This window comes from Lepeophtheirus salmonis, chromosome 5 (assembly GCF_016086655.4).
Source record: "Lepeophtheirus salmonis chromosome 5, UVic_Lsal_1.4, whole genome shotgun sequence".
Lineage (NCBI taxonomy): Eukaryota > Metazoa > Arthropoda > Copepoda > Siphonostomatoida > Caligidae > Lepeophtheirus > Lepeophtheirus salmonis.
The window spans coordinates 71570003-71642091 of NC_052135.2; positions in this window are offsets into that span (position 1 = coordinate 71570003).

Sequence of the window (72089 nt, forward strand, 5' to 3'; positions counted from 1 at the left end):
ATTGTCGTTTATTGATTCCCAGTCCAAATATACTAAGAGGTGGTTCCTCGATTGGTTGGTGGTAGGTAGTCATAAGAGGGCTTAATAGTTCCCTTCCATTTTGGTACTTTTATTTTATATCTAAAGATTAGTAGTGAATTTACGAATTTTGGACCAAATTGAAGGTATTCATTTTTAAGAAGGAATTGTTTCCCAAAAACAAATATTTGGTGAAAATTAAGTTTAGGGACTTAGAAAGGGATGTTAACAATAGGTTTTGTCAGATATTTATCCCAACACCAATTTTTCCGATGAAATGTGAATTGTACACAAATAAGAGAATTAGTGTCATATCGGAAAAATGTAAAGTTTTTCAGCCAAATAAATACAATTTTTGAATTAATCGTATCAATTAGCTTTTCTGGTCCAAATTTAAGGTCTGTTGCACCTCTAAAACATATTTTATGACCAAAAGGTTATATTAAATGTTGCAATTTTCAGTAGGATTCTCGACACGGCTCATTTAAAAAAATGTGATATCTCAAGAACCACTGGGAGTTCGACGCCCAAATTTTCAGGATAATCTTATTTTCAGTAAAACTTACTCTGCTGCAATTTTGAAGAAAATCGAAGAGGTAGGGTGACAAAAGTATTTTTTTCTGGATGATTTGATGTTGATTTACCCACAAGAGACCATACCTAAAAATCTTTCTTCTCAGCTTTTTAATTAAGTGTCTTTAGGACAGTAATAGTGGACTCAATTTTTTCTTGTATTTTGGGACATTCCCACAAAAGATGGACTATCCTCTAAGGAGAAGCCTTGCAGAAACTGATCATTTTTTGGGTAAAAATAAATACTAAATTATACTATATTACAATAGTTGAAGTACCTAATCGACAATACTTTTATGTAAGGAGTCTAATCTAACTGGACAAACGATCACAAGGAAAACTGTTAATGAAATAAAAAAAGAAAAGAAATCAAAAAGAAATTTCGTAAAGAAAGGATTCAATGTTGCTTAAGAGATTTCAAAGTCTGAGAACAGTTTTATTTACGACTCAGATATTGTTTATTATATTATTAAACTGTTTTGAGGTGATTTATACAGTATAATTCAAAATGACCCAAAACATCATCAATTTTTTAACATAATATGAAGCACAAAATATAATTGTTTCAATCTGAAATCAAATTTGTAAATATTACACTAATTAAAAAACATGATTTGTACCTGCGAATAAGATAGTTAAGTCTTTGTTTATGCACTATTTAATAGCAAATCCTGATTTAAAACGCCTTAGTCCGTCATTATGATAATATAGGCGCTTAAAATGTAGGTTTTTTTTGCCCTAATGATGCCTATTAAATCTATAAATGTATATTATCTTTTAAACCAATTCCTGAGAAATACAAATTCTTCTTAGAAATAATGTGAATCATTGAATGGCTGCAAACAATTATATAACAGGGTAATGATTTAATATCCGTAACGTGTTTAAACCTCAAATCTTGCCTATCCTGAGATCAATGTTTATGACAGTGTGTTCATCATATTTAAATGACTAAACTGTACCAAAAAAACAAAATCCTTGAGATGTCCTCCGAATACGAACGTCGTGTGGTAATTATATTGTACCTCCGTGCTAGGCACACGCACATGGTCGCAAATAATTACATTGCAAATAATGATAGATAACTTAAACTGACGGTAACAGATCTGGTGTTATGTTAAAATTTTAAATTGCTGCAGTTTGTGCAAATCGGGTAATTGGAACTAAATGTATCCGGGAAAACCAACATTTTTAAGATCTCTCTGTTTTGGGCAAAGGAAATGTGGCCTCCTAGCTCAGAGGATCTGAACCCTTTGGACAACTATTTATGGGGCATTTTTTGTGAGATAGTTCAAATAACGGGCACATATATCTGTTGGGCTTCCATTCTCGAGGTAGTGACCAACATAGACAAGGTGTTCCTAATCCAAGCCTATGTCAGGTTCATGGCTATGGTTGAAGCTGGAGGTAGTTTGTTTGATGGACTTACTTTATTCATTTAATAGCGAAATATTTGTGTTTTTATCATTAATACGCTTCATGTAATATCGTGAGGGGACTTTTAGCCCAAAACTTTTTTGCCGAAGGAAATTTTTCCGAATAACATTTCGCCGAAGGGCAATTCGCCGTATACATTTCGCTTAAGGATCATTTGTTCCGTTTGACGAAATATTGTATTAACTTAATTGATATATACGATTGCATATTTTAATTAAATTTAAAATGATATTATGATAAATATGTATTGTTAATATAAAAATATTTTATGTTCGTTAATGAACATTATATATAAGCACAACGCTGTACCGGTTCACTGTAAAATGATTGTGGTAAAAAGGTTAAAGACAAAATTGTTGTTTGGTAAAATTGTAGTGTAGATTATCATTGTGTGAAAAAGTTATTGAGGGTAATATCATCGTGAAGCAATATCACTGTAAGCAATATAATTGTGAGTAATTTCATTGCAAAATATTATTATCGTCTGCAATTTCGTAGCAATTTTTATTAAACGACGATACAATTATTGAATGATGAAGAAAACTGTCGTGAAATACTTCATTGAATATCCCCACGCCATAGGTTGTACAGGTGAACCGTTGGACCCCGAAGCAGTTTAAATTACACCGCCACCACGTTTCAATGCATCAAGTACCCCTTCAATGATGCTAGAATACACCCAGGCCCAAGGTTGTGTAGATGCGCTCCTGGGCCTGACGTGGTTATATTCTTCAGCCCCTGAGCACCCAAAAACCCTTCTAATATCCAAAAATACACCCTGGCTCTAAGCTTGTACAGGTGAAGTGCTGGACCCCAAGGTAGTTTAAAATCTACCGCTGTTGCGTTTCTAAGCAGCAATGCCCCCTTTTAATATGATGTCACACATCCTTAGCCAACGAGTTGTGCACCATCTACTTCTATACAAGTACTTTGTACTTTTTTGTGCATTGTTTATATGATATATGATTTTCAATATAAATTTATATACGTAGAAATATAGTAGGTTTGTATTATACATGTATTCGTTTTCATTTATTGGACTAATGAAATAATAAAAATATCCGATTTAAGGGATGGATCTGCACGCCCCGTGGGCCGGGATGTATCTTAACTTATAAGAAGAGCCCCTTGCTGCTTAAAAACACGTCGGTGGTAGATTCGAACCACATACTACTGTGTCGTGTTTATAAAATGAATATAATTAATATAAAACTTTTTCCCTGCAAAAGAGCACGCATTAATTTACCTATATTACATATATAGTTTATCAATAATACCCATTTATTATACTATAATTTTAAACGAAATGAAAATATACAATCGTATATAAAATCAATAACATCATTTTTCGACCAATTGTCCTAAATAGTCCTTCTGCGAAAAATTTGTTTGGCAAATTGTCCTATAACCATGTACTATATAACTAGAATAAACATTATAAAATAAAATTCATTATTTTTTATTGAAATGGAAAATATGTAAACCAATTTGTGAATAGATGATACAAAAATCCCTTACAAATGACATATATACGTACTAATTATCATTTAAGACTAAAAAATTAAATGCTATTACATATTATTATATTTTTTTATGTCCATAGCTTACCTAGAAGTGGAGCAAATAGATAAATTAATTATTGGAGTAAGATGCACCTGAGCTCTAACGTCATCTCTTGCAAGGTAAACAATTATGCAAGATGCTATGCCGACATCTTTTTTTAAAATGATTGAGGGCGCAATAACATGTAGAATAGCACACTACTACTCAGCTATTAAAATTTTTGTTAAACAAGTAATTTCTGCTGATATCCACATTTTTTTGAAATTGAAAATATTTGTTTCGATGATCCTTTTAGTATTTGCTATGTACAAGTTGCCATTTCTGTCCAAGTTGCAATTTATTTGTCTGAAAATATATATTATTTAATTACTACGTGAGTCACCTTAATTATAAACTACTTATTGATGCTATAATTTCACTTTCATCTATTAAAATTACTTATAAAAATATATTTATCAGTAATGCATCAACAGGGCATTTGAACTCTACAATGTGTCACACGATACTTAATTATCCATTAATAATTATAATCAAAATAGTCAACTGTTACTCCCTTAATGTAACGACCACACATTCTATATTCTAGTATTCCATTATCTTTATCTCAAGTCTACAGTAAATTCTTCATTTTTTTAGTGGCAACTTCTACAATTTGATTTAATAAACTCGCAACATGTATCCGTCCAATACGTATTTCAGGTATAAATCCTGTTTTGTAATAAACGATCAATATTCAGGTCAGAAAAGGTATAAACATTTCAATTCATTCAAGTCCACACCATTTAATACCCCAAAGGGCGATAAAAAAGTACACGATAACAATGAATACGGTTTAAAGATTGAATCATTGCATTGTTATAAAACTAGTTTATTCTAATAAAGGTATTCTAAAAATATTTATAAGTCAATATAGAAGTTTTTTTTTTTTTTTTTTGTAGCATACATTTACATTTTTTTTTCTTCATAGCCCGGTGTTCAGGCGGTTTATTATCCTCAAAGTAAAGACTTAAAAGTAACTGCAACATAATTACTTCCTTAAAAAAACAATAAAATAGTTAATCTACAGATATTTAAATCAACATAAGTTTTAATTTGCCGAGAATAAACTATTTACATATCTAAAATTAGTTTTTCATATAAAATAGTCTATTCATAGTCTATAAAACTTCCCTCCAGAGCTTTTGGTTTCTTTTCAATAAGCCTCAAACCAGATGAGGTAGGTGGAGTTATGTGGTTTTTAATCCTCTCCTTTGACATTTGTTTTTAGTCAAGGGAAATATGCATTCAATGGTCTTTCGTGACAAACCAACGATGCATACCGTTCGTTCACTCTTGATCTTTATGAAAATACGTAAAATATTCACAGTGATGACTGGATATGTGAAAAGTGTCCTGTTTTTTATGAGTTTACATTAAAAAAAAAGTATATATTGGTACTCTGCAGGATATGAGTGCTATTTTTAATTATTTCTCCCAGGAGCACTATATTTTCTTTAGTTATTTTATTCAGATAATTTTTCCAAATATGGTGATAACTACTGATGTAATATATTAGCAGTTGTCATTATTATTTATTTCCTGAGTACTGAACATCCTTTCATTAAGAGATTCAATGATATTCAATACCTGATTGAAAATTCGTGCGTGCTCATAAAAGACGAAAGTAAGTTGGAGGATTCGTTTTCGAGTTATAATTTTGTAATTGTTGGAGTAGAATTGGGGATCGACATAGAAGTAATTCTTACCAATGTCCTCCCTTTTCTCAGCTGATTGTATCTGTATTTATTTCTTAAATTGTCAAGGTTACCATATTCATTTATTTTTTAACATGCCCATAATACACAGGATTTTCATTACTCGTGAAGACAGGGAGTAACATTGAGGGATTGCTCCAGAGTTGTTTGTGCAAGTCCTTGTTGGACATTATACAATGGGGAATAAAATATTTTCTGCCGGTATGTAACGATACACGAAACCGAAAATAAACGTGGTAACCCTGACAATATAAATATTTCTTTGGAAGAGAGCTGCTTAGTTGGCATGCCTAGAGAGACTAAAAAAGGATTGAGGAGACAAGATGGTACAAATAATATGTATACAAAAACGGTGATGAATTATGTTCAGGATTCACGTAACCTCGATAAAAATATATAATATAAATACCCTTTGTAGATGATTAAGGTTTTTGTTTTAAAATAACTTTTATAATTTTTCAATTCATAATTATGGTTCAGATGCTTTGAACTATGGTTTTAAGTAATGGTTTATGTTTCTAGTTAAATCTAACGACAAATACAAAACCTTGTTCAAAACGTTGTCTTCTATTAAATTGCATTAGATGAATCTTAGTCAAAAGACTGTACAAGAGATGCTCATAGTGCATATAGAAAATTATAGACAAATCAGAAAAAATATTCTTGATGGATATACATGACTCTTCGTTTCCTTATAGTCTCTTTAGTGATGCTGTTTTATTAAATCAGCTGGTAGCCGCTATAAAAAGAAGGAAATAAATACAAATCCAACTTCGTATACCCAAAGACATATAGCCTGGAGTTACTCCGATGTCGAGCCTCAAAATTACCCAAAGTTCAATAGGGACATTTGTAGAAAAAATTTCAAGGACCAATAGTCCTAACACCGGACAAAATAAATAAAGACCAACACAATATTAGAATACAGATATTAGTGTAGGATCAAATTCCCTCGTTTAAATTATACTCGTAGATTAATAAGCGTAATTTGTTTACTCACGTTAAAAAAAAATCCTAATGGAAGATGAATTAAAGAAGTTGATGCTTTACAACTTAATTAATTAATTTTTATGAGTTTGTATAAACATTTTATTAAATATATGATATGATGAATAAGTTTATTGTCATCTTTTTATGTCTCTTATATAATTTCAACGTTAATTATTATTATAAGATGATTAAAGTATAATAAGAGACGAAACAAAACCATTTCCGGGTTAAAGCTGTACGTTAGGATAATTACTGGTTGATTGTTTATCTCACTTAACTAACCTGCAAAACAAATAGATTTTCCTGTACCAACGAAAGGCCTAAAAAGTCTTTTTTATAAATATTATAGCCAAAACGTCACGCATAATGTGTTTTTAAAGTAATTGATAAGAATGCATTATTATTAAATTACCATAATGTTTCTATTATTTTGGGCGCTAACAAATAACTTTATTTCTTAGCCTGATAGTTTCATTAAAAAATAGTAACATGTACGAATATTTGGAGGTGCCGTAACCCCCATTTACATTTGGCTTCTACGCATATGTAATGTATATATATATATATAAGTATATACTTATTTACCATGGTATGGAGTATGTTGAAGAAATTATTCTTACATGGTGAGTTGCACGCTAAAAGGAAATCCTAGATCTGTTATAGTTGGAAAACTGATCTAAAATGAAAAAAATTATGAAATAGTCAGGGAAGGGTAATTAAAAAACTGACTGTTTTGTGAAGGTGACTTCTAAAACCCTGTTAACAAATTTTTGTACCAATTGTTCATTTGAAAACTGGAGGGTCGCTTAGTGTGGCACACGGCTTAAAGCAGATGGGTGTTGGACCAGGTTTGACTGTATAATACCTTTATTTCTTCTGTACGTAATATTTCAATGTTTTTAGGTAATACAATATTTCTACAGATCCTGTCGTAAAAACAGAGAACTCATCACTGGGATTCATTATATCCCATAACTATATTAGAACTCATTTGCATTCTGTAAGGAAGGGTCTATGGATTTGCTTTTTCTTTTGTGTTTATGCGACTCTGAAGGGTTGGGCAGTAATGGGATAAAATAATTATAATATCATTTCTATTCCCAAAACTATATATATGTATCCCTTGTCCTCATATTTTAAGCTTAGACTGAAGATTATTTTTCAAACTTAAGTAAAAACTAGTTAGGGGATGACTGTGAGAACAAAATTAAATTTATTTCCATTCAATGTTGAACTAAAATCAACATTATTCAATACGGCCTCCTTTTCCTGAAAGCTGAACAAACCTTACGGATGTAATCTTTTTACCAGTCAGCCCATGCGGTGTTGATGGCTGACTCCACAGATCTCAAAGATCCGTGAGGCTTGTTGCAGGCAGCTCCCTTGATCTTTCCCTAGATGGACTAATCAGAAGGTTAAGTAAGATCTTTGGAGCGTGGAGAATATGTATATACTCTTGGATACAGTCAAAATAAGCTTCGTTCTAGACTATCTTTTTTCCTTTGTGAGGGTTGTAAAGAGATGTTTCTTCCTCCTTGAGCTTGATTTTAAATCATCTTTAATATCTTTCAGAGGGTAACCTCGCTCACATTCATCTTCCCGTCCATACTAAAATTCGTTCGGACTAGATTTCTAGGAAGGCAGCTTTTGACACACGTAATTATGGCTTTTGTTCTTACTGTTCGTTTTTAACCTTGCCCACATTTTCTGACGATTTTTGTTGGGGTTTCAATCGTTTTTTAATCCCATAGCTTTCAGGTCATTGGAAATCTTGGTTGGGGTCTTCTAGCACTGGAACACAACCAGAAGAAAAAATATTTTGACTATTATTTTGTCTTCTTTGAAAATACAACTAAGATTTATGAATAAAAACAATTGCAAATTATTATTAGAATATAAAACAACCTCACTTTCATGAAAGTTCCTTATCGAAATTCAAACAATGAACATTTATTTACGTATAAACTGAAGTATGAGGTATGGAGTATATTAGCTAATTATATAAGTTTTAATTATTGTATGCGTAATGTTTTTAACTCAAATTACTTTTTAAAATGCTATTTTGTCAAATTTAACATACAATTGATTCAGAAATGATACAGGAATACGAGATTGTAAATAATAATCACCCTAATGTTCATTTATTTCAAGAAATTGTTGTTTATCATTGTTGCTTTTATTATTCGTTTGTCTAATTATATACATATGTCATATTTTCTTGAGGTCAGTTTCTTCAAAATAGGTAATTTCTTTATTTAAATAATTTGTACAGGAAATAAATATCTAGGGATTTTTATTTCTCTAATTTAAACTAGTACATACGTAGATAATTATCACCTGACAACACATACAACGTAAGAGTTTATTGCTCCGTTTTAATGGCAGTTAAAATATCAAAGAAGATAAGTCTTACTCTCTCTATATTTAAATTAGAGTGGCCCTTAAATTTGTTATTTATCATAAATACTGCATTCAACTTCCAAGACATGTAAAATTTGAGCCGTATGGACTAGTGCTTAGAGGCTGTGGAAAGGCCTTACAGTTGTAAATTTCATGAAAAAAACCCCAAATAAACAAACATTTATACAAAACACTAGTGAAATCATGCTAAACATAATGCTTAATGGTCGTTGATAAAATTAAATTATGTGGAAGTAATGGTCAAGGAATTTTATTATAACTAAAAATCTGTTAACACTAAATGTAAAATAATTCTAGAAGCATTATCTTTTAGTTGACAGTATTATGATAGTTAAACGAAAGTTTAGCATTATCTAAGTTAAAATATTGTAATTTATAGGTAATATACTAGAATGGACACTTGGTAGAATACAAATCCCTCCCTAAAATATTTTTTTTCTAAAAATTAACATACATCTGAGGTATTTATCTAAATTTGTTCAATAGTTATGCTGGATTATGGGTTTTTAGCGTTTTGTCTAGCCATGAGCTCATAAAATTTAATTTGAGTTATATATCTCTTTTTGGTTAAATTTACCCTTGATTTTGCGTTTTTAGTATTTTGTATGACCTTTTACCTTGCAAGTTTTGTCAACATAGAATTGTAACTTCTTTCATCATTCTGCTTACAAAAATAAATATCGTTTTGTGTGAACTTCAATCTCCATCTTGACCTCTTAAAATTCACCGGGCTTTTACTGTTAGCATATATACCTTCCTACAAAAGTTTCACTAAAATTGAGTTGTATCTTTTTATATCATTCTGCTTGGCAAAAAACACAGGAACCTGACTATTTTAGATATATGAGCAACTTTTCAAAGTTGTTATTTTTTAATTTTCAACAAAAATGGTTTTTCCAAATTAAAAGCTCTCAAATAAAACTTTTTAGTCCCATCATAAATGTCACTATTCCAGTGTTTTTTGTACTGGTTTCTCCAGTTTTGTCGATGTTGTTGGATATCCTCGTCTCCCGGGGACGTCCTGTATCTTATAGCAGTCTTCTAACGTTGTGGTTTTCCACGTCCTTTATTTCTCATGTCAAAATTATCACTTTTGATTTTTTAAAATACTCAAATCAATATTATTTACTATCGACAAGCAGACGATGTGAATCTGCGGTAGTTTACACCATTTGGTAACATAAAATCAATATTGTCCGCAAATCGTAGTTTTAAGCCACAAAATTCGACATTTTCAACGCTACTTCAAATGTAATTAAACTTAAAATGTGTATAACATATAATTTTGTTTGCCAGAACTCAGAACAAAGAAAATGGGGTTGTCTGACGACAACCCCATTGACTGATTTTGTCATCTATTGGTAAATTCTTGTTTCTTAAATAGACAACTTGTAAAATATATTATTTATTAAATAACAATAGAAATTCACAGAATTAATACTATAAATAGATTTGTGTCTAAGCCCTCTTAATCATTAATGTAGCTGTCTTTAGTGGCAATGCTGGCTTCCAGGTGGCGGTGGATAGCCTGGCACACACTGCCAATGTAATCATCTCTCCTAGTGTCCCAGTGCTTACTGATAGTGGCTTTGAGGGCCTTGGTGTTTGGATGAAGGATAATGAATGCCTTCCCCTCGACATGCACCGAAAAGGTGTAGTTGAGGGGGTTGACACCAGGGTTGTATGTGGGCCACAGGGCTATATGCGGACCAAAGTTTCGAAACTTTTTTCACCTACAATGCAGGAGATGGTTTCTTTCATTGCGTGTGTCAAAAGTGGTATCTCTATCTTCACAAGGCTCATTCCACACACTTTTTTGATAGCTTCTCATGGACTTGGGGAATTGGCCTGGGATGTTTTCTTTAACTCCTCCGGGCCCAGTTTGGCCTATTTGACAGATCCCTTCTTCCTCTAAAGCGTTTCAAACTTTGCTGACGGTGTAGACAATGGTTCTGGAGACACCCAACTTCCAAAGAGTGCGCGAATGTAAATTCGTCAATCACGTTAACGTGTCATTTTCTCAAATTTGTTTTATTTTGAAACTAATTGCTTATGGTCTAATATATTAAAATATGAATTAATTCCAATCGCTCAACCTTCACCAAGTATGGACTTAGTAAGTGTTTAGATTTGAATGGACCGCCCGGTATGTACAACATAAGGCCAAAACTTTTTTTCACGATAGAAAAAGTGCATGTTTTTAAAAAGAATTAATTCTAAACATAGATGAATATTGATAAAATTGTACACGTCTTCATTTTTTGTCAAAGGAATCTTCATTTGAAGAATGTCTTCACAACATTTCAAATAACAAAAAATAATTCTTAGAACCACTCTAATACATATACCTTCAGTTTTATTTTCAAGGTTACGGGAAAAGGTAGTAAGCAGTAGTGGAAGTTGCCTCTCGGTGTACATACATATATACAATAAATAAACAACATAAACAAGTTTTAGGTTTGTTCAAATCAGATTTGAATGAAGATGCTCTATTAATATTCGGGAGAAAAACTTAATCAAATCTCTTTTTATGTAATAATATTTACTAATTTATTTCTTATTGATTTTGAATGCAATTTAAAGATTGTTTTACTAACAAATGTTCTTTCATGGGTCTATATATATTATATGTGAGCAAATTCCTTTAAATGAGTGTTCTTGCGTACTAACTCCAAGGTATGTTTGTAAATGTTGTTATATTTTTTCAAGGCCGTTTTGGTCAACATTTACATGCATATATGTAAGTTGTACTTAGTGTGAGTACACGTACCTATATAAAGTCAACACATGTGGTATGTTAATAGAGTTGTATCAAATAATATCTTGACGTGTGCGATATTTTTTTGCATTTGGCAATCTGAAGATTGTTTTTAATTTTTCCAAAGCTGTTATCATTTTTATTTAAATCTTGAATAGAGGTCATCTAAATAAGTATAAAGTAACCATACTGTGTGTCCTATTCAAAGACTCACTAATAATTCCCTCACGATTTATCCTCCGTTCTTTGTTGAACACGGAGTATACAGGGTGTCCACGATAAATTGGAACTATCTTAAAATTCAACCTGTTTGATAAAAATGGAATTTGGAGTGTATTTGTTAATATGAAAAAGTTAGACATGATATTAAACAATAAATTTATTCAACATGTCCTCCCTCAGCAGCCACCATCTTCTCCATCCTGCCCCTAAAGGATTTGCATGCCCTGATGGCTTCTGTTGAATCGACAGCATTCCACTCCCTCGTAATGGAGCCCTTCAGGGCTGCGATACTCTTGTGGCTGACCTTGCACACCTGCCTCTCCAACTTCCCCTACCAGTAGTAATCACAGGTCGGGTGAGTTGGAGGGCCAGGTGTTGCGATCCCAGAAAGTGATGTCGGGGAGTTGAAGAGGTTAGTGGTCCTCATGGCGATGTGTGCAGGCACTGAGTCTTGTTGGAATATGAACTCCCTCCCAGCGGCCGTATCCTTCATCCAGGGGATGACAAACTCCTCCATGACTTTGCAGTACCTTATCGCGTTAACCCTTTCCTTGGGATTGAAGAAGAAAGGAGGCATCACCTCACCTGTGCTGCAGATGACACCAGGGTCATCACAGAGGCCGGGAACTTTGTGGTGAAGACTGCAGGGACCTCTTCTCTCTCCTTGGCAAGCCACCTGTCATTCTGGACGTTGTAGCTTCTGTCGACAGTCCAGTTCTTCTCGTCGGAGAAGAAGATGATTCTTCCTCCATGGCTCTTCAGGTCATTGAGGAGACGCTTACCATTGGTGAGCCTGGTGGCCTTCATGGATGACGTGAGGATGTGTTGTTTGGCCATTCGGTATGACCTATACCCGAGGTCCTCATTCACAGCCTTGGAGACCAGCTGCTTGCTCACTCCACGGTTCTTGGCCAACCTGGACAAGGAAGTCCCCGGCGAAGCCTTGATGGACTTCCGGAGGCCTTCAAGGAAGCGGGAGTGCGGATTCGGTCACTTCTCATGTTGTGGGTCTTGCGGCAGACCTTCCCCTCAACCTCTCAGGCATTGAAGACCCGGTACACCGTGGTCTTGGGGTAGTTAAGAAGCTTGTAGATAGAAGAGGGCTTGTGTCCTGCGCGAGCCACTTTGAGGATGGAGTCTCTCCTTGTTTGTTCCATGATGACTTTTGTTTGTTGTCAAAACAATTGTGGTGGAAGTTATAGTTCATGCAACCTTTTATATTTGTATGATTTAACCCCAAATATCCACATTATGGATCTGGATGAAGTTTAAAGTAGCTCCAATTTATCGTGGACACCCTGTAATTGAGGATCGACATGGGGGTAACTCCTGCTTATGTTCTTTCTAGATATGGAATTGGTACCTGTGTTTATTTTCTACATTGCATAGCTACTTGTATGTGATGTAATATAACGCCATGACAGCTGAGCTGCTATCCTCTCAAACATTCTTTAAATTGTCAGAGTTACCTTTTCATTTTTTTAGTTTCTTTTGTTTGTGCAAATAGGCAGGTCTTATTTTATACAAATCGATATATTTGTAGACCGAGTGGTCCATTAAAATTGGAACACTTTGATTTTTAAAATTCAAGAAGATTTGATTTATTAATTAACGATAACATTTCAACAAAATTATTACTTTAAATAAATTTATATCTGAGCTCTCTGAATCATTAATGTAGACCCCTTAGGTGTAATGATGGTTTCCAGACGGTGGCAGAAGGGAGTCACCCACTACAGAAGTAGTCCTATGTCATAATGTGTTAGCCGACAGTGGCTATGAGAGCCTTGGTGTTTGTATGATGGACACTGCAGGTAGTCCCTTCGATATAAACCCAAAAGATGTAGTTGAATGGGCTGGCATAGGGCTGTAAGAATCCCTTTAGTTTCAAAAAAATATTTTGAAAGAGTCTTGCAACAGAAGAGATGGGTTTTTTCATTGGTGTCGTCAAAAGTGTACATTCCGAACTGACAAGGCTCTTTCTATCCTCTTTTTCCAAATCTCTCTGGACAGTATGTGAAACCCAGAGATCTCTAGCATGGTCCTTAATGGACTTGAGGGGATTGGCTTGGGGTATTTTATTTTACTCCTCCAGCCCCAGTTTGGTCTTTTTGGTAGTTTTCTTCTTTCTCTCCAACGTTTCGGACATGCTGACACTATAGACAATTGTCCTGGAGACACCCAACTCCTTGGCGTGTGCAAATAGAAATTCTAGACTACTACGTAAACTAGAGAGCTCAAGTTTTTTTAAATTCTTATATATATGAAATATGAATTCAACCAACCACTCAACCTTCATTAATTATTGAATTAGTAAGTGTTCAGATGTCAATGGACCACCTGGTATGTATGTATATGTGTAAAATACACTGGTCATAACGAGGTCTGATTCAAAAGAAATTGCTAAATTTTCTAATTCCGAATTTAATTCTCATTTGAGTCTCAAGTTTAATTCTCTTTTGATTCTCTATTTATTATTTTTATTATCTTAGAACACATGCTTACAAAATTTAAACAATCAGTTGTTTAGTCTTTTGATGTGCTCTGGAATGTAAAATTGATAAAATCGAATATCGATCTGTAATTAAATATTTGGGGTCAAAAATGGTTAAAACTTTGTTGAGTAACTGTTAACACATGCTAAATAAATGTAACTAGCTGTCTCAGCCATTTGGGACAACAAATGTTCCTTTGAAAATGGACAAAATCGAGTATGGATCTGTCATTCTATATTTTTTGTCCAAAATTGCTAAAGCAGCGAGTCACATTTATAAAATTTCAGTCCTTCTTGCTAATAAATATTTAATGACAGCTCGATACTCTATTTAGTCAATTTTCCCAAAAACACTTGGACCAAGTGTCCAAAATGGCAGAAACCTTAGTGAGTAACTGTCAAGAGATACTAGATAGATGTGACTGGCTTTTATTTATGAGTTCTGCTATCTTTAAGTTGAAAATGGAAACTTTTTAGACCACCTTCTTTATTTATAGCTATTTTTTTTGTAATAATGCTACTTCAACTGAAATTTCTGGCGTCTCCAATGTACTAATCATAATAATTTGAAAACAGAAACTTACAATTATTTGTCAAATAATAAAAATGTACTCCACACTCAATTTTGGAAAAAAAAGCCCCACAGAAACATTAGGTCTGTCTTTGTGTTCATTTGCTTATACATAAATACTTGTTTCAAAATATATTTTTTTTGCATGTCTTGAACTATTAAGTTGTCAACTATTTAAAACATGACGAAATAATTAATTAAAATATTCTGCCCAGTATTAAAAATTAAAATATGGTTGTATTTTGTATTAAAATATTATGCATTAACGCGTTCGGTCTCACAAAAAAAAATATATCCATTTTATATGTTATATAATTTATGTCAATGCAAAAATTCAGCATACAATCAACTTATTATTTCAATGCTACATATAAGGAATACAAAGAAAATAATTAGGATATGACAACAAGTTTTAAATGATCGTTAAAAACCTACAACCAACAAAGACTTTTTTGTTATTTTCTTTTATGCGACATTACTCAAGAGTCTAGCTTCAATTGAGGGTGTTGTTCAAATAAAATTATGTCTTATAGGAATAAGCAAATAAAGTTAAGGATAAGGCTTACATATTCAATTTCAATTCGAAATATTTTTTTCTTTTTATGTTTGATGTTGCTCAGAAGTAATTTGTAATTATTTTCATTCATTTATAATAGTTTGATTTAATTTTGAAATTAGATGATTAAAAAATTAACCTTTCGTCAATATAGTAATTTACAGGAATATATTATTTTCATAGGGTAATATATTACTCTTAACAAGAGACAGTTTCAAAGATACTCCATTTGTCAAGCTAAGAAAAATCAATATAGTTGCAAAAATATATGAACCTGACATTTCCTGATAGCGTTTCTAAATATAAAAAGGTTAAAGGAAGAGTGGATCTCTTGGATGGAATAACAGCTGTCCAAGATGGGAGAATTAGATGAAGGAAAGAGTTGTGGCTTAAAGTATCAGTTCTGCTTCAACTGTATATGCCTGGTGGCTCATGAAGGCTAGAACAAATGTATGCCAGTTTTGTATGTAATCTATCCGTCATATTGACATTTTTTCAATCTATTTTTGATAAAAGTAGCTACAAAAAGCTTAATAGGCAACAAGGGCCTTCCCAAAATTAGGTCTACCCCTGAATAAAGACGTTGCAAAGGTCCAATTTGTAAGGAAAAGACGAAATTTTAGTGTTTTAGATGCAATATTGCATCTACAACAGCTACATACATTTCATTATAATTATCACTTTTGTAACCGAATTTAGCCTTTATTCAACTATATCATCAATCTATAATGATTTAATTATAATAATAATAACTGCAAACAAATGTAATTAATATAAATATATACAACCTTTATTTTATATCTAGCACCCCCCCCCTTTCCCAATGTTTACCTAGGTAACATTATATCTGTATATTATAAATAACAATCGGAACAATTACAATATATATCACAATAATACTAGTCATTATACTTTTTTTATTTTTTGAAATTTTATTTATGTAAATACATAAATAGGGTTGTCTAATTTTTCAAGATTTAATCCAATAATTTAACAACAAACATACCTCCAAGTCATATACATATTATTGTATCTAAATGCTACATATACTGGCGATAGGTTAATTAATTAACCGGCTCCTTTCGGGGTTCCCAGGGATCTTTAGAGTTTTTTATAAAAATATAATTAACTTATTTGAATCATATCTAATTTATCCAAGAATTGCTTTTTACATTCTTAAATAATTATTGTCTCTAATGGGTTATGTATTATATTGTACAAATAAGATCTTAGAAGAGTTCTATACTTTTTGTATTTACAAACTGAACAGTCTTTATCTTCCGAAGTTAGTTTATAATTGAGGAGGAATGCCCCTGAGCTATTGGATAATGAGGAGTAGGGGTTAGTTGGGGAGTTGTTCGAATCAGAGAATAAAGGATGTTCGACATTGGAGTAATCCAACTTATTTTTTTATTAGAAACAGTGTTGGATTTTTTATGCCAATAATACCTGAGCTTCTTTCCTTCCAAACGTTTTACAAATTTTCAGGGGGACCATTTTAATTTTCGTCTTCTTTTTTAACACGCTGGGAGGTCATATTTTTCTAACAGTAGCCGTATTCATATTATGTGGATTTAACAGTTAAATTTTTTTAATGCATGTAGTTCTAAATAGAAGAAGGTAATACTTCTTTTTGAGAATCAGAGAACATTGCAAAACCCGTTGAGAACGAACTTAAAATAATTATTTTCCATATTTGTTATATTTTTAGAAATAAAATAAATATTAATGATATTTAGTGGTGAAAGATTTATTATTGATGTTGACATTCATACCTGACCTGATTAGAATAATTAAATGAAATCCCTCAAAAACTTGTCAACGATAAACCATGATTATTATGTCAAAAAAAACCAAAAAAAACCCCTGTAATATGATTATTCGGTTCATTTAATTAATCAATTTAATAATCAAACTACAGAAAAATAGTGAACTTAAATCATATTTCATTATAGAAATTTATAATACAATTTGTGAAAATGTTTATAAAATTATAATTTTAATGACATTTAAACTCTGTGTCATCAAAAACATTTACTGTCAATAAATTATAACTATTATGTGTTTTTTTTTTTTTTTTTTGAAGGATCGGTAATTACTTATTTTATTATATATTTAGCTTGACATACTTTTCGATTTTTGGCTCTAAGACTTGTTTGGCGAGTTTAATTATTCGATTGCTTTATTTGAGTTGTAGAAACTATGACTCGAAACATTTTTTAATTGCAAAATGAATAGTATTTTTGTATTTATTTTCTAAAACTAAACTTATTGTCTTATTTTTGAAAAGTGATCATTTAAATATAAATTAATCATTAGTGATGTGCTTATGAAATAAACTAGATTAACATTGATGATTTGTTGAGAAATTATAATTGTAAGTCCTTCTTTGACACGGAGTAGAAATAAGGATCAAAATATGAGTCAATCCCACCTATGCCCTTGATAAAAACAAAGTAGAATTGTGTTTATTTCTTTTCTCTCATAGCTGATCGCAGCTATCTAACGAAATGTCTCGACATCTAAGCTGATCTACGAAACATTTTACAAAAAGACATGGTAGTTATATCACTTTTTGGGGTCTTCTTTGAGCATATAACAGATCATATTTTCTACAACTCTACAATAATTTGAATATTTATTTACAGTGATCCAATCTGCAAAATCAAAAGAATGGAATTAAATTTTATTTTTATGACGTAATATTTGCGTACTTTGATGTCTTTTAAAAAGGAGGTTGCATAATGCCTAAACATTAAAACTCCTTTTCAAACACATGTTCTTATACAATTGACACAAATCAAACGTGTGACTCAAACCAAACTATTTTAGTTTGAAACTTTGTTCATAGTGAAAATTTAGATACTCTCAATCTTTATGTACATATCGGAGATCTGAAATCCTCCCTGAAAACAACCTGATAAAGTTCTTAGAGAAGGTGTAAGCTGCGTGTGTGTCGTTTTTTCCTTCATTGGCAAAATCTAAAGATTTGCCCTGATTACTTTGTACCACAGAAGTGTCAATAAGGATGTTATTATATTTTACCAAATTTTAAACAAAAAATAAATCTTTTTCTCCTACTCGGGATACTAAACAAAGATTACCTATTCCACGAAAAGATACCTTCTGATCACAACACCATCTATCTCCCAAGATCAAATATTTACATTTTCAAGCAAGATTTTCATTATTGACAGGCTAGTCCATGGAATTCTATACCTCTAAGCTTTCTTCAGGTAAGTCAGTCTAACCACAAGTGATTTTTAATTAATTGTTTTTTAATATGACTTATTAATATATATAATTATATTTTGGGATTATTTTAGTTAATTAATTTTTTCTTTGCATGTTTACGTTGTTTTTAAAATTTTAATATTCTTAACTTAAATATATTACTTTTTCTAATTATGATAATTTATATATTTTATTCATACTGACTATAATTCTACCTTTACAGACTTTCATTTTCGTCGTTGGTAGAAAAAAAAGGAGTACTGCCTCGGACAAAAATATTAAATTAATCAAATCAAAGCTTCGAATTTTGTTTTTTTCAATAAATTAAAATCTAATGTTTTGGGTTTTTGTGTTGAAAAAGGTACATCATTTTAAGAAGAAAATAAAGCATGTACATTAAAGGGGTTTGATTTTCAACTTTCGATTATGCTTATTATGGAAAAGCTTTAATATGATATAAGAATTACGAATGCAAAATTACACTGTCCTTTAAGGTCATCTTTACCTTTACCTAGTGATTAAATATACTTTAAATAGTTATTTGTATAAAATAGTTTTTATATACATTTTTTTAATCTATAAAAAGCGTTATTTTAAAATTGTCAAATAGGACAATTTTTTTTTTTTTTGGATAAGTTAAGGATCTTAGTTTTTGCGCATCCTCTTTTTACATTTTCAGAAAGGAAATACCAAAATTTTGTTATGTTGTTATCTTTTTTTGCTGCATAGGGTAGCTTTAACAAAAAAAAACTTTATTCATGTTTTTTAAAGGTAGAATAATGTCTATTATACTGAATAAATCCAAAATAATACTTTTTGCTATGTTTTAATCTTTCTTGATTAAATAATCACTTTTGTCTCCTTTCAATCTTTAATCGATATGTGATACCTACAGATGACATCATATAGCAATGGAATTTTGCATTGGTTATTTTTTTACCACATAACAACTTTTCCGAAATAGCTGTTATCGAAATTCGAAAAAAACAAGACTATAAAAACAAAACCACCCTAATGTACACACAGAGTTAGATAAATTCGATAATTATAATGTACACTTATGAAGACAAACTAATGAGGTGTTTGGAAAGTGTAATATTAACTGTGGAAGTCAAAAAAAGTTACTTCCGAATCAATCATTCGTCTTATTATGTAGACCCGGAAATATTCTGGAAATGTAAAAATAATTTTTCTCATATTTACCACTGAAGTACTTCGAGTCCATGAGAAATACGAATGATATTATTACACATGTGTTTAAAAGAAGCTTGGAATTTACTTTTAAAAAAATGTCTTAGTATCATCGGTTTTTTTAAATAACAACATTTTCTCAGAAACTAAGAAATTCAAGGTCATAATACTTTGAGGTTATTGTTTTGTTACGTTACATCTTTGAATTCTTTTAAGTAAAGTTTGAATCATACTTTTATCTTTATTTAAAAAGACCCTTTGTATAGTATGTACCTCCCTGTCCCCTTTCAGTATCTTTATTACAATCTAATTAATATTTAAAGTTATACAAAATCCCATATTAAAATAAAATATAAGTATATTATCCACATACGTTAGCTTTTTTCATGAATTTTAATGTACCTACGACCAAGTTTCCCTGTTGTTGTTTCGGACACACCACACCTCAAAAGAGGAGAATGGAAGATAAAAAATTAAAAGAAAACTGAAGAAGACCGTCCACTGCGCAAAGCAATTTCTCGTACCGAAAATAATTCCAACTAACACAACACCATTCGCATCATACATGAATCCAACAATAAAAATACATAATGTTTCAAGAAAACATTAACAACCCCGATCTCCACATTCCCATCTCATATAATGAATTAAAAGTCCAGCTATATTCCTCTTAATTTAAACTCTTCGAGAGTCAGCTCCGCTATTCTAAGGTGGACACCACTGAAACGTGCAGCAGAGGTAAGAGTCGGGAGCCTGCATATAAATTTTGAAGCCAAACGGAGCCCCTCGTTGGTTCCTTCGAAGTTGTACAGAAGCTCATTTCCATGAGCGGTTCTCCCTATTTTCTCTCTGACACCCTTTCTAACGTTCTCTATGATGCCACTCAGAGTCCTTGGAAAATGTGAGAGATTGTCTTTACTTGATTGCAATCCACACAGAGTGCCAAGCGCCATTAAAATGTTTTCCAGTAAAGAAGATTCCCGACGATATCTAATATTTTAGATACATTTCCTTTGGATTGAGGAATGGATACATCTTGAGATATTGAACTATAATTTCCGTCTTCAATGTTGCCCTAGCAAACTTGTTTCTGAAGTCGTCTACCATCTGAGTATTTAATATTTATAAGTATAAGTAGACATTATAATATAACATTTTCTCCATTTAACCTAGGAATTTTGTGTAAAATCCATATACTTAAAGTATATAGGTATTTCTTTCACCAGGAATGACTGGGGCGTTAACCTACGCACATTGAGTTAATGATGATAATTCCTACCGACCGTATTGTCTATGAGCTACGTCGATTCTGTATTGTTTTTTTTTTCTATTTATGCACTTTGCATTTGAATCACAGCCTCCAAACGGTTAAGAGTAACAAATATATTTTTCAGCAATCTTGTTCACGTCCCGTACGATAGCACGTTTTAAAGAGCTGTCAATGCTAGCTGAATTGATTAGCCTTCCTCACACGATTATCCAATGTCCATAGGATTTAAATGTGGTATAAAAATCTCTTAATTTTTTTAGGCCAAAATCGTATATTCGATGTGAACCAATGTTTTGCTTTTTAGGTATACCTCCGTGTAGAATCTTGTACAAAAACATAGTTTTTATTTTTTAACTCGTTTTCTACGATCCAACGCTTCACCACCGGCTTCATGAGGGTGTCTATGAAGGTTTGGGATTTTTTTTACTATAATTTATTCACGTAGAATACTCATTACAAAAGTAATACATAAATTATCATCCAACAATAAAAATGTTCATATGGTCACTATTTAAAAGAAAAGTTCTATAACGAAAAAAATAAATAAAAAGTTAAATACAAAAATTTCAAAAACTCTTATATATAGAATTAACCAGTATTCCATGAGTATCAAAGGTGTCTATCGATCATGATGTTTTGACCATCTTCCCCATCTTTTGAAGTAATGTCTTTTTATTAGTCATTGCTCCGTATATGACCGATTGTATTTTTGTAATCAAGGCTTATATTTTGCATTTTTCTGAGTGAGTTGACGCCGTTGTCACTAGCCAATCGCCTATTGTGATTCTGCAGTTTCATTTTTTCTGTACCTTCTCACACACTCTGTTAATTAATTACTGCATGGACGGACATAAAAAGAAGATATGTTCGGAATTTTCAATTGCGAAAGTACAGAAAATTTAGTATTTATTCTCCACGGCTGATTTATTAGTATAGAGTAAGGATGTAGGCATCCAATATCGGAACTCCTTATGTTCATAGAAAGTAAAAGGGGTCCCCAATACTGTTTTTAGCTACCTATTAAAGTCTAAAATACCTAGTCTACTCCAATGGCCCCTTACAATCGAGGCACCACTGTCCTTCCTTTGAGATTTATCCATTTTCAATGCATCACTTATTGTTTTTGAGGTCATTGTCTCAAGTAAAAAACAAGAATGGAGTCTGTGGTGGGTAGATGAATGCTTCGATATTCTTCCATTTGTTTCTTCTTACTTTGAATTTTTGATGGGCCAACCACAAACAAAAAAACAACAAAAAATCCCCCGCAACTTGAGGCAGGCATAAAAATTCAGAGGGTTTGTCCCTCCTCGATGTGCTGTAAGAGGGGAACTAGGCCTCTGTCCCATGAGTCCAACATAAGATTCTAGAAATACTCCAACGCCCTCGCCACTTCTAGCAGTTCTTTGGGACCCATAAACGCACTCATGTGAAAGGGGCTCCCAAATTCCTCTTCTTTGGGAATTGATTTTTACTCCGTGGTTGAGAAAAATCAGTGGAAGTTTATTGCCTTTGGATTACATTTTTGAACAGATAATGAAAGATGGAGGTTTGGCACGTACAGTTATTATTTTCGAGAATCTTAGAAATATTTTAGAGTTGGATTCCATGTCCTTAATTATTTTTTTTAATGGCCTCCATAGTTAAAATCTTTTTGTCACAGAAAACGAAATTCCCACATTGTGTTGATTTTTTTAGGAGGTTAGGAAATTATTCTCTTCTTTTCCCTTTGGAATCCTTAGAAAGTTGATGTCGATGCCTGGCTCTGTAGCAATTCATCATAAGATCCTCCTTGACAATCCTCCTTATTGTTTTAAGACTAATTCCCGTTGAATAAACCATCCTATTCACTTGGCAAATTATCTTTTTTTACGAGGATTTGATAAAACACTTCCAACATCCCAATAATGTTCTAGGATTTTATAAATTCCCCATATACTTATAAGTCCATCTAAGATCCAAAACATTTTGAAAGTCTTATTTCTTATTCATATAAGGAAAGGAAACCTTCCCTTTGATTTCCAATCATGACTGACAACGTATTTTTAATGATTAAATAGTCATTTTTTATAATTTCAGTGGGATAATAGTACTAGTCATCTCTTAATTTTTGACACCAACTCAAGATTTGCCGTCTGTTTAGAAAAGTGCGCGCGTTTAATGCCCCAATACCTTAGTGTTGCTATGCCAAACTTCCAATCAATATATATTCTTTTGTATTTCTTTCTCTATGTATGTAGGCACCACATAAATTGATGATTAAACTCTTACCCTTGTGTATAATTCCAATGAATTTATTACAAACATTGGCATTTAAGGACATAGCTATGCATTATTCACAATGCACATTCATGTCAATATAATATGTAGGCTCAAGTAACTAGACCACTTAATTTTTAATCAGTTTTATTACTTGTTCTGTTGTTGTTTTTTTTTCGATGTCTTCTTTTTTATTAACTATTACATAACACAACAATAAATAGTTTATCAATTAATAATTAAATAAATAACAGGAGGAATTACAAAAAATTTAAAAAAAAACGAAAACATTTTATTTCAAAATTAGACCCCCAGAGATCGACAGGTTCTTCATTCCTATAGTTATGAATCTCAGTATGTCACAGGCCAAATTGTAATATGAGGGTAATATATCAAGTATCCGATCTCAACGTGGAGATTATAGCACATGTAAATATAAACTGGTTAAATCTTTCTAGCATCTGTCGACAGTAACTCACTAAATTATCAGCAATTTTGGTCGTGCTTTGTTATGCGATAGTCGCTTGAGTGTGTTGATGGGAATATTTTTATGAAAATTGACAAAATTGAGTATCCAGCATTAAATATTTGGTTTTGAAAGAGTGACCTTGAAATAGATTCAAACAATAGCATATATTTAAAGACTTGTTGTGTTAAAAATGGAGACGTTTAAGTCAATCCAACTCGGGGTAATTTAGTCTAAAAACAAAAAGTGTCTCGTGAATAATTATTTTGCAGAGAAAAACCCCAACTACTATTTAGACGGATTACAGAGATGGAAACATCGCTAGGATAAGTATTTAAAGTTAGAAGGAGACTATGTTGAAAAAAAATAAAAATAAAATAAAATGTCTGGTGACTTTGTTAGGTGGGAAACTTTTCCGTCCACCCTCGTATATGCCTTGGAGTTTAAGTGTCCAATGTAAAGTTCCTTGTTTTTTGGGGGACGAATTCCTTCTCACATGTAATCCAAAAGAGAATAATGATTGATAGGTCGCTTGACTATGTGTTTTCAATACCTTTCATATTTAGAGATACAAATATTTTATGTACTTCCAGGTAGGTAACTCAGGGAATGAATGGATGACCGAATTACACATCTTCCCATATACTTTACACTGTTTTTAAAAGGAAAGTTACTGAATATTCTTTGGGATATATTTTGAAATATGTCCTAAATTTTATTTGTTTATTATTCCCATTTTTGTAACTATTCTAAATTTGCAAACCGGATAGGCCGTTTAGTGGAGTGACACACTTAAAACAGGTGGCTGTTGGACCAGGTTTGACTGTATTAATATTTATCTCCAATAAGTTCAATATGGAACCTGAAAGGTACTCTTGACCCTTGACTCCTATGACCTCCTCTTAGTTAGTTGTTTATTTGTCCTATGATTGATTTTATCAATTAGAAATTGTAGAGGTCAAGTAACAACCATTTATCTTTCATGAAAATTTATTTATTTTATAAAGTCCGTGATGTTAAAAAAAAATTATTTTTCATTCATAGTTTCAAATCCAGTAGATTATAACCGCAAGGTTAATGTTTTATTAAACGATTCAAATATAATTGATTAATTAAGCCTCATTGTTACATCGGTATAGACAACTAAATATTTTTATAATTATTATGACAAAAATGGTATCTTAATTTTTTCACTGGCTTTTATTTCACTTTTCCTGCCAATTAGATAATGGGCTTAGTTTGAAAAATCAGTTATAACTTATTATATGTGTACTTCACAACTATTACTCAATTTAGTTTCATTGTGCTTAATATTTGTAGTAATTTCTTTGGACCAAAACAGTCTATATCTGTTCCAACAAACGGTTCCTTAAATACAACTGAAAAATATTTCTTCATTAGGAAGAAATATCTACATTACGGCACGATGATTTGAGTTTCTTTCTTACTAAGGACTACAATGTGTTATTGGACTGGACTGCAATCCTCGGTCCTAAATAAAGACCGACACCAGGACGTCCGTAGGGGGTAGGCTGGATGGGTCGTACCCCCCTTCCCCCAAGCTAAGAATAATTACTTTTTACTGAAACATACTTCTTCCATCGGGCAAATTATGTAGTAGAGTAAATAATATGATATTTGAAATTTGTTTTTAAAAAATTTAGTATTAAAAATTTTCTGTGAATGCCTATAGATTTTTGAAATTTTTGTCCAAAAAAATTTAAATTTGAAGTTTATTTGTTAAATTTTTTTTCATTAAATTAAATTTTCTTTAAATGATTACTTTGGATTTCTTAAAAATCTTTTTAAAAAAATTAATATATATTGTTTAATTATTAATTTTTTTTCCAAAATATTTAATTTTCTATCCAAGAATAAATTTAATTAATTTTTTTAAATAACTATGGACTCATGAAAAACTTTAAAGAATTACTAGATCTACACCATGAAATATTATACATATAAGTATTATATGAGACCACACCCATCCCTACTGTAGCTGAAAAAATGTTAAGGGAAGAGGAAACATGGTAGAGCAATTGTTTGATCATAGCTTCATTAATCCCCTAAAGAGGCCTCGCAAACAAGTAGGAAGAGGACTTGTTCCTTTGTCTAATATTCTGCCAAAAATATTAGAATACATTTTTAAAAACATTGTGTCTGAATCACATTTAGAATGGAGGAATGATATTTCTGGGTCTCCTGTTTATAAATTTTTCAGATCTATCAAACGATGTAATTATGAATTTCTCTAGAGAAAAGGCAGCTGCTCATAGAATGATACGGACTTAAATACCTTCGTTTGACTCTAATAGTACTCTATACATTATTCGCTCTAACAAGAAACATTTTTTTAAGAATTTGGATGATCCAGTAGATTTGAGAAATACTGCAATTCGGGATAACTTTCTAAGACTTCATGATCTAAATAGTATCTCTGTCTTCTATACGTGAAGATTTCTCGTGTCAAACTTATTATGTACCTTCCTTATTTGAATATAAATATAGAATTTGCTGAACAAGGAATTTTGATTCATTCTGTTATTGTGTAAGGATATCCAAAAAAAAAATATTTATTGAAGAAATAAGACATTATCTTGTGTCTACATCATACTCCAATATTGAAGGTGAGGATTTCAAATTGGAACAAGATGAATTATATGTCCAATCACCTCAATCAAAATCTTTTTGTTACTATTCTGATGTTCTTGGCAAGAATGTCTGTTAGAAATGTAGTTGAATACCATTATTAGTTTTACAATTTGTATTTGTCCTCGACAGTTACTTCATTGAATAAATAAATTGAATTTTCACAATTAAATGTCTTTTACTATGGTGGTCTATGAATTTTTAAGCCGATCCGATACATACACAGTTTTTATAAATAATCACTATATATAGAAATAGTTTAAAGAATTAAATTTTTCTTCTGAAAATGATATCATACTATATTGAAAAAAAAAGTAATATTTGCAAAAATATACATATTTTAATTACAAACCCAAATATTTTAATCTTTTTACATGTTGAAGAGTATTGGTTAGCTATTTCAAAATTATAATTTATATATGTAGGAAGTTAAATATTTGAGGATTTATAAATACTAAAATATGAAATTTCCTTAGGGGTTAAGATTAATTGTTTCTGATATTTTAGTTTTGTTTGAGAGATATTCCATTAATTATTTTAATATATTCTTAGAAATAAATTAAAGAATTAAATCAGCAAATGAATTAAAATTTGATGAAGTAATTAAAATAATTAACATTTATTATAAAAACATTGCAAAACAATTTCAAGCCCTTTCAATGTATTTTAATTTTTGCATACTTATACAATACCCTTCATAAAACTTTATTCTTAAAAACAAAATGAAATAACCTGTACTTGTTCAGCACAATAAATGAAATTTGTCAAATTGACTGTCTATATAAATAGTAATATGTGAGACCTTATTTATTCAGTCTAATCGAGTCTTAGGGCCGGTCCTATTAATCCTTGGGAAGTGCCCTTATGATTGCCGGTCCTTAGGACTGTCAGTTCTAGCACTGATTATTTCAAGAAGATATAAAGTTCAGTGACGTCATCACAGATTGAACTTAATAAGTTTTTGAACTGATGCAGGCTGAACAGGACTGCGGTCTTCAGTCCTAAATCAGGACTGACACAACACTAAGGGTTAAAACTCCCTCCTTATTGTAAAAGATAGAACAAATCTTTTAAAAAATAAGGCAAATAAGATGTATTATAATACATTATGGCTTCCAATGAGTAAAATGGTTCCTTAAAGGGGTCCAACAATATAAAAAAACTTAGTATTTTTTCTCTCAATGATTTATTGTTCAACCAACATATTTCCTATTCACATGCGTACATTTATATATGTGTGTAGTTATTAGTACGTGACTACATGCATATCGTATACCTATGTATTCACTCGCACATGAGTAAGAACCAACTACATAGAAGGAAAACGAATAAATACCTACATTAAAAGAAAAATAGTTGTAGTAGTTCATTACATTGCATATATAGACCAGAGGGCTCCATTCGAAATAAAACTAATTATAAGTAGAAACATAAGATTTTCTTATGTCTGTGGATTCTCTATGATATTAGATTGGGCAAAATGTAATTTCGTATTTCCCACAACTTTTTTGAAACTGAGTATATCTTGATTATTATTGATAACAACAGATCGTGCCATTAAATCTTGTTAAGGTTTGAGTGTATACTAGAAACGCTTTTGGGACAGTATTGCTCTACGTTGTTTCAGTCGTGAATTATCGTGCATCTAGTATGAAAGTCTTAGAGGCAGAAATTCTCCATATTTTACATTTTTGCTCCCTGAACGGGAAAAACACGTCGACAGCAACCGAGAATATTTGTGATGTATATGGGGAGGATACACTTCTGTACCCTCTACTGTGAATAACTCGACTGTTTGAAGCTAGTGATTGAACAGAAATGGCCAACATTGGTCAAAACTACCAGAAGACCTCATCAAGATAATGCCAGGCCCACACATCTTTGATAACGCGCAATAATCTCCAGGTGCTCGCATGGAATAGTCTTATACATGCACCCTTTACTCTGTAACTGGCCTTGAATATTGGTTATACGAGTTTTTTTTTTGTCTAATGGCAACAATGGGCTTCTATGAGAAAAACATCATAAAGTTGAATTCTCGTTGGCAACAAAATATCAAACAGAACGGGGTATATTTGACTTAAATCAGATGATTGTAACACTCCTTTGAAAAGGATTGAAGTAAAGCAAAAACCGAAAGCATCCCCTTGAGGTGCCAAAAGTACCAAACTCCAGGGGAGAACAGTCGTGCCATAGGGATGCCAAGAGTCTTACTTTTAAAGATTGCTGAGGAAAATTTTGCACCGGATCACACACTTTACTCGATCCAAAGGGCTCAAACCCGGATGAGGAGTTATCATGTAGGGATTAGGGTTTAAGTCTTCTTCCACACAATGGTGCATGGGGGCTTGGCTGCTTTCATATTCATGAGCAAGACGATTGGCCATTCAATGGCGTCTTTAACTGTATTAATCAATTGTTTTGGTCTATTTGTCAATGATCTGGACCTTGTGCAAGCTTTTGGCGTGTCTCTCATGGTTCACCTGTATACAATAAAAGGGTTATAACCTATTAATTTAGAAATCTCTGATATTGATTTTCCACGTGTGTATTGTTCCAGAATTAGACCTTCGCTTTGCACCAGGTTTTTACTGATAACACTCTTATTCTTTAGTTTACTTACGATATTTTTTGGTTAAAATTTCTTTAAACGATTGTTTATAATAAGTTATTTATGTTAAACATCAAAATATAACAAATAGAAAAAAGGACGGTCATTTAAAAAAGTGTTGCATTTTGGACAAAGGGGGTCCTTATAAGAAGTCTGATTTTTTGGGCCTCGCTAGGGCTTCATTGCTGGGTCGTGAAAAATTCAGGATTCGAGAAAGAAGGATGGAAATCAAATCGGTAAGGATGAATCTGTTCACAAACTCAAGGGAGAAGTGGCCACATCGTTTTGCCACATCCACAGTATGTACAAATAGGTCTACCCCAGATGACTTAACACATTTTGTAAGAAGCACGCTGAGTCATCCATCCATCTCTTTCACGAATTTTAAATCGTGAAACATCTGAGAAAGTATATACATAAAAAAATAATAGGTGAATAAGGGCTGGAACTTTAAAAAAAGACTGTGTAGTTGCTGTTTCTCCCAGGACTCGATCTCATTTAAAATTCATCCTTTCAAGGCTTATATGCAAAATATGGTGTCCGGTAAAAATGATTATTGTAAAAAGGTTGCAGACTGAATTGTTGGGGTAATATCGTTGCGTGGTAAATCATGGTATATATTATCATTGTTAGGGTAAAATTGACTGGGGTTTTTAATTTTAGATCAACTTGCAAAATTGATAACAAAATAATCAATAACTTGAAAGATATAAGTTTTTGGCTTCTTACACCTTCCTTGCTGATAAGAAACCCTTAATCCTTGCAACGAACAAACCCATTTGGCCATGATGCAGGGAATTGTGGCTCGAGATAGGAAGAGGGAACCACCCATCTGGTTTCCCACCTGGACCAAGGTTACCTCTTGTCATGAAGGAAAAAGTGAACCCTGGCTGGAGACCAAGTACCAAATCGGGCCACTATATTAAATAGTAGGATGAATGAAGCACCAAGTCACACAGCTAAGGAGACAAAAAAGTTGGTTTCTGGAACTGGGAGGAAAATATGTCTATCTTCCTCCACCAAACCCAACTCTCTTGACTATTGCATTGAGGACGCCCTTGAAAAAAAGTTTGGACAGGCCTTCTACCCATCTGTAAATTCCCTTAAGGCTACCATCGAAGTGGGAGACCATGTCTGAAGACATTACCCAAAGGGTGTGCTCTGGCTTCAGAAGGAGGTTAAACTATGTGGGGGAGGCTAAAGTTCCCCATTTTGAGAAATACTATATAAAACATCCTATGTAAATTTTCATATTGAAGTTCAACGGATTTCCTTTTGAAATACATGAGTAACGTAGTCAAACGTTACCAATATTTATTTTTTAACAATTAGGGTTCACCAAACTTTGTTTTTGTGTGTCTATATCTTTTAAAAAGTTTGACGAACGAAGACAGTTGTAATTTAGCTAGCAAGTGACATACTTTCATCAAATATAAAAACTATCTCAAACTAACAAAAGAATAAAAATATCGAACTAATTATAATCTAAATACACAAAACCTGAGGTAATTTAGAATAACTAATTGCATACATACATATATGCACATTGTACATTAAGTCCATAATAAACGTGTCAATTACAACTCACACAAATCAAGCATTCAACCTTTTGTTTAGTTTTTGTTGACTTCTAAAATTAGCTTATACCACGATTTCATTTCGAATACATACTATGTATCGATAATATTATTGATCAATTGAGATTATATTTGTCGTTGAGGAGCTGGATTGATAGAATGTTTATATGATATTTGTCAATAAAAAAAGATAGAGTTGTATGGGATAGTAAATACTTAAAAATTGTATGCACTAAGGTATTTGGAAAATGAAGTTACGACAAAACATTATGAGCTTTGTCACATTGTTTGAGGCAACTAATTAAATTAATTGAAAAAGAGGTTTACTAAAGTGGGAACATGCTGTATTAATGCTTCATATACTGATTAACCAAAGTGCATAAGCAATATATCCTATAACACAATCTGATAACTATGGAGGCAGTTGATAACGTATGTGTCCCGTACAAGTTGTAATGTGCAAAAACTGTTTGAAAAAGTTGCAATTTGTACATTTAATAACATTTTATTTAATTATAGGACTGTAAAATTATCATATAACTAACTATATTTGGGTAAAATGTATACATTAATTTGTAGTTTAGAAATGGACTCATAATTATATATTTAGTGGAAGACAACCTTTTTTCAGTATTGGGTCAATTTAAATTAATGTAAATAAATATAATTGTTATATAAGTCTTGTAATAATAAATTTTGAGATATGAAGACGACATTTAAGAGTTCTTTAATAACACTAATAAACAAATTTTTATTCTTGGATTGCTTTTACCTGTAGAACCATAGAATTAATCTTTATAGTCCAAAACTTCTGTTCTTGTGGTCCAGTGCTTTATTTTTTTTCTCCCAAACCTGTCTTGTAGAACAGGTTAGAACGTTTTAACTGTTATATAGTTGGAGGATGATGTATACAAATATGTTACACATTGAACATTTGCATTATGTTTAAGTTGTTTTCATAGCATCATAAATATACAAAATATTTTTTTAAGCATCACTATTAAAATACTATCTTCTTTTTATTATTATTATTAAGGTATTATTATAATATAAAATATGTAGGTAGATGAATTGAGTTATGGATAACATACAGGGAGCGGGGATCAAAGTGTCGCCTACTTTAAACCTTGATAACTTGAAGACGACATTATCAAATAAAACACCAGTTACCAAATAGGAAAGCTATTCTTGTCAGCTGACGATACGTAGTTCAGTTAGCATCATGTCGTCATCATATGAGGAGATAAAGAGCTATAAGTGGAACGAGGAGCTTTCGAGGTCCGCCGTAGTCATGGCATTGGTTAATAATGGAGGTGAAATCTCCAATTCAACGATTGCTTCAACCTTAAGAGGGAATTTACGGACTGTTCAGCGTATCCGTAAGAAGCTAGAGGATACCTGGGATGTTGATGCCACCATAAAGAGGGCACCTAAGGAGGAGGTCCCCGACAGGAAGGTCATGGACACCGACTTTGTCGACAAGGTGAACAAGATGGTTGAGGATGACCCTACCAGGTCCATGAAGGCCATGGTGAGGGATCTGGGCTGCCATGGGAAAACAATAAGGACTCAGCACCCTGCCATGCAGTGGTTAACCGAGAACTGTTATGACGTCGTAACCAAGGATTTGTGGCCTCCTAACTCTCCCGACCTTAATCCTTTGGACTATTTTGTCTGGGGCTATGTCGAGAGACATACCAAAAGACATCCCCATAGCACCAAGGCCAGCCTGATGGACTCCATCAAGGAGGTATTCGGCAATATGGACAATGAGATGGTCAGAAGAGCCTTCGGCCGGTTCAGAGGCCGTATTGAGGCCGTTATTGATGCTAACGGTGATTATATCGAATGAATGGCTACTCTATACCTATATGCTCGTCATAGTTATGATTTTCAGTAAAAAAGTTAAAAAATGTATATTTTGTGTTGTTTTTTGTAGAAAAATATTTTGACGACAATTTGATCCCCGCTCCATGTAGATGAACATTTTAGTCTAAAAATTATTCCTCTCCCGAAGAAACCTTTCAGTATGTGCTGAACCACGACAATAAAAAATATTGGGAAATTAATAAAACATGAATAGATGTAGTAAATCAAATAAAAATAAAATATGACAAGTAAAACGTGCATAAATATTAAATTGTATATATAAAAATACAATTTAAAAAAAAAATCAAAAGTTTAATATTCACATTAAAAACAATTACTTTTCCAAAAAGTTCATGATACCTAATAATTCCCTTTAAAGTGTTTAAATATCTTGGTGATATTTTCTGGTAATATCGTACCAAATCCGCTCCATATTGCAATTCATTATCCGACACATTTGGAATCCTCAATGATAAGGCTGAGTATCTTCCTGTAGCAGATATACAAATTGTTTAATGGTATGGCTCTATTTAAAATCCGAACATGAAGACAATCAACATAGGCATGAATGGTAGAATTAAAAGTTGTCACACGGTCTTTGTATGGATTGTCGTAAAAAACAAGATTTGCCGATATTTGAAGTTGTGCTTTGAACTCATTGTCATCGTTAATGTGGAGCGGTGAGCCTTGAATTTTCTTGTGCCAGGGGTTAGGTAAATCTACCTAATAAATATAATAGTCACATATCTTATTAACACTACTTCCGAGCTACTGCATATAACAAATTTTTAAATGCCAGGGAGATGGATGAATGTAGTATTTTGCAAATCTTTTCAGAGGAAAATTAAATTTACCTCGTAGAAAGACTGAGGTGGGTTGTATATCAAGATCATGAACTGTTATAGTACCATAGCATAATCTTTAAAGTGCTGTTTTTATATGAAATTTTATGTCTTTACTTTACGACATACTATGATTTTTTTCATTTCGAAAAAAGATTTTTATTCTTTTTTAATTCTAACAAGATGGACTATTTTTTTTTAAAAACAAGTTATTTTCTCCGAATAAGTAAAATATTTTTTGAATATGGAATCATGAGCCTACAAACTATATTTAACGGGTTTTTTAGATCTTTCAAAACAGAAAAAAACCAATTAATTATACTTTGTAGACCAAAAAAAAGAACAAAAAATTTAGGTTTTAATGTAATTTTTATTTTTTTCGGGAATCAAGAACACATTTCCTTAATCCAACGACAAAAAGAGATGGAATTTTGTTGACTAATGTAACTGACTGTGTTGCTGATCGATTGTTAAAACTCAAAGTTGTGTTAGTTTTAGCTCGAAACGAGAAATTGTTATTTGATTTTTAAAAAACAACTTGAAATTTAGTTTTCAGTCTATTACGAAAGTAGGTAGGAAACAAAATGTGAATATAAACATTTTTGCTACAATTGTTCATCAATCATTAAAGTTTAAACTTGTGTAGAAATGATGTCAATGATAATTATTGTATTGAAATGCTTCATTCGTTAGTATTAGGACTTATTATCTTTATTTAGACAGTAATGGATCTATTGTAGGACCAGGCCTCCAAAAAATAACTGTAACTAGAAATCAATTGATATTATATATTTTTTCAATACGGATGGTAATACCCCGGCATTGCCCTGAGTTATTGGGGATCGATGAAAAAAAAAAAAAAAAGCTTTAATAATATGAAAGATAACACCACAACAAATCCATAGTGATATTCTCTCTCCATTTTTGATGGGACCATTCACACGTAGTTACATAATACTTTGATGTTCTCTCCTTAAGAATAAAAGAAGAAGAATTACAGTTTAAGAAAAAAAATCAATCTGTGATGAATCACATTACTTTTTTTTTTATAAAATATTTCCATTTTTTTTTCTTTTCTAATATGAGTTGACTAAATCAGCTGCAATATTTCTTTCCATTTTTAGTATTACAATTACTCCATTTGACAAACGAATCTTCTTTGAAGTCTATATACATAATGTATATACTTCCTTTTTTTAATAAGACCGGGCGCAAACCTACGCACATTGAGTTCAATATAATAATCTCCCGAGCCCGTTGTGCTTTTGAGCTACGTCATTCCTTGTTTTCTTTCATTTTTACCTACAGTTTTTATACAATTCAATAAGAATGCTCTGTTTTTAATATGACACGCACGCTCGATTGCATTGTTATTTATAAGATCATGTATCTGCACTAAAAAACGACTTACTTTTGGTAAGATACAGACATACTTTGCTTATACATATATATATATATATATACTATAATAATAGTAGTTACTGGCATTATCCGGCGTCAGCTAAAATACTATTCTGTCTTAAATAATATAGAAAATAATTTTTCCTAAAATTCACTGCTGTTTATAAGAGATTAAATATATTGGAGAAAAAAAATCAAATATTAAAATTGCAAGTAGAAAGGAGGGAAAAAAATAATTTAGGAGACTACAGCCCCTCCAGCCCCCCTCCCTGTGGACAACCCTGTACCCCTACAGAAAAAATCTTGGGTACATTCTATAAAGATATATCCTTAACGTCTTATTATCAACGGTACTCTAGGCATTTTATTTGGAAAAAGTTTCTTCGTGAGACACTTTATAATGTCGATCCTCAGTTCTATTATGAGTCCAACAAGGACTTACATTATAATTCGGAAATAAATCATGAGGTTGACTCCTCAGAAATTAAATAATAATGAAAACAACATAGAAACAGAAAATTTACTCCTCAATTTGTCATCTACAGTAAATGGGCGAAATAAAAAATGGAACCAATTTTCATTGTCCTGTACATAAATATTCTTTCTTCGGCTTGCAATATTATGCTGCCTTCTGTTTGAATCCCCCAGTCAATTATATTTGTTAGGGCAAGAATCACTTCAAAAAGATGTAATTTTTTTTTTGTAATAACGGTACATAAAATTATGAAAATTGATAAAATAATGCTCATAATTTAATCCTTCTCAATTTGGCACAGCTTGAACTATGAATAGAGCTAATGATGGGTGTAAAGTACATTATAAGTACTCTATAATATCCATAAAAATCTACATCTGCTATATAATTTACGCCTTCTTAGACTAAAGTACTCTTCTTAATCAAACACTTTTCATTCATATTTAATTATTGCTACATTTCCAAATTCTCATAATTTAAACACATATATAAGAACAGTTTGATTTTCAACTTTTGGTAAGATGTCATCCTTAAGTAGCACATCTATTTCAAAGTTGGAGAGGAGATAAATGATCTTTATTTCTCCAATTAGGATTAAAATACAGCACTCATCATTATTTTATATTTATTAATTATAACCTGTCAGTAATATGAAAATTTTGTTTCTAAAGCTACACTATTAAGCAAGATTAACGTCAGAAAATATTTATTTTTTTCGACTAAAAATGTAACAAATTTTCCTTAATTAATTTGCTCCGTAAGAAAATTTTAGAAAAAGAGCTTTGTAACAAATTTTATATATATATAAAATTTGTGTCTATCAAAATTATTTAATACAACATATGTATATGTGTTTGTATTTAGTATTTATATTAAAGAGTTTATGCCTTTTTTCATGATTTGATGGAGATGTGCGACTTAAAAATGATCACATACGAGATTTCTGTAATACAGATAATAAATAATATTTATTTTACCCCTGAATATGTAGTCATTGTTCTCCATATATAGAGCCCTCCATTATGGACAGTTTATAAGACGTATTCCCATATTTTACTTAGGTAGACAGTCAGATAACACTATTTACTATATGTATAATATATAATTTTTTACATGATGTAGTGATATATAATAACTTGTTCTTTTTATTAAATTATTAGACTTTACAGTTATATATTTATGTATTTTAGTGTTTTATATAATACATTTAGTGAGTATTTGCTTTATTAAGACCTCTCTTTTGAAGACCATTACAAAAAAAAAAGTTTTTATATTAATGATACCACATTGTATAAGTATATTGTTTGTCAAAAAGGTGTGTTGCTCGGTAAATTAATCTATTTAACTAAAACATTTTATTAAAAAGCTAAATCGTCGTGGTAAATAAGTATAATGGCGTTTGTTTACTTTATGATTACTTTAGAAAGAAAAAGTACTAATCAATTTTTCTTATATTTTTTTTTTTAATCCCATTTTTAGGTTAATCAATTATATGTTTGCATTAAAGGATTTTATGTTGTATAGTGCTTAATCAATCATGTATGGATATTTTAATCCTTCGAATTCCAATTTTGTGAGTACCAAGGTCACAGTGAAGAATCCGAACCACATTCCTCTATATCACTTTAGAAAAGGACTTATAATGAAACATGCAATCTTGATTCCTTCTCAGAATAAAAATGTATCTTCTTTTGCGTTTTCATTAATCCTCTGAAGTTGTGTTGTATTGACTTGAGAAATGATCTACACAATTGTGAGTCAATTTGATTTTTTATAAATCACTCGGGACAATTCAATGTTCTTTATAAATTGATGATGTTTTAATCAACCAACCTCCACAGATTAAAAAAAAACTATCACGATTTTTCATTATATATTTCAAGCTGTAACTTGTACAAGTTAGGACTAAAAAATGTTATGAATAATTATTAAAGAGGGATTCAATTTGTATAAGGATAATACAATAATTGAATATATAAATAACATGGTGATCAATATATGGATTGTGTAATTTTAGACTATTTAATACAAATTACAAAAACCAAGTTGTAATATAATTTGAGTGAATTGTATGGTATTTAAATGTTTACGATTAGATTTTACAGATCCTAACTCCTACATTATGCATCTGACAATAGTTTAACTGTATTTTCTAATACCACTACATTTTTAAGCCTCACTTGATATCAAACAATGCATTTACAGTTCTGCTTCACAATCGAACTATACACAAGCAATTATTGTCAGAATATGAAAATTGGCAATATACATTTATAAATGCTTAATAGTTTTCGTTTTTTATAATATCTCATTACCTTTCGACTTGAGTTCATCTTTAACTTAAGTTGGAAGTAATCCTGAATACCTGTGATCTAATTTTAAAAAGTGTTAAATAAAAAAATTTGTATCTTATATCCTTAAATTTGAGATATCTTTTTTTTTAAAGTAGCCAGCCAATTTAGACCGATATAAATGTTAATATAATTAACATGATCGGGTGTCGGGGTTCTGGTAGTTTAATAAACAGGCTGGAACGTCGTTTCCTCTAGCACATGGTTATTGACAGATGAGTTATTATTAATATGGGGTTGACCATGACGTTGTGGACGTATAATGTATTTCTTATTAGTGAATGACAAAATATAATATAATTGTGTACATAAAAATAATGATTAGTCGTTATCATTATTGGATTATTCTAAAAATAACAGGTAGGAACCGTTTCGAAACAATAATGTTAATTAGAAGAACTATGTGCCTACTCAAAAAGTTCTCTTTAACTTCCGGATTGAATATTAATTTAGGAAAGAAAGAGATATTAAACACGTATGGAGGACTGATATACAATGGATGCTAAGTTTCTGTATCACAATTATTTTTTTTTAGTTTTTATGATTTCTTTGACCAAATGAGCAAAAAAAAAAAGAAACAAATGCTAAAATTTTTAAAATGAGTAGCCAAAATATCAAAATTCTGCAACTTGTATTTAAAGAAAAAATGAGTTTTATAAAAATATTTTAAAGTAATTAGTATTACATTATATTTGACCACTTTTTATTGAAAGGGGTTTTAACTGAATCAATAATTTCTTATAATGTAATCGATACTTAACTATCTGACCATAAAGTTATCAATATGGTTTTATAAAGGACAACCGATGGAAAGCGTTCCTTTTACGTTAAAGGCTTTTTTAGAATCGTCTGACAATGCTTCCTTGATGACAGTTGATTTAACCAAAGCGTATGACACGCTATCTTACAAATTTATAATATAAACTTTATATCGTAAAGGACTTGGCAACTACATTATTCGAATGGTTGGAGTTTTGCTTGCAAAACTCTCAGACTATAATCCAATATGGAAGTTAAAGTGCAAAGTTCCCCAACAAAAGAGGTGTTCACCAAGAAGACCCATCATCAGCCTTACTTTTCATTATGTTTGTTGACACTTTAATTCAGAAATTACGAGCGGAAGATTATATTGTTGGTTTCTCCTCTCTTCCGTCTAATACCAAATGTCTTTGTTACGCTGACGACTTGATCATGATTTTTTCAGGTAGCCCACTGCGAATAATAAAATCCCTTAAGAGAACTCTTCAGTTATTAGATGATTTTCGAACCAGTCTGACATCTAGATGGACAAAGAATAGACTAAGGTACTGAGCCAATATGATAGCCTTATTAATAAATCGTGGCCAGCTTTTCACACAGGGAAAATTATAAGATTATTGGGGTATTGCATTGGAAATGACTATTATCAAAAATACTTTGACTATCACTTCCAAGATTAAACGAGCTTTTAATCTTTTAAACCGAATATTTTGGATAAAATTCAAACCTAGAGTTACTCATATATTACGAGTAACGTCGTATTAAGTGAAAAATATCCACAATGATGGAAACATCAACCCTTGACTTGAAGAATAAGATCAATATTACGCTATGGAGACTTCACAACTCTTTGAAATATGGTGACTTATCTGTTATATTTTTCAGAGACCTATGGAAGTCATTGAATTCATATTGTCTCAAACATCTTTGGACGGAATATCATTACTGGAACAACCACCTTTCCAGATTCATAGGGATGAAATACTTGGATTACCCCACAACCAGTCTCAAAGAAGTGTCCATAGCTTGTGAAAATATTCAAATAGGATGATAATACTCTCAGAGAGTGTTAGGACAATACTTATATTACATGAAAAGTCTTTTAAGTTGGAATTCCCAACCACAGATTCAATTTACGACATTGGAATTGCAACCTTTGATGTCGATTCTGCTGCCAATACTTATGGCTCAAGTAGTCTAATTGACAAAAATAGCTTTTATACGTTTTGGAGTAATTTTCGGGAAGTTTTTTCGGGTTCCGAGAGCTGCGGTGCCTTATTGATTTCAATTAACATCCACGACTGCTTCTGTACTGAAGAAAAACAACGAAATACCTACAAACATTGACTCCTATCATCAGTTACTTAGATCAAAGGAATATTAACCTCCCTTTCAGAAAGGTTTCAATGTTTTCAAAAGTTCGCCTTTGTCTTCAGCAGAGGAATGGCTTGAGTACCGGATTCTTTCTAGTATCCTAGAGGTAAGAGGCAATTTTTTTATCAGAGGAAAACGAAAATGTTCTTTTTATCGAATAGATGATGAATCTAGTGACCATTTTTCATTTGATTGCACCACACTTGAACGTTTGTACAAAGCCTTTCAAAATCTTCTACAAGAACATTACGACTTTTATCATTTGAAGAAAAACCATTTTATAGCCTTTTATAGTAGAAATGAAGAAAAACTTATAACTACCTTTATCATAAATGCTCACCAGATTTTATACGCAAAGTGGAGTTTCTCGGACCTTTCTGGCGTATTATCTTTTGTGAAGCTAAACATAATTGTTTTAAAAATGATATAGTGTTTTTAGCCGCTTTTATTTTAACAATTTTTATTCCTTAGATATATATTTTTAGACTGTGTATTGCTTTTATATTTTTGGTAATAGGTTTTGATGGCATTATGTCATTTTTCTTTTGACATTCTACTATAAGTAGTACTATACTACTTATAGTAGTATATATATCTCTTTATGAGACTTTAGTTAAAAATGCACTTATTTTGCTGAGCAACTCTCGTAAAGTATATATATTTTTGTTGCTTAAAGTTCTTTGATTTTAAAATTAGAAATATCAATACGTCTACTGACCAAGAAAAAAAAATACATTATATTTATCATATAAAGATATAGAAATAATAACATTTTACAAAATCATATCAACAAATCTAGATTTAAAAAAGATTTTCTTACGTTAATTTATGCCTTCGATCAATATTGGTAGTTTTAGACCGTTCAACGTTGACATAGTTGCTGAAACAAATTTGAAATTAGTGTAATTTTCAAGAATCTAGTTAGATCAAGGCATCCCATTATCAACACCACCGATTATTCGTTTTACATTTGGTATGGAATAGTTTTTGATAGCACTACAAATTTTCCAATACACCCACTCATCGATTTCACAAATTCTGATACTTGATTCCTTTTCTTGTACATAATATGTATGTACCCAGTGGTGTCACAAAAACTCAGCAAGTTTCTGAGCCCCCCCCCCTAAAAAAGAATATATATATATTTATTAATAAGTCTGTTTTTGGTGTATCACAAATGGAATCCACTTTGGTCGAATAGATCAGTCTGATTTTAGTAAGTAGACGTATAAAATACCCAAAGATGTTCTAATCATATTTTTTGGCCTGTGAGGTCATGAAGAGGATGTCTTTAATCGAACTATAAACTCATTTTCTTTCTCTCTTTCTATATCTTTCGCTCTGTATCTCCCCTCTTCTCTTCCTACATCTCTCTCCCTCTTTCTTTTCTCTTCTACCTCCATTCTTTGTTTCTATTCCCCTCTATGAAGACCTGCAAAGCGGTCTCCCCTTTCTATAAACCTATTTATATAAGTAACTATATAACGGTAATCATAATTTTTGGGGGTAAGCCCCCTCCCTCATAAAGATGAAAGCTAGCAACGCCCCTGTATGAGACAAATACTGGAATTCACTCCAAACGGCAAATTTATAACTTTAACACTACTTATTAGTATGATATTTTAAATATATATCCAACAATTATTAATTAAATTTTTGTTTATCTATGATCCTGAGTTATTTACTTAAATATTATGAAAAAAGAGAAGCATAAATTATAGACTGGGGACGTCGTATTACTCAAGAGTTTAGCTCGGATCGAGAGTGTTGTTCAGTTCAAAATAATGGCTTCCAGGAAAAAGTGAATATCTCGTAAAATATAAGGGCAACATATTAGATTTCAAATATATATATATATTTTTTTTTGTGATAATTGATGTTGCTCAGGATCAATTTTGAATCATTTTTATTTCGTTTTGAAATTACGTGGTTAAAAAGTTAACTTATCACTAGTGTAGTAACATAGTGATTTATAAAAATATATTTTTGTCAGTATCTGACTCTGAAATTTATTGAAACAGTTTAATAAATATTTCATTTTCTAAGGGAAGAAGGTAGAATTTAGTTGAATATAGGTATGTGAAACTAATATTACTAACGTTTCTAAATATAACAAGGACATAGTATGCAATAACAGCTGTCTATATAGGTATAATTAGATGAAAGAAAGGTTGATGGTCTATATTTAATAGGTCAAAATTATCAATTTTTCTAAAAAAAAAGCCAAACTGAGGAATATTTTGAATTATTATGACATTATTCACAAATCTTTAATATAGTAAACATCTTACGATAATCTCATAGATAATTAATCTATAGTTAATATTTTATCTGATAAAAATGGGATCCGTATTTCAAAAAGTATAACAAAACAAATTGAAAAAAGTTTTATACGCAAATATCAACACACTCTTGGATTATTTTCTGATGACCCTTCCTTCATTTTTCAGACTTTATTCCATTCTCATCAAAAATCTACTTTATTGATATTGATTTCAGACCATCTTCTCCATACCTCGAGGTATTACTTTTTGTTAGTTCTTACCGCGTTTTTTTACTGACTGTATTTTATCTATCAATTTCCTATTCTGAAATTTTCTGGATGACTTGATGATTTTTCAATTCTATTGTTTCTGTACCATCACCTCCACTCTGTTAATTAATTGCCGCATAGGCAAGAAGTGCTCGGATGTTTTAATCGCCAAGGTACAGAAAGTGAAGTATTTATTTTCCACTGCCGATTTGTTCGCATAGAGTGAGGATGTGGCGATTTGATATCGAAACCCCCTTTTTTTACAAGAATTAACAGTGTTTTCAAATGATATTATTATAAACTGTTGAAATTTGTCGCATATTATACTCCTAGAAGAATAAAGGATATGTTACTAACTCATATTTTCAAATTATATGATTAATTTAATCTGTGCATTGATTTAAATCAATAGATAAAAGACGAGATCATATATTCACGAAAGGTAAAATGGGAATTAATAATGTGCTAGAATTCGAAATTAAATCTGATTAGTTGTTTTATCTGATTTAGCAAATATTATGTTTATTTTTTATTTGTTTAATGTTGACATATTAATATTATCTGAATATCATAAAAAATTAATACTCTTTAAAAATTTTATTTTTTTTTACTTAAATTCAAATAGCTTTAAGAAGTATAATGGAGTGTAGTTTTAATACCGGAAAAAATAATTAAAACTGGATGAGAAGAACATTGGACTTTAGACCTGTTTTTAGACCAATGCATTATAATCCAAAACATGTAAAAATGGAATAAAGTGGAGATGACAAGGACAGTCTTAATTGGAATATGATTTGTAAAATCGTAATACTTGATATACAATAATTTGAATTATATGTAGGTATATCCATATTAATAATTCTGTTTTGTTTAATAAATCTATATTATCGTATTTTTATACAGTTTTGTCCAACAGTCTTAAACCTCCATATATGGACACGTAATATTTTTGTACCAAACTTCCAATCGGTTATCTCGTTAGATTTTTAGCAATCTTGGTCCAATATACCTCTTACGATAAAAAAAGTAGGTCATTTATGTCAACCTACTAGTTGATCGGTAAGTAAGTCAAGGTAACCTTCAAAGCTTTCAAACACTGAGTTGAGGGCAAACTGGCTGAATTCGCAAAAACAAAAGAAAAAAGAAAATATTTTACTAGCCATTGTCAACAAAGTTTGCAAGAAACATTTGTATATTATCCTTCATTTACGAGTAAGGAAGACAAATATGATGTTATCATAATGTTTCACTGTTTGATGAAGATCAACTTATAAATTTTAAGGCCTTAAAGGACATAATTATTTAGAGAACCTTCATAAGCCGCATTGTAAACATATACAAGGAGACAAATACTGTCAAAGATCGTCCTCGAAGTGGTCGAACAAGAACAGCACGGAGTACAAAGAATATTAAAATCAAACGAGAGAAAATTTCGGGAAATCTAAAGAGAAATCTTTGTAAAATTGCCATGGAGTTAGGCCCGGGTTACTCAACAATGAAAAAAATAGTGAAAAAGGACGTATGGTCGTCTCTAGGTAAAAACCAAAGTAAAGAGAGTCAACCAAAGTAAAAACTCATCTGTCTGATGAAGTCGGGTATGGCTCCCAACTTTATCTTTTGAGATTAAAAAAGTTTATCTATTGAAGCTAAATGGAACTCTCAAAATGATCAGATTTCGTTACAAGGTATTATCTTATTCACCTTGTAGAATTCATCAGATACAAAAACCATAGTCAGTGATGGTCTGGGGAGCTGTCAGAAGATCTAGTAAGGCACCCCTAGTCTTTCTACCCTCTAGAGTCAAAATTATCAGCTTTGAGTATGTAAACACCATCTTGGAAAAAGGTCTTCTTTCATTGGCAAATTCCCACTTCAAAGAAGAGATTTAAACCTTTTTATAAGATGACGCTCCGTTTCATACACACAATATGATGCAGGGATGTTGCAAGACTCATCCCCCTAGCTTTTGGAGCCGTGATTTTTTGCCTTCATTCAGTCCGGATTTGAACCCAATGGATTTTGGAATCTGCTGCATTTTGGATTAGAGGACCTGTTGGAAACCTCATCCAAATTTGGATACACTGAAAACCACCCTATTTTAAAGAATCGAACAAAACTCAAGCTAGTAATTTCGGTAAATAGATATTTTTTCCCCCACTTATTTGTAAGATAATCAGTAGTGTTCCTGTAAAATTTTATGTATCTAAGAATAGATAAAAGTTGCACAAAATTATTCATTTTAATCTATTTTGAAAACGACATTGCAGATATTAATAAAAAGTTAAGAAATGGATGTGGTAACCCCACTTCTTTCATCAAATACTGAACAAAAAGAGTGCCTATCATAATAAACATTATTAAAGATGTTCTATTAATATTCAAAATATTTACATTTAATGTATTATTATTTATATTTTGTTAAACCCTATTTTTATTCTTGTTTTGAAAGACTATTTCTAAATATTTATTTTTGTACGTTACTGTAATTACTATTTGACATTAGGTTCAAGATTAATTTCTTGTTATGCCAACGGATAAACTTTTATCCATAAATGACAACCTTTCTTTCATTTGATTCAAATTAAAAATGTGAAGGTCACGTATAGATCAATTTAAAGATAGTTGGTATTAATAAAATACTAGAATGATATCATAACGCAGAGTTTTTATACTTTTTAAATCTCAACAAATATATTTATATAAATTTGGTATGTCCATATGAAATAACGCCTTGTACCATTGGTATCTACACATAAAATTAAAAAAAAAAAAAATATTAAAACTATGATAAGGAGTGTTAAAAAAATATTTTTTCTGTAGGTAGGTCGTCACCAATAAGTGGGCTCACAATAAAAGCCTCGACACGCCGGTCAATATATTGTTGATACTCCCGATGAAGGCTGTGTCCATGGCATACCACGTTGTCATAATGACAGCTTGGACTCAATCACAATTTGGATGAGAAATACGGTCAGACATTCTTCTACAAGCCGCCCAAACTACAAAGTACAGGGAGTTAAGGTCAGAGGTGGAGGAGGGCCACATGGAGGCAGGTCAGAAGTCATCAATATTGTTAATGAAGAAGTTTTGATTCTTCTTGGCTATATCTGGCTGTAATGGGCATCTTTATGTTGTAAGCATTTTGGATGGAGATGCCAATGGTCTTTTCAGCCTTTTTTTTTGCAGTACTGATACGAGATGAAAGGAGATCGCATACACGATACATTTTTTGTTGTTCCTAAGACTTTTTTTACACAAACCTTGTTTATTTTTGTTTCAGCTTTCGTTTTTTTCCCCCTAAATAAAGCCTCGTAATTAAAAGAACGTGGATAAAATCGTTTTGTGTCCTCACTATGTAGATCAGCCAGAAATTTTACTGAGTAATTTCTTGCACTAACTGACAGGAGAGTGATTGTCAGATTATTTGGAATTCAATTTGAAAAAAAAATCATGTATTATATTCATCTCCTCAACAAACATAAATAAATAGCTGTTAAGATTGATTAGAAACAATTAAATCTATTAATAGTATCAAAGGAAGGAAGAAAATTAAAACTACCTACATCCATTTATTCATACCTTTATGTAGTGATAAAGATGTCCAGAATAACTTCCTCAGATGTTTCCACTGTGACAGTCTATTAAATTAGATGGACGACATGTTTCTTTGCACGGATTTCCTGAAAATCACGTTTTAACCTTGAACAAATGTACGTTCCATTTCTAAGCTTTCTTATAATAAGTATATTTTCATCAATTTTTGTATGTGGGCAAACATCATTTTAAATTCAAAGCTATGAGTTGGCTTTTCCTTAACTGAAATTAATAACAACAACATATTTTATCTTTTTATTTATTGTTCTAGTAAAGGAGTTTCAATATTTGTATGCCCGGCGGTTGATGGAAATTAATTATTATTTTGATATATTAAAGCATAAACTATTTGTTACAAAGCAAAACAAATCTGAGCTCTTTATTTTACGTACAAGTCGAGAAAATGACACTTGAATGTGATCCATTAATTTCCATTTGCACGCTCCAAGCAGTTGGGCGTCTCCAAGTCCACCGTTTACGCCGTTAGTAAGTCCAAAACGTCGAAAAAGAAGAGAGGCTTTGACAAAAAGGGCAAACTAGATCCGGAGGGGTTAAAAAAAACACCTTAGGCCAATTCTTTTAAGTCCATGTGGGCCGATGAAAGAGATTTTTGAGTTTCACACCAGACTACACAAAGAGCTATTTGAAATAGGGAATATGAATAAAAATGATGTTAGAATTATTGCAAAGGGAAATTAGGCATAAACAAATTATAACTGTTTTTTACAATGTAAAAATAAAAGATTTTTAGGAATTTCATTCATTCCGAGATGATCAATCAAGGAGGAAGAACTCAGGAAGTAAAAAAAATCTATTTTATGTAAATAAAAAAAAACTATTTTATATAATAAAAAAAAACAACAACCTTTAAGCATAATTATTACACGGAATCATTGCCTATGAACTTTTTCTATAGATGTTAAATATGCTGCGTAAATTATAAACCCTGAGAAAATAATGCCATTTGAAGAAATATCAAACCCCACACACACTGAGATAAAAAAATATAATTCGACATTTGATCAAACCTTTATGATGTATACCTTGATATATTTAATTTCTGTAAAGGATTTTTGTTTCAATGAACTATACCCATTTAATGATATAAAAACATTAAGCAATAACACATTTGGGTCAAATTTGTAGATTCACTAGCACTCAAAGTGTAAATCTTTTTTTGACTTTTCCAAATATAAAATTGTCCTTATGAAATGCTTTAACATTTTGTTATTAATTTTATAAGTAACCTGTTGATGCATGACAGTTTTATAGATCATTTGTACCAAAATGGGAGTTGTAAATGACCCCACACATAACATAGGTAGAGTGTACATCATCTTCAAATGAGAAAATAAAATCACTGCTCTCATTAAGAATATACATATTTATAGATATAAGCATATATATACTAAGACAGCATTTGTGGTAGCTAAAGTTTTCAAACGCTTTGGTACTGCTTTACAATCTGCAGAGATAGTCTCCTTCGCCAAATTATCCCATGCATACACTATGGTGGCCTCCAAGTGATTAAGTTTAAGTTAACATGATAGTACTATAATGACTCCATTTGACATAGGAATTGTCTTTGAAGTCGATACAATTTAAGTATCTGTCCTATTCAAGGAACGGTCGAGACGCCAAACTACACAGATTGATTTCAAGATAATATCTCCTTCCGACCGTGTTGTCCATTGAGCAACGTTGTTGCATTTTGTTCATGCATATTTAGCCTCTGTTATCACCAAATATCATAGTACTAAAACTCCTTAACAAAAAAAAAAAAAAAAGTTTAGTAATGTCGTCAAGGACGGAATTTTGTAAGTTTTTGGCTGAACGGACCGGACCGAGACTAAACTGGAGAGGACTAAAGTCTTCAGTCCTAAATATGGATAACCACAACACTAGAATTGATCAGTAGCTCATCAACTTTACTTTTTGCATTGCCTTGCGTTCTTAAGTAGGTTATTGCAATCATCACTGCATCACAAATTAATTATTCTATTCTCAATAGATGGAAAATTTATTAAAAATAGATTCATAGTTTAACAATAAGGACCATTTTATCTCAAAACGTCAAAAAACATAGGAAAAAAGACAAAATGTCATTGAACCATCTGATAATTAATTGATGATTTTTTATACAAAAGCAAACGTGTGTTAATTCTAATTTGCAAATATCTGTCATTCATTACATATATATGTAAATTTATTGAACTTCTCTTTTGATGCAAATGTTTACGCCTTTCAAGGTCATCCCAAAAGTGACACTTAAATATAATTTCAAAACCATTTAAGGTAACCATGAAGTCTATTGTCCGACCATTTTTAACAATGGGTAGAAATTGAAAGAGGTGTCAAAAACTCTCATTTTTTATATACAACAAATATATTCATTCAACAATTAACTCGGTTATGTGTTTAACTAAAAGGCATCAAAAATCAAGAAAATAGAGTTTAGCTTGTGTCAATAAATTCTACAAATTGTAACCAAAAAATGAGTTGGACTATTTCAATTGAAGGATTTACAGTACTTGGGATAAGGATAATGCAAGAATAGGAACTCGTATATACTATAATTCTCCTTACACGCTCTAAGGCTATAAATCAAAGTTTAAAAATACACTTATTACCTTAAGTAAATTCCTTGTCATATAAATATATCCTTTTATTCCAACCCAGGGGTCATTTTTTGTAAAATCAAATTACGACATTTCCTCTCATTTTACCTCATGACACATGCAATTTTTATTCCATTTGCAATGTTCACCTTGTAAATTCAGTAAAAAAGATAAATTATTAAGGGTTACATACTTAGTTTTGGTGTAAATGTGGCTTTTCTACGTCTATCAAGCATGTTTTGCAAACGATCTTGTTATATTATAAATGAATTAATAAAATTATTTTGTTGATATGAAATGTAGAGAATTAATTAAAAAATACAAATTTAATAGAAACTGAATTTTGAGATCAATTATTCTTGATTGCTTTTGTATTGCCCGGCCACATTTAATTTTTATTAAATTTAAAGTAACTATTACAACCTGTATAATTTTCCCATCTCTAGATATGTAAGTGTTCGTTCCTTAATAGAAGGAAAAAAAAATTATTGACTTTTCTTAATTAAAAGAAAAAAATAATTTATTGCACTTTTCTTAATTAATAGAACGAAATATATATATTACATATATCAAGATACGTAGGAACAATTGTCAATATACATATATTATAATCTATATGGGACTTGAAAAATATTTGATTGTCTTTATTAATCTCACAAGGAACTAATAAAAAGATTATACTTATGTATACTATGGTTAAGGCGTTTTCACTTACGTCAAATATTGCATATAAATCAAAACGTGGGACATGTTGGAGATATAGGTATGTAGTTGTTGTTTATAAAACATATTGAATGTAAAAAAATACACTTTGAACAAAATTTTGAGAAACTTCATCAAATGGTTCTAAATATAAAAAAACTATTAAAATATCTGATGTTTTTACTGTATTTGAATTTAGTGAAATTTGACTAATCATAAATCAAATGTTTCGTGTTTTGATTTTATCTCGAGTTCTAGTGATGTTGAATTTTCCTCAAATACTTTTTGAAAAAGTTCGATAAAGTTTCAGAAAATTCTCGAATTTAAAAGAAGTGTGTATAAATATCCCTAAGAACAAGTGTTCTTTGAAAAGTCTAATTTTCATGAGGAAATATGTAATTAACCCTCCATTAGCAGGGTTATCCGCAGGGGGTGGTTGGAGGAGCTGTAAACCTCCAAATTAAGGATTTGTTGCATTTTACTAGAAAATTTAGTATTTTGAAAAAAAAAATCGAAAAAAGTGAATATTAGAAATAAAAATTTTATCCAAAAAGTTTATATTTTACAAACTAATTTTTGAATTTTGTTTCTGAAAAATATAACTATTTGTGGACAAGTTTGAATTTTTGAGTTTTTTTCCCCCAAAAATTACATTTTTTGAGAACATCTATGGATTTTGGAAAATTATTTCTAAAAATTTGTATTTGACTTTTTTTTCCAAAATTTTTTGTAAGCAGCATTGGATCTTTGAATTTTTTTACAAAAAAATTATTTTTATATAGAATAGGTGTGGATTTTAAAATTGAAAAAGTTAATATTAAAATTTTATTCAAAAATATTCAATTTTTTTGTTAACAGCTGTATGGATTTTTCATTTTTCATTTTTTTCTTAAAACTTTAATTTTTGAGGATGGTTTTATATTTTTCAAATCTTTTCCAAAAGTATTTAATTTTTATGCATTTTTTTCTACAAAAATTAATTTTTGGACTTAAAAAAAAAGGAAGCCAAAAATCAACATGTTGCCTAAGTATAATCCTACGTATGCCCTTATTAGTAAAAATCCTTTTTTATCGCACTTAGTGAACTAGGTAAAAAATAATTTTTCAATTACATAATAAACAGTTCAACGATTATAAAGTTACGTTATTGAAATTTAATATCTTTTATTTTTATTTTCAATCCATTTTCCATTCCTAATTTGTTATTTATAGAACAATTATTATAAAACAATTATATTATAAACAGTATAAATAATATTTTTTTTTATCACTTTCAGTAGATCTATGTCGTAATGTCCAAATACTTTCTATATTTTTACAGTTATATTTGATTTTTGATAAACCATTTGGTTCCTGTAGATTATAAGAAGTAAAATAATATAATCAATCATTGATATTCTAAAGTTTAACGTAATTTCGTTGGTATAGGGATATTTATAAATAAATAAAAAATAAATGTGGAGTATACACGTTTCGAAAACGAAATCGTAGTCGGATTTTTAGGAGGTTTTAGGATGGATAAGACCAAAAGATGGAAAATAGTGCAAATATAACCACTTAGAAAATGTTGAATTATCCTTCGTTGTTGCCATCTTGTAATCTCCAACACCAAATCGTCTTCTATTTGTGTTGATTTAAAACAGTTTTCTTCTCGTCTTTATTTACAGCTGTTGCGGCTGGTTGTTTTTTCGAAAACAACTCCCCGGTTAAACAGCTGGGATTGTAACGTGTGTTACCGGACTCAGTAACAGTGATACTATTACTGTAATATATTTAGTAGTGCGTTATATTACACGTTAACTGCCTAATGTAATATAATACAGTAACGTGTTGCTTTTGTAATGCGTAAGTCCCAACACTGGTCTTATCTCACACAATTTTCCTCCACTCTACTGGATCTTCAAATTTGATTTGTGTTGTAAGGGAGGGGTTATTATTAATCTAGGCTAATCCTTTTTAATATGGTATCGTTTGAAGTGCTAAGTTTTGTAGGATCTTTGAGCTGATTCAGCTAGTGGAGTAAGCTATGTATGTATAAAGATTGAAGTACGTTACGTTTTGTTTAGTTAATTTGAAGGCTTGAATGACCTATACATATCTACAAATGTGTCTATGAATAAGTGAACACACTCATGTGACATTTCTCTCAGTCAATCCCCTTCTTCATAATTTTGACTGGCCTTTTTCAAGATCACTGTATCTCAGGATATTGCACTCCACAGCTCAGTGGGTCAACATAGTACACGCTCGAATAAGCACCATTGTCTCACCCCCTCCATCAACCATCGTGTCAATCACACTCTTTAATGTATATACAAAACTTCTGGCATATACAAAAATCAAGAGGCAATATCCCCTTATCCCAGTTCCCGAAAGCTCTCAACAAATCAATATTCCTCAAAACGTAACAAAGTTGAGAGAGGTCAGTACAAAATAACGGCCAACTCAAAATGGCACGTCATCTAACACAAATCCTTGGAGTATTCAGTCATTATGATCTCATTGAATAAAATTAAAAATAGTAATAGGATAATTAATAAATTCTGTGTTTTGTGCCTTAATTATGTAGATAGCACCTCCATCAAACTTTATGAATTCTAGACAAATATTTTTTTCTACAAGGGTGGACTGAAAATTTTCCTACCTTACAAAGATACATAACATTTTTTCATATTATTTATTGATTTTTCAACAAAGTCTTCTTGTAGCTTTACAGACTTCTCCTAACGATGCACATATTTCTGTAACCTATCCAAATTGTACTCGGCGTTTTTCTCTGCAAAATAATTGTTCACGTGACACTTTTTACTTTTGCCTCCATTGCTCCGAGTTAGATAGACTTAGACTCTTCAAATTTTAAAACATCAAGCATTTATATGCCTGTTATTGTTCAAATGTAAATCAAGGTTATATTTCGGAATACAAATATTTAACAACAGATCGTTACTCTATTTTTTCAATTTTCACAAAAACACTCACACAAACGACTGTTGCATAACAATTGCCTCTCCAAAATGGCTGAGACTTTGGTGAATAAATATCAACAGATACTAGACAGATGAGAGTAGTTTTTTTTTTACAACTATTGCCATCATCACGTCGAGATCCAACTCTTTTTATACGACTCTTGCATTCAATCATGTATTTACCTAGGTTCTTTACATTATAATGAATTTTAGCTTTTAAAATGTATCAATATAATGTAACTTTTATTAAAATATATATATAACAAATAAGTTATTCCTTTTTATTTAAAAAAAAAATAATAAATGATTTCATCAAATATATTTAGACATTTGCGTGTAGAACTTGAACATTAATATATGTATATGACGTGTCTATCTCTGTTTTTTTTATTATTATTATTATTTGCAATTAGGAAGTTCGTTTCTTGCTCTGTTTTAGGATGCAATACATAACATCCACGTATAGGGAACTATAATAATCCAGTAGTGTGTATTTTGGGTATGTGATATGTATCCATGTATTGTATATTAATATATTTAGAAACATTGGATGTAACCTTCAATCAATCTGAAAAATTATAAATCATAAAATTGACAGTTGCCCTATCTACGTAATCCATACACAATTGGCTAACCATCCCACAACGTCCCACAACGCAGATAATTTCCTTATTTGTGTTTATCACTTGTGTTTTACTGCCCTATATACATATATTAATAAAGTGATGTAGCAATAACCCATTATTTACTCTGTCGCATGATTAGAAATACAATTAATTAATTGATTCAATTCATCATTAGTAAACGTGTATTGCATACAAGTTGTAAAGCCTTGACAACTATTTCTAAATAGGTAAGTGTCATTTTGAAGTGTTTAGGGAAGTGTAGAAATCCATTAATTGTTTCCAGAGAATTGAAGTCACGTTTAAAAATCTTCACACTTGCATCATTTATCCTGTTCTCATTCAAGGCTCCTTTGTTGAAATATATATCAAATGAATTTGCAGAAAACTGACATTTTAAGGCCTATTTTTCATAGTTTCTTTTTATAAGATGATTCAAAAGGAGAAGTTTTGCATATTCCTCCTTAATATTCATAAATTTTAACTGATTCATCAGCTTCATTAGTTATAATATTTGTGAGATAAATGTAATAATTGAATTTATATAAGAGTGTCATGTGTATCCTCATGAATTGAATAAAATTTTATTAGCAAATTGTTATTATGATATAAAAAATTAATAGATATTGAATATTTTAATTATTTGAATCATTATTTACACGATTGTTTTAATTCATTTATCTCGTTCATTTTAAGAGTAGTCTACTTACATATTGAATAAAAAACTAACCTTTAGTAGGTCTAAAGAAGAAAAGAAAAAAAAATGTGCGTTTTGTATTGTATCACATATGAATTTTAATCTTCAATAAGATATCATTTCTTCATTAAATATAGAATTTCAACAAAAATAAACATATATATAGATATGTCTCTCAGCTCACTTAATCATTAATGCAACTGCCCTTAGCGGCAATGATGGATTCCAGGTGGCGGCAAAAGTCCAGAGATCCGTTGCAGATTTAGTCCCCTGTTGTACCTCCCCAGTACTGACTGACAGTAGCATTGAGGGCCTTGGTGTTTGGATGGTGAACACTGCAGGCCTTCCCTTCGACACGCACCTAAAATGTCTAGTCGAGAGGGTTTGCATTATGGCTGTAGAGGGGTCCAAAAGTACAAAAAAGAGTTCAAAAGAAATTCATAGACTCAATCAATAGAGTCTTGCAACGGAGGAGATGGGTAATAATCCATAACATAATGTCAATATCTAAAGATCTTGAGATAAACCCTAAGGAGTAGCATCTTTTGTAGTAACCCTGATTTGGAAAACAAAAGATCTCCCGCTTCTTTTTTGAAAATTTCCTGTTTATGTTTCTTATCATCTTCGAACAATGTCGAGACATATCAATCTCTCCGAGTACCTATGAGATAATCTCCTCTACTTATGAGAAACATAATACATTCATAACCTGTAGTCGTACACATAATCTATTGAATTAACTTCAAACAGACCTTCAACTTACAAGGTTAAACCCTTGGAGTAAAATAATATATGTAATATATAATACTTTGCCTGTCCAGTTTGTGACGAACAAAGTTATATAAATTCAATAGTGATGAATTGGTTTTTTTGTTCACATGACTGAAAGGTTGATATTTTTTTTTAGTTTCAATAGCAACATGGATATAAGAACTGGTTGTATCAATTAGTATGTTTCGATAATAAGCGGATTATATATCTATATATATATTATACAAATCTATCTACTAGGGTTTTCCATTATGTGTAAAAATGTCTTTGAGGTAGATGTCGGGAATCAAAGGTTTAAATGACCTTAGTATAAATATTATGAAATTTAATTAATTTTTTTTTTGATATTTCAATCTTCCTTTACTAAAGATACTATTTGTAACGCATTTAGTGAACTGGGTAACAAAGAAACCCCAAAAATAAAACGTATATAATTGCATGATAAAAAATTAAGCGATTTTATAAATTGTCTTTTAAATATTCTATCATTTTTTAACAATTCCATCCATTTTATGCTCATAAATATTAATTTAAATAATAAAAGTACTTTTCTGAATATAAGGCAATAAGAAAAAATATATCCTTATATAAAATAATTATCTTAACAACAAGAGTTTGAGGTTTCAACAATATTTAATTGGTTACTTCCATTGTAAAAACATTTATCCTTGATATAAATGTCTATAAAATATAAATTACTTTATATGAGTTTTAGGAATCAAAATTGTAGACAAAAGTTTTTTTTTGAGGTTGCATGTATTATGTGAATGTTATGTTTGTGTAGCTACTGTTGTATGCCTCAGGCCTCACGTTGAAAAAAGAAGATAATCAAAGAAATCAAAAAGAAAAAACAAAGGAACTACTTTTAAGCAAAAACACTTAATTAAATTTCCCAAACCTCAATTAAAATTTACAAAATATACGAATAACTCTTAAATAGGTATCACCAAGATGAATAAAGAACTGGACGACACTAGATTTAATAAATTGTTGTTACTTGTGATATGCAAAAGGTCATGCAATTTTTTTTTGGGGGGGAAGAAGGTAAACATTTTGTAATTATTAAAATTTTAGGTTGTCTTCAAATACTTGTTTATTATCTTAGTAAAAAAAGTTTTAATTTTATTCTTCTTTATTTAAAATTGATATTTATTATAACTGAAAATCCATATTGTATATAAAATATAAGAGACCAACTTTTTTGCTTTCCAGTGGAGTCTGCATGATTATATATACAGATTTTTTTTTTGATTTTAAAGAATTTCAAAAATTACAGTTTTCCCTTTGCTGCATATTTTTATAGAAAATAAATCCTTCAAAGAAAATTTTTACTCTTACTTTGTCGTAAAAATATTTCAATTTATGGAAAAAAATTATGATAAAAAAAAATGGGGAGAGGAGGCTACAGACTCTCTAGCCTCTGCCTCCTGAGAACGCCTCTGCTTTTTAACAAACATATTCTCTATATCCTGTTAACTGACTTACCCCATAAAAAATTTCATATTTCATGACGGCCCTATAATGTAAATGATAACATCTCCGTGGAACCCAATATACAGTACCAAAAAAAAATTATTTTTTAAATTTTTCGTTATTGTTCCCACACACTTTCAAAAACGGTTTTGCAAAGCCTGGTCCAAGGAGTATAAATTTGTTCAATTTTTCTAATTACACATTAATTCCAGCATCAAATTGTATCTCAGCATGTACAATCAGATTGTACATAATGAAACTTGAAAACTACGTCAGATAACGTGTTATTTTGTATTTATTGTTTTACTAGCTGTAGTACCAGGAATTGCGGAAAGTAATTAGTCAATATTACTGTCCATTCTTCATGGGCAGACTTACACGTAACCACACAATAATATATATCAATTAATATGACGTGTTCTCTGCTCATGAATGAACGAATAATACTTGGTAAAGTAAAAAGCTCTGAATTCTATTTTTACAATCAAGTTATCATAGTTACAATTATCCAATTTTGGTTCCAAACGGGTTTTAGTCTAATTGTCAGATCCTGGGACATGCAATAAGTGCAAATATGTAGGTCCAAATCGACAATTTCTATTATTTTATTGACATTTTTGACGTACATATTACCAGAACTGAACTATTGGAACCACTGCGTTTCTGTTGCATTCGATAATGTATTGGGTCGATTAACAGCAGAAAAAAAATGGCATCCCAGTCCTCTTTCTTGTAGCGATACTGAAGAACTCTCTCTTTTTTCTTCCATTTTGAAACGTTGTAACACACAACTGGCTTTACCAAACACAAAAATTGTAAGTAAACTTTTTTAAATTTCTAGCCCATCTGAGCAAATGGAAAAATTCAAGTGCAATATGCAGTATTTGCATAGAAAAACCACAAAGGGCAGACCCCTTTCTCATATGAGAGATACCAAGCCATGCGAGAAGAGGATGAAGATCTTTGTTTCTTAAATTTATTTAATGTACAAAAACGAAACAAATTATAAATAATAACTATAAAATTAATAGGACTTACGACCAATTTCTTCGGCCGTAGCACAATTACCCCTTTGTGGGGTTGTATTCTTTGCCGTGTGTATGTTTAGTTTTGTGTGTATGCATATTTGAACTATTTTATGATGAATTTATATAGTATGGTAAACAACAATAAATTCTTAGCTAACTAAAATTACATTAACTTCAGATAATTACCATAATTAATTATTTATCATATTATCTTTTGTTTTAAATTTACACAAGTTACTGGGTAAACAAATAATTTTTTTTGAAAAAAATAAACAATTACTTTGTAGAATTTTAAATAAAACGGCCAAATACCGCATGACTGAAAAACTGAGCTCTTTAGAAAAAGGAAAATATATGAATTTGTATTTGTCAATAGGAAATAAATACCAACTTTTTTTCAATACTTGATATACTGAATGTCAAAATTTGAAATTTTAACAATATTAAGCGTAGCAATTCATTACGATATTAAATAGAAGAATACATTTTTTACCTTGAAGAATTTCAATATTTGAAACTTGTTTTCCCCTCTTTAGAAAAATAATATTTTTGATTCTTGGTATATTCATTTATTTTACTGACAAGATAAATTTTTAATTATGTTATTGCTTTTTATTAAATATCTAGCAAATTTATTATTCCTCTAACGATAACAAAGAAAATAATTGGGAACATAGAAGGTGATCATTTTTTTTATAATTAGTTTTAAAATATTTAAGAAAAAAACATGACTTTAAAAAAATTATTTTCGTTTAAAATATGAAAAAAATAGTAGACAAGTTGGAATATCAATAAGGAAAATAAATTTTGAGGCCGGCTAAGCTTCTCATTGTTTATTGACATCACCAGTGGTTCCTAAACTTTTTGAGCTCGACCATTAAAATATACTGTTTGACAATTGCAACCCCTATACCCCACATTGAGGGATGAACATAAAATTTGGAGTCCATTTGATACAAATAAATGACTCAAAGTCCCTATAAATTTCAACCCAGAGGGACATCATATAAGTTATTTGACTTTATTGATCAAAAATATAGTTTTTAATTCTAGTTATATTAAAAAAATATTGAAAAGCAAATCTACAATGATATTATTTGATATATTGTAAATATAAAATTAGTGATATACAGTGTCCTACAGAAAAATAGGGACTGACTTTAACTGCATCCTCATCAATAAAAAGAGGATGTATAGATCATTTTAATGTACCATTTTAGAGGTTATGTGATGATCTTATGATTGAGTCCCTTTTAAATGTGATCAAACATGACTACCAATGGAGTAGCGAAGAAGGTCAACTATTGTCAAACTCATTGACGCAGGGAACGAACCTCTTGCTATAATGAGGGCAATTAGCTGCCCTAATTCTACTGTTTAACGTTTTTAATAGGTAGGAAGTAATAAGGCAAGGTCCCGAGGAAGGCTCACAGTCCTAGAAGTAATCAAAAGAGGACCACAAGAATCGTGACATGGGTGAAAAAGTCAGTGGGTGAATTTCCTAAGACGTGAATGTCAACCTTGGCCAAGAATAAGAATGTGTGAGAGTTAGAAAGATTGGTTTGTGTTACCAGGCAAGACAGCATCAAGGCCCTAAAGGCCTTTATTACCAAACACTGGGTGGTTATTGATCCCACAGATGTTCTGATTACGTGCAAGTACTTCAATCCAAAAATCTAGAGAATGGTTACCAAAAATGGAAATCACATTGCATAACATTATTGTCAATAAAATAAAGAATAAATTGAAGTATTATATCTTTTTTTCTACTTGAAACCTTTATTGAGCTAGAAGCAGTTAAATACAGTCCCAATTTATCTGCAAGACTAGACCTACTCAAATTTTTACTTTTTTTTTTCAAACCTTTTAATATTTAACTCTTGCCCGTTCTCCAAGATCTATAAAAACCAAATATACTAGTCGCGTGAATTTTGGGCTGCAGTTATACCTGCCGCATGGGCCTTGATATCCTATTATTGGTGACTCTAAAAAAGCCGAAAAAACGTGACTGTTTGTATTCTTTTGACCCTAGCTTCACAATGGCTAATCGCATAGTATTGATGTGGGTATTAAATCAAAGCCAATAAACAGTGCTTTAATTTTTATAAAAATGTTGTAAACCCTTTATTTATGCCAACGGGTAACATTTTACCCTAGATAATAAAAAAATGTTTTTTTTATTTATAGTTTTTTCTTTTTGCCCCATCTTTTTAGGTATTTTCATTAGTAATTACTTTCTTTACGTATATGCATACAAAAATAGAATACAATAGAGGAAAGTATATTTCTATACTATCAATTCTCTTTTTTGCAGTTAATAAAGTCAAAATTAAGACTCACAAACAAATTACTTTAAAAATCTGTGGGTGTGAAAATAGGTTTATAAACCAATCAAGGTCTTAATGCGACTGATGTGCACTGTACATTGCTCATACCGCTCCATTTTTGCTTTAATTTTGGACACTCAAACTCAAAGATTATCTACGTTAAGCGGAGATCTATATTCATTTATATTTAAGTTAATACGGAAAAGGTCTTCTCAAATAAATAATTTTAACTAAATAGTATAAGTCAATCTAAAACTGCTTTAGTCAGGATTAAGTACTCATTCATTACAGAAATTCAGAATTTGTCGAGTGTTTTGAACCAAAATATTTTCTTTTTACTTTGTGGTCATATGGAAGTTCGTAAAGAGCATCTTCCATATCAGAAAACAGATGATAACCTGTGGAAATAAAAGGGGTGTGTCGAGTTATGTTTTTGTGGAGAAATCCCTTTATAAAAATGATCCATAAGATACGTATAAAAATAACCACATTCATGATTACTTAATACATATATGTATTTTATTAAATAACTTAATTTATATAATATACATTACACATTAAACTATTCATTTTACAAAACAGAGCACTAACACAAATACTGACGGAATTACTGCATAATGTAAAATGATGAAAGAAGTCGAAAAAAGGAGGAGAAGCGAGCCGGTCGTAAACAAGACTTGCAATAAACTTCTATTTATTAGTTTAAAGGTCCTAGCGAAATCTGGGTTTTCGAGGGGAACTCGAAGTTTTTACGTACGCCTAGGCATGATGGAAGTCTTCTTTCATCAACCTTCACATCGTAAATAATTCCTTGGACTTTTTTAATTATAAACACAATACTAAAATCCTTGTGGTGTTAGGTGAATGTTGCAATAAGCCCGTTTTCAGGACCACAGTATAAGCTCCAAAAATTATTCACTTTACCATAAGGATAATGGCGAATATTTTGGGGCTGTAAACGAGAAGATGGAGTGACAACTCCAGCTCTGATTTACTCATATGGTAGCAGCGCTTCTCGACACTAACAGTTGATTTGTTGGTATAAAGAGAAGATGTGGCAATTCTACCCTGCAACCATTTTTTGTGCGAGTCCGTGAACGGATTCCTCATAATTTCATTCATTTTTACTTAAGTTTTGATGCAGTTCAAAGTAATGGCAATTTAAATTATATTCTTCTTTTTCGGAAATCATCTGGCGAACCGTCTGTTGTGTACACCAACACCTACTTTGGGAACTACTGAACTACACCAAAACATATCTAATCATAGGTGTATATGTCCTTCAGAGCTAAGAGTTTTTTAAGCTGACAATCAGAAAAAAGCTTTTTATTTTCAATACTGTAATTACTATAAGTGATGAAAATCAGTTGTATTTTGTAGCTTGTCCGATTATTATGAATTAGTATTATAAACAACAAATTTTATTTCCCTCAACTGACGTCATTATTTTTTAACTCCTGAGTAGTTAACCTCCTTTTCTACTACATATTTATATATATTTAGATATTTAGGTCGTAAATATATACAATCAATGATATTTATATGAGGTACATAAAAACTTCTAAAATCGAGTAAAAATTTGCAGAAATTGAACCAATAAAAATATAATTTTATCTTTAATTAAAAAGTAGTTTCTAAAAATAATTTAATAGATTCAGGGATCAATGTCAAATACTCTTTTTTTTATCTCGCAGGTGTTAATACGCATGTCTGTCCAACAAATTATCTGAAAGTAAATATAATTAACCGTATCTTATAATCATCTATTTTTGTGTAAGGGTAAAGGATTATATTTGGAGCTGTTAGAATTTTCTAACTAAACCTTTTTTAATACTCTAGGTGTAAATAGAATTATGATACACATTTTTAGAGGTATGTTGCAAAAATGTAAAAGTTCTGCAAATAATAACAATTCCCCTCTTATTGTTTAAAAATGCATACGTAGGGAGCAAAAACAAAATTTTACGGTCGAATTAATTGCATTTTGATGAATTTTTTGATTTTTTTGTTGCGTTATTTTTTTAATCATGGGATTGCGTCATTTGTAAACCTTTGCGAGATGCAGTTTTTGTATTGAATCAGCCACCAAATTACTGGAAAGGAGGCAAAAAATGGGTTGTATATCCGACTTTCTTGACACATATATAGCCCAAAAAGACATTGGTGGCATCGTTGGGGTCAATGTGAGAACTGCCACAATAACCAGTATGTCATGAACGTTGGAAGAGAGATGCTCAGAGCTCCAGGAATTGTAGTTATACTTTGGCTCAAAGACATGTGGCACCCGTCATCTTCCAACTTGAGCCCTGTAGGTTACGTTTGGTGAAGTACCTTCAAAGAGCATCACAAATGCAACCCTAAACCAAAATATGGACCATCTAAAGTCCACCATGTTCAAGATTTGGGCCAACTACCCTGGGGACAAAATTGTCAAACCTATACCAGCTTCAGGAACCGTATGTGTCCTGTCATTGCTTCTAATGGTGGACATATTGAATTGCATGCAGTATCTATGATGTGCCAAAAAACATGTATATTTATATACTTTTTTGAAATATAATTTAATAAAATTTAGGTTTTTGCTTCATCACCCGGTATATTCTTGTGCATTTTATTTTGTTCAAGGGAACAATGCAACGTTATTTCAGAAAACTTATTTTAATCTTTAAAAATCAACTTGTCAATGACAAATACCACTTACTACTATTTAATATGGCCGCAATTTCCTTTTAAAATCATTTTAACTCGATTAACTAGATTTAACTAGGACACATTTTATTGAAATCATCATCATGATACCAAACTTGAATTACTATAGGAATTAGTTTCTCTATTGTCGAACAAATACATTCTTTGAGCTTTGCTTACGTTTTTGACCATAGATTTTATATGGGATTTAAGTTAGGGAAATTACTTGGCCATTTTCTTTTGATGGATGACACTGCGCCCAACAAGTACATACAAGAATTCATCCAATGAAAGGAAGTTAAATGTATCCCTACCGACAATAAATCGAATAAAACGACGTCTTAAAGGAGGACATAATATTTTTCTTTCTAATCACCGAAAATTATGTAGAAGTTCTTGGATTAAAAGGCTTTTTATTGGCCAAAACACTCTTATCTCCATCCCCACCTTACCTCATCCTCCTTGATTACAGCATATGAACCTATATTTAGACTAATGTCTGTGCTGAATGAGGGCCAAATTAGTGTGTCCTCATGGAACAAATAGCTAAGGAATTATGAAACTGGGACGGGGGTAAATCGTTAAATTCTGCTCGTAACTCTAAACTAAGCTGCAGTACATTTTTGAGGCTATAGGATACCATATTGAATAAAATAGAAATGCTATCTTTATTGGAATATATTCTGAAATAGTAAATGTGTGGTGATCACACAAAAGCAGGCGGAATACTTTGTTTCCAATTTTGCAACAGTATGATAGACGTATCCGTGGATATAAGTACTATAATTTAAATTCACTCAAAAAAGTGATAAAGTCCTTAGTAGCCGCGGTTTTTCAGGTTAACTGAGTAAAAAAAAAATCGGTTATTTGGTAACACTGATCATAAAAGATACTAAGACGTCGTGACGTAAAAACTATTTTTAAAGAATAGTGTCTAACTATTCAAGTTGCAAGAATAACGAAAAAAAAGGATTAGCGGGTTAAGAACAAGCCTGTTAAAATTCGATTTAAAGTTCAATAAACCGCACGATCAAATTGACTGTGTGTGTAAATAATATGTTCATATAAAAATAAAAACAAATATATACAAGTATTACATGTGGCTACAACCATTTCTTCTATAGCTGAAAAAGTGTAACGGGAAGAGGAAACATAGTTGAAGCTGTTGTTTGATCATAGCTATATTAATGCCCTCAAGAGGCCTCACAAACAATAAAGAAGAGGACATGTTATTTTGTCTAATATTCTGCGAAAAATTTAAATAAAGATTTTTACAATTATTGTGCCTGAATCACATTTAGAATGAAGGAATGGTATTAATGGGTGCCCTGTTTATAAATTTTTATTATTCGGTTCAAGTCTATCAAATGATGTTATTATGAATTTCTCTAGTGAATGGGCAGCTGCTCATAGAATGATATGGACTAAAATACCTTCGTTTGACTCTAATAGTACTGTAGACATTATTTGTCAACACTAACAGGAATTTTTTTTTCAAAATTTGGGTGATCCAGTAGAGCTGGAAAATATCGAAATTCGGGATAACTTTCTAACACTCCGTAATCTAAATAGGATATCTGTCTTGTATACTTGAAGATTTATCTTCCCCTTGCGGAGATTGTCGAACTTACAACTTCCCCTGGTGCCGTGGTGTCTAATATTTGACTTTATTATAGCTGAATCCCTGGATGCAAAACAAACCTTCAGGAGGTATACCAAAGCTTTAAACCTTCCTCGTTCGTGGGATAAAATAATTATGGGCTCTTTGAGTGGTATTAATGATGGAAAAAAGTTTACATCCCAGTTTCATATATCCAATGGTAGATAAAATTCTTACCGTGCAAAGTATGTGGTCGAATATATAATAATGCAGTCATAAAACATCTTTTTTGACTGCCTTGCGTTGACTGTAGTTCGGGAAATTTGCAAATGCTCATTTTCTAATTGGTATTTCTAATCACCAGTCGCATCGTCCGGAAGAAGAAAAATCAATCAGTGCTGCTTTTGGAAACTGTAAAGCCTTTATAGTTCAACGTATTACGGAGGATAAAGTCATTGATGGAATGGATCTGAGAGCTATTTTAATTTATGCTCCTGCTACAAATGAAACTTTTTTTTTGAAGATTCCCCAGCTGCATGCTACTTCCTGGGATTACACTTTGGATCATATAATATATTACCTATATCCTTCAATAAGATATAAAAAACTTCAAGATAAATCATCAATATGTACAACAGACACTGTAAGAACATCGCAGGCTGACAAGTTGGGATTTTTTACTTTAATACTTTGTCTCTCACATAGGCCTTTTAACTATCATTTTATAATTGTTTATGTTAGGTACTATGTTTTCTGATTTCGGTTGAGGTGTGTTTGTATAATTATATCTGTAGGATTTTAAAGGTCCAAAGAGAAAATTAATTTTAAACTGTAATGTTTATTTATGTTTTATTCCAAACACAAATTTTCTTATATTCATTCTACATATGTGAACAGTAATTTTTTTTTTTTAATGTGTGAATAAATACCTAGTTGAGGAAAAAAAATATATCAATAACTTGTTGACAGTATTTCAGTGGTTTAATATTGTATTTGACTCTTTAAAAATCCTCTTCGATTTTTCATTGAAGTAAAAAACTTATAATACATTTTTCTTTGTTTCATCAAGAAAATCCTAACTTGCTTTTATGTTAGCGCCACTCAAATGATTAAATGTTTAGTGGTTTACGCAAAAATGTTTCATTCATCTAAAACATGTTGGAATTATGCTTACAAGCAATTGTACCTTCAAAATACATTTATAAGTTTTTTTCCCTGTACAATGAAAAAAATGTATCTCCTATAGTTAAAATATGTAATGTATTGCAGAAGTCAGAAAACTCAACCTGTAGGAGACCAGTGAATTTTATTTGATGTATGAACAATCTAAAAACTTTACATTGTATAAAAACTAATTTTATATTTTCAAGTATTTTAAATATCTAAATTTTAATTTTGAATACTTACTTTAAAAAAACTAGTTTATGTTTTATGTTATTTTTATCCATTTCAATCATTAAATATTTATTTTTATTTTGTGGGATTTAAACCTTTCTGAGAGAAGCTTTTATCTTTTCTTTGCTTGTAACTAAGAATGTACTGATTAACACTTAAAAGTTGTTAGTAATCCGCGTTTCCTTTTAATCGGTGATCGGCAAATGTTGTTGATTAAACTTTTTGTGGTTTAACTACGACTGATTAAGGGGATTTGCTTAGACGATAATCTGTTAACTTTATGTATTAAGATAATAAAATATATTGAGAATAATTTCAAATATTGCATTACATTATTTAATTAATGTGGTACATTGTATAACTTTGCCCCCACGTCAAAATTGGGGACAAGGACTACCTTTTAATAATATGGACATAATTTTGCAAAGTAAATAATATATTATTGAATCAGGAGGAGAGGAATCTCGACTTAATGTACCAAAATTGCTGAAATAAGGTTCCACGTATAATGAGACAATCATTGTACGGTATAATTTTATTTAGGTATGTTATTGGATTTCGACGACATAGAAGTTCCTCTCAATGATAGTAACTTTTGATTATCCTACAAATTTTACTGTAATAATATGGAAAATAACATCCCAACAAATCGTTAGTGTTACACTTCTTTTTTCATGAGCACGCTCAAACGTAGCTACTCATTCAATACTTTGACATTCTTTCCTAAGATTAAAAAATTGTAAGAATAGAAGGATATTTTTTTCTTGCATTATTTTATGAGCCAGAGATTACTTTATCTCGTCACTAAACTTCCTTAATAGTCACCATCATTTTTTCTAAAATTTATATCAAGTACTTTCTGCTGTTTTTTTTTTTTCAATATGAGTTGAACTAAACGACGGTAAGATTTCATTTATTTTACACAGTACTCCCTGTATATGATAATCATTTTTATTTCTTTATACTGTATTAGTATATGAATCAGGGAGTACTATACACAGTGCACCCGGTAGAGTGCTTTTTAAAAAAAAACCTTATTTTTTTTTACTCCCTAGATGGTCTTATGTTAAATCAATGTTACTTTTGAAAGACTTTTTCGCAACAATTAGCAAGATCATTGTCAAAAGAACATATATTTCAATCAATTCAATCAAACTGTATCAAATAAATAAAATTGTATCTCATGATCAAATAATGAAATAAGAAGATAATATAAAATTTTAAACTGTTGATAGAATCATTGATTTCTATTTATCGTAAAATTCCTGAATAGTACGCCATTTGGCAAAAGGAGGAATGTCAAGAAGCAAAGAAGTCGAGTTTTTAATCTATTTTTCAATTAGCGATATGTGACCAAAGCAGAAGCGATATTTATTTAGGAAAATCATGTGAGTTTAATCGATTTCTTGCTCTGAACATGAACTATTTTGAGTATTGAGGAAGGGGCTCTTCTGCTTAAGAAAAATCAAGATAAGTTCAGATATTTTTTTCTTATAAAAAGGGACTGATCTTTTAGTGAGTTCAAAGACATCTGGATTAGAGCTATCTGACTTCTTCTGTAGTTAAATTGCATTTGATAATACGTCATTGATATTTGTTAAGATGTAATCATTTTAAATCAATTTATACACGGTTTTTGAAATATTAATGCAAAAATAGTTTTTTAAAGCTATATACTCGTATGTAAATACTTATTTTATGGCAATAATATGGCTTTTTTAAAGTTCAGAGTCAGCCATGTTGGAACAACAGTCCCCTTTTTATTTGACAATTTCTTTAGTCCAATCTCACATGACTCAGGGAAATTGTTAATAAAAGAAACTTAATAATAGGAATTGTCATTATATTCAAATTTAAATTTGTTAAAAATGTGCATTGGATTCATACACATAATACTTGTTTGATATCATTTACTTAACCATGTTGATTCATTCGTAGAAACTGTTATTTTTTAAATCTATTTTGTAGTTGTATTTCTATTATTAATACTCTTTGTTAAAATCTATATTTATCTTGATGGGTGACTCAAATACTTTTACCTTGAACATCGGTCATACGTTGAATGGCACACATTTTAAAATTTAAATCAAAAATTCCTCGTCAAATTGACATTATGTTATTTTATAAGTTTCTTAAACAAGGAAGTATTATTATAAATAGAGTTTGATGACCTTCATTAGATTCTTTTGACTATATAAATGTTTCTGTAAGTGTTATAGCGTATTTATAGCCGAAATAAATATTTGAAAACTTTTTAAGAACATTTAACATGAGGTCACCTTTTTGAATGTAGGTCATTTTGGATGGATAAAAAAACAAATTTATAATAATAGAAATCATTTTGACTATGCCATATTTTTTGTTTTATTTATGAAAGCCATTTATTTTACTAACTAGATATTATATTTAATATGGCGTAACTTTCAATGTATTGTGTGATATGTCACCTTAATTAAGACAATTTTAAATAAGTATTATTCTTATATATGCCAAAGCAAAATTAACAAAAAAAAATTGCAAAAAAACTGTTTTTCATTAATTTTGCAAAAAAAAAAAATACCTTCTAGGATATTTTAAGAAAGAACACAAACCACTCAAAAAATTCGTACTTGCCAAATAGAAAACCCTCAATAATTGGTTTATTTTTCTATATATTATATTATTATTATATATACCGGTAGTTGCATAAATACGCGGACTATTTGTGGCAATTAATTAATGTGTAATAAAATTTGTATGACGTATTTTTTTTGAGAATGATATAATAGAGAATTTATTTTGGTATAAAATTTAATGTAATTACTGAATATAACCACCATCAGCTGCTATGACACCCTCCAAGCGCCCGCAGAAGGCCTTGAACATATTGATGATGTAATTGTCTCCCATGGCTGTCCATTGCTCATTGACGCTGGCCTTCAATGAGTCCAAATTCGGATGGCGGGTAGCACAGGCCTTCTTCTCAATTTGCCACCACATACTGTAGTCAAAGGGATTCAAATCAGGTGATTGAGGTGGCCAAATGTTTTTGTTCTAAAATGGTATTTTGGCAGTGAGCCAATCCTGAGTCATTCCAGAGCTATGGGCAGGTCTTTCAGATCTTTTCCCTCCTTGACAAGCTTCTGGACCTTCAACACAGTAGTCCTGGATAGTCCAGTCTCCTTGATTATCTCATTGACAGACCTACCGGCGTGGAGGAGATTGGCAACTAAATGACATTTGGCCTTGTCATTCATCGTAAACGACTTTGTTTGATACGAGTATGAAAAACAAATACAAAGCCAAAAGATTTACCGAGTTACTTGTGCTGGAATTTTTTTTTTTGGTCACGTAACTTCGAGATATAAGCGTTTAAAAATTAGCCTGCGTATTTATGCAACTACCAGTGTATATAGTATACTCTATTGTCTTTTTTTTTTACACCTGAAAAAAAAGTGCAGTTTCCACCAATTTCTTATTTTGCACATGTTACTTTTGATTTTGAATAAATTAAGGGAACGTCCGTATTAGTATAGTAGGCTTTTGAAATACCAGCCACTTTTTAAAAATCGACACCCTCGTCTTTACCCGAGAAGGTTCGAAAGAAGCACTCATGCAAATTTTCACACTTAAATGGGTACGAAGCCATAAAATACAGACACGCAAACTCTATTATACATGTGGACATTATTGTGGTTTTTTTTTGTTTCGGTAATGTCTTAAGTAATTTGTTCCTGAGCATTTTGAATTGATATAGCAGTCTCAGACTGGTATATGTGTTCAGACCAAATCAAACACTTTTAACTAACAGTACTATTTTTCACATAGTACTGTTTTAAACTTCTATGTTTAATAAAATAATTCTCGTTAACGCAATGATTAATTATGATGATCGTTTATCAGAATAGGTAAGAAAAAGGTTATAGTTCATTTTTTAAAGATATACAAATACTAATTTTAAAAAAAACTTTGTCATGATTTAATGAATATTTTTAGACTGAATAATTAATAAAAGATAACAGTTTGACAATATATGCAAATACGATTTAGAAAAAATATTTGAAAATAATCAGTATTTCTATTGTTAAATATGGGTTATTACATAAAATATTTTAACAAGGACACAAATTTAACTAAAATTTGGTACCGGGGTGTCCATTGAAATCTGAAAAATTACTAATTCAATAATTAATAAAGGTTGAAAATAATTTATACTTCTATATGTTAAAGCATAACCAATTAGTTACACTCACAAAACAAACTTACGTACAAGTCGAAAAATTACACGTTATCTACGAATTCCCATTTGCGCACTACAAGCAGTTGGGCGTCTTTAGGACCACCATCTATGCCTCCAGCAATTCCAAAACGTTAGAGAGAAAGATGGGCTTTTTCAGAAAGGCCAAACTGGACACGGAGAAGTTAGAAAACAGCCCAAGCCAATTCCTTCAAGTCCATAAGGTCCCATGTAAGAGATCTCGGGATTTCATACCAGACTGTTCAGAGAGCTATCAAAAAAGTGGGCGGAAAGAGACTTGTGAGGTTAGAGATGCCACTTTTGACACCAGCAATGAAAGGAGCCCATTTCCTATTTGAAATCTTTTTTGACATTTTAGGCACCCCTATAGCCTGGATGACAACATCCTCGACTACACCTTTTGGGTGCAGGTCGAGGGAAGGCCTACAGTGTCTACGATCCAAACACTAGGGCCCTTAAAGCCACTATCAGACATCCCTGGGACGCTATGATACAACAACTATTTCTGTATCGGTGTCTAGGCCTTTTGCTGCCGCTTGAAAACCACCTTTGCTTCATTTTTGGTTAAGAATGCTCAAAAACACATTTATTTACAGTTTCTATTTGGTTAATTTATAAAATTATATCATGTTGAAGTTTAAAATTCAAAGTGTTTACATTTTAATGGACCTCCCTGATATTTTTGATAGTAGACTAGCTCAGAAAAGAAATTTCGGATCTGTAACTTAATCCAACTCTGAGTTTTAAGGCCTTAAAGATGAAAAAAATGGGCTTTTGGATCAATATTTGATTAGCGATTTCTCATAAATCAAAACAATGACATCCCCTTTATAGCTCATAATTTGAAAAGCTATTAGTAAGCAGTATCAAAATTATATTATAGTTTGTTTTGTTGTTTTGAAAAAAAAAGTAAACCATGATTTGATCGTATGACCATAAATTTTTCAAGGTCTTTGCAATTTTTTCAAATCTTAATCATTTAATCATATTAAGGTAGAACTCTATCACTTTAAAACAAAACCATAGAGTTGAAAATTTATGGAATTAGGTTGTGTATTTAAAAAATCATCACATTCGACTTGAATATCACTCGATAGCTAAGACTCGAGACTCAACTAAGATTCAAAAGTTAGAATATATATATACATAACTCCAGAAGAATATTAATACAATAGGTCCTATATTTTAATTATAAACATAGAATGAGCTCATACAAAATTTAAAATTAAGTTCGAAAATCGAACCTATCATGGAAAAAGATGTTTAAGGAACTGTAAGCAAAGACCTAAGGGTCGATTTGGTCTTGTAGTATAAGTAATTTTTTCTACATTTGTAGAATACATTGTAAGTTAATTTTTCAACAGCTTAACAATTCTTGTTATTTATTCCTCATAATTAATGATTTAGTGTCATGTTCTTAACTCCTAACTCAAATTCGATTTGTTATTTAGTTATTGCAACCGTCTCTGATTAAGAAGACTTTCGACATTTAATGAATCGTACTTAATTACAATTTGTTGAAAAACTACTCTTTGGTAACATCTATAAATAAATTCCAACAATATCGCAGGAATGTGTAAATAATTTAGTTATGTTTATGCATATCATGTAAGTCTATCCAGTACCGGATAATTGAGGCAAAAAATAAGAGTTTTGCATTTGTCTCCAATAGCCTTTACCTAATTTTATTCCACAATATATGTAAGGAAAATAACTACATTCCACTTCACCTTTTGGGAGCCCAAGTCCGTACTCAACTTTCAACATATAACTATTAATAGAGTAAACTTAACTTTCTTAACCCCTCAAAATATTCTGGTGTAAAAATGAGAGCTATTCAAAAACAAATTTGAGCCCAAAAGCCAAATGACTACGGTTCTAAGCTCATATAACACCTAGTCAAACTCAAGTTTAAGTTAAGATGGTGCTAACTCTAAGTCTAGTTCGAGTCTACATAATATATCTATGTATACATAAAATATTGAATTTTAATAAAAAAAATAAACATTTTCTGCAAGATATGAGTATTAAATTCAATAAATAGCTCATATATCTTATTTGGCTTTATAAACCATACATTTAGGAAAAAATCAAAGTATGGGTCCCAAGGACTGGGTTTAAGACGAACTGGACCGAAAAAAATAAGACCGACACAACCCTAGCATCGAGTCCAAATATAGTACAAGTTTTCAAGGTAACAAACCTTGTCAAGTCCATGGCCAACGAAGAAGTGAATCGAGTCCAACTCTGAATTCGGTTACTACCGTTAATATGCAATGGGCCATCTTTGAATGTCTTTCAAATATTACAACTTTTGGCGTAGGAATACATTTTCTCTGTTAAAAGCGTATGATAGAGTGAAATAATGAAGAAAAAAAAATTCATCTACATCATCGAGCCATAACCAAATGGGTTGCAAACGTCCCAAGTCTGCTCTACCTGTTTTTACGCTATGTATGAAATAAACTGATATTATGTGCATAGATATGATATGATATCATTGAACTCAAGCTCATTATACTTTTTTTATTTATTTCAATTCATTAAATAGTAAAAAAAAAAAGTTATCTCTTGAGAAATGTGGCAATTCTCCATCTCATAAGCAAGTAAGTACGTAGTATCAAAGGAATCTCCCAAAACAAAATGCATAAATGATTTCGAAAATGATAATAACTAAAATATTGTGTCAAGGACGAAGATATATGAGCCTTTGATGAAATTTCTCATAAAGATTCTTCTCATACGAGTAAATATGCATATCGACTAATATCATTTCGTAGCAAACAAGGAATTGACGGTTTTTAAAATTCCTTTTATTCAAATCAAAATATTATTAAAATGAGCTTGTCATTAATTTTTCATATGAACCTTCCGTTATTTCCCTTCAAAAGTACATCTCTGGGCTGGGTAGCCATTCAAACATATATAATCATACTTTAGCAATTTAAAAATTTATTTTTAGAAAATGTCACAACTATATATAATAAATAGGTTACACATTAAAAATCTTATACATAGCTGTGAGTTTATACTCCATTTTAGAAGAAAATAATGTTAATTTTTGTTGGAAAAAGAGCATTAATAAATTATTTTTAAAATTTATTTTCCCTCTGCATTTATCTGTGTTTTATTTATTTATCTTTGCGGTGGATACA